Raw genomic sequence first — 72,089 nt, 5'->3', positions numbered from 1 at the left:
ACAGCTGAGGGAAAGCATTGCTTGGAAGAAGATTTTAAGATGCGTCTTTTGGGGAGTGGCATTGGAAACATTTGGTGATCTACGGGGCTGAGATGGGACTTTGAGGAAAGATCCACCGAATTTCAATTGTGGTATTTACCTCTTGGTTTCAGAGCGTGACCACAGTTTGCCTGTTGATTTACAGGAACTGTGTATGAACTGAAAACATGATAGCATAAGAGATATTTTCTAACCGGTGTTATCCTTAAAACCTGTGTACATTTGAGAATATGAGAGGGAGTGAAGGAATATTGCAATGCAATCAAATCGTTTATGTTTAATACATTTATTTTTCAGTTGTTTAAAGCCAATTGGCAGTCTGGGATTCTGTTTGTCTGCATTTTCTTAAATAAAAAGTAAAGTTACAGTCTTTTGAGCCAGGGCTCCTTTCTGAGTACGTCCCACCTAGTAGTAACATCAACTGGGATCGGAACAGAAAGTTTTGCGACAATTACATAGGGTGCTGGTGAAATTATAACCGGAACAATGGAATCAGAAAATTCCTACAGTGCAGAAAGAGGCAGTTGGCTCTGCGAGACTGCACTGACTCTCCGGTAGAGTATCCCATCCAGGCCCTTCCCTCCGTCCTGTTCATAACCCCACACATCTAGCAAGCCAATCCACCTAACCTGCTCATCTTTGGATTATGAGAGGAAACTGGAGCACCCAGAGGAAACCCATGCAGATATGGGGAGAATGTGCAAACTCCACACAGACAGTGACCCAAGCTGGAAATTGATTCTGGTTCCCAGGCACTGTGAGGCAGCAGTACTAACCATTCTGCCACCGTACCACCCTATGCATCATTCTTTAATAAAAGATATAAAAGCATAGGAGAACGGCTGCCTCACAGCACCAGGGACCCGGGTTCGATTCCCGACTTGGGTCACTGTCTGTGCAGAGTCTGCTCATTCTCCCCGTGTCTGCGTGGGTTTCCTCCAGATGCTCTGGTTTCCTCCCATGGTCTGAAAGACGTGCTGGATAGGTGCATTGGCCATGACAAGTGCTCCCTCAGTGTACTCGAACAAGCGCCGGAGTGCGGCGACTAGTTGATTTTCACAGTAACTTCATTGCAGTGTTAATGTAAGTCTATTTATGACGCTAATAAATAAACTTAAAAAGATGTGTGGCTTGCTTGTGCTAAATTGTCCCTCGGTGTCCAAAAGATGTGCTGTTTTGATGGATTAGCCGTGGTAAGTATGCAGGATTACGGGGATAGCACAGAGGGCTGGGGTTTGTGCTGAATGGTGGATACAGACTGGATCTCCTTCTGCACTGTAGGGATTTTACCTCCCTCTAGTTACTCCCAGACCTGCTGCGTTCATCCAACATTTCCTATTTTCATTTGAAAATGAAGCAAGCTAGATAATTGGCTAGTTCTTTTTTTCCACACCCATTTGGGCAGAGATGATTATAAATGTTGCTTCTGGTGTGTGTTACTGTACTTCTGTCTGAGTGCACACTGCGGGGATAGATTAAAACTGCTCACTTCTGGGATTCACTCCTGCAGCTGGGGTGAGTGTGTACCTTAATTTTAACACTGACCTGTGAACTAGCAGAGATTCTGTGTCAGAACCTTTAACCCTGTGTAGACGCTCACAGCAGCAGGATTTAATGATATTTTTGTACAGGGATTAGCATTTCAGAGAAAGCAGGAAGTGGTTTAAATCACTGTTTAAAACGTCTGACCCTAATGAATAAATGTACACTATTTCTGTGTTGTGTACAGGGCGGTGGGGAGAATCGAGAGACCGGTCGCTGGACGTAAGATCTCACAGACAAAAAAGTAAAGTAAATAAATAATTTCAACATTCTCTGGGTGAAAAAGGATGGCAATAATGTGGGAGAACAGTGGTAGGGGGTGAAAGGCTGGGCAGAGAGATCAAATAACAAAATAATTTGTGTTACAAAAAGCCAGATTGGTCACCATTGAATCCCTACAGGAGGCCATTCAGCCCATCTAGTCTGCATGAGTCTGATAAGGAAATGTGTCCCCCTCTGAGGCCCTGTGTAGAAACATTTCTTCCTTTCATTTCCCCCTGCATCCCTTGCCCCAATCCTTGTGCCAATCACTACTGGGGACATTTCTCTCTTTGCCTACCTAAATGAAACCTGTTAAAATCTTGTACACCTCAATCAAATCTCCCCCTCCATCCCCTTTGCTCCAGGGAGATTGATCCCAATCTCTCCCAACCAACATGGATCACAAGATCATTAAACAGTGAGTAGGATGAGGCCATTCATCCCATCGAGGCTGCCCACGTCTACTATTCAGTAGAAACATGGCTGATATCCAACTGCAGCCTTAACTCCAAAATCCTATCCTCCCATTCCCCCCACCCCCACAACCCTCGACTCCCTTGTCGATCAATAATCTATCCACCTCAGTTGTGAATATTGAACATGCAACAATGCAGTCCTCGCTGCTTAACGCTGAAGGGAATTCCAAAGATTCGAAACCCCTAAGAGAAGAAATTCCTCTTCATCTCCAAGTTAAAAGGGAGACCCCTTAATTGTAAACCATGCTCCCTATTCCTAGCTTCTGCCTAGGAGGAAAAACATCCTATCACCCCATCAAACCCCCTCAGCATCCTGTAAGTCTCAATAAGATCACCTCTCATTCTTCTAAACTCCAAGGAGTACAGGCCCAATAGACTCAACCTCTCCTCATAAGGCAGACCCCTTCATCTCAGGGATCACTGAACTTCTTCCAATACAACTATGTTCTTCTTAAAGTGCAGAGACCAAACTGTACTTTAGATGTTGTCTCACTAATGTCCTGTATAGTTATAGCAGTCTTCCCTACTCCTACGTTCCACCCCCAATTCAATAAAAGCCAACATCCTATTTTCCTTCCTTATTACTTACTGTACCTGCATGCTAGCTTCTTGTGATTTATATGCAAAGACACCCAGATCCCTCTGCACTGCAGCTTTCTGCAGTCTCTCTCCATTTAAATAACATTCATCATTTCTATCCTTCCTGCCAAAGTGGACAACCTCAGATTTTCCCACATTACACTCCTACATTTGTTTTACCCACTCACGTAACCTGGCTACATCCCTTGTAACTAAAATTCCTGGCCGGAATTCTCCAGCCATTCACGCCAGCGGGATTCTCCAGCCCTGCTGGTGGTGTCTCCCCGCCCATGGGTTTCCTGCCGGCGTAGGGGTGACGTCAATGGGAATTCCCATTGACAGCAGCGGGACTGGAGAATCCCGTCGCTAGCAAACAAAGCGCCACTTCCCACTGGCAGGAAACATGTGGCTGGCAGACCGGAGAATGTCACCCTCTATCTCTGGAGTCCTGGTAAATCCTACACCTTCTGAGTAACCTGTAGTGAGCAGAACTGGACGCAATAGTTTAGTTCTGGCTGAAACAGAACTTTATAAATGTTGCAACATAACTTTGCTGCTTTTGTAAAAGAAAAGTGCTATTTCTGAAGCCCGATGCCTCATAAGCTTTGATAACCCTCTCAAAATGTCCTCCCAACTTCAGAACTGAAGGCCCTTCTGTACCCGCACACTCTTTATGACTGCATTGTTGGCCAGAATTTTACAGGCTTTCCCTCCCAGCTCAAGATGGGGTCAGCAAGCCACTGAAATTTCCATTCACTGCCGTGGGACCACTCACCGCAGCCTACATTGCTCCTCCCTTTTCCTTCATACTTCTCTGACCACTCAGCTCTGCTAGCTTATTCATATCCTGCAATAGTTAATTAGTATCATGACCTTGTTTGCCATACTTTCTGGTCTGGATATAAAAGGAAGCATTAATCACAGCCCAGTCCCTTGGGAAAACTCATTGCCAACCATTCTCCAAACAGAAAAGACAAATATTCAGCATGATCCCCTGCTTTCTGTCAATAAGCCAATTTTTAAAATCCAGGCTGAGCTAGAGGAACGCAGATTTCATTTATTTATTAGTCTCACGAGTAAGCTTACATTAACACTGTGATGAAGTTACTACGAAAATCCCCTCGTCACCACACTCCGGTGCCTGTTCGGGTACACTGAGGGGGAATTTAGCATGGCCAATGCACCCTAACCGACACGTCTTTTGGACTGTGGGAGGAAACCGAAGGAAAACCTTTGCAAGCACGCATGAGAACATGTAGACTCCACGCAGGTAATGACCCGAGCCGGGAATCGAACCCAGGTCCCTGGTGCTGTGAGGCAGCAGTGCTAACCACTGCGTCGACATGCTGACCTTAAAAAGCACAGATTGAGGCTTAGACAAAGAATGAGAGAGAAGCAGACAAAGAGAGGATGTGGGTCAGGGAATGAAATTAACTTTTAGTATGTTGATTACAGGTAAATTATGGAACGAGGGAGAAATACCAGAAATGACAGAATGGACTCCCAGATTTGGAGAAGGTGAGATACGTCCACACATATCAATAGCAAAAGCAAATGTTTCAATCTTTAGCTTCCTGGTGTTTGAAGGCTAAGGGATTGAATTTGACTGGAGTTTTTATTGTCACATGTATTGGTGTACAGCGAAAAGTATCGTTTCTTGCACGCTATACAGACAATGCATACAGTTCATAGATCACATGGGGGGAAGGCAAGGAGAGGGTGCAAAATGTAGTATTACAGTCATAGCTAGGATGTAGGTCCCTTCAAAAGTCTGACAGCAGCAGGGAAGAAGCTGCTCTTGAGTCGGCTGGTACATGGCCACATCAGACTTTTGTATCTTTTTCCTGACGGAAGAAGATGAACGAGAATATGTCCAGGGTACATGAGGTCCTTCATTATGCTGGCTGATTTTCCGGGGCAGCGGGAACCGTAGACAGAGTCAATGGATGGGAGGCTGGTTTGAGTGATGGACTGGGCTACATTCACGACTCTTTGTAGTTCTTTGTGGTCTTGGTCAGAGAAGGGGCAACATCAAGCTGTGATACATCCGGGAAGGATGCTTTCTATGGTGCATTTGTAAACGCTGTTGAACCCTGTGAATTGAACATATTTTAATTGCTTGTTGAAATATTCTGAGCATTTTCCGCTCAGTAAGTATCAGTTCACAACTTGTTAACATCGCTCCTTCTTTCAGGATTCGGGAGTTATTCCTGGCTGTCAGTGTCTCTGCCTTCCTGGATCGCTGCATTGAAGAGAAATACGGGAAAACAAAAGTGTCCTCATGACAGATGCAGAGGAAGCCCTGACACACGACATGTAAAGAATGTATCCCACACACACAAAACTCAAGAGAGCAAAGGGCAAGGTTGAGAACGAGAGGGGGAAACCCATGCTAATAAGGTCACGTTTGTTCAGAGCAGTGAGTATGAAAGGTCAGTGAGATAATACCTGCCAAGGAGAGACTGAAGAACAGGGAGGAGACAGCCCCCAAGCTGACACGAACTGGGATGGGAGATGTCGGAATGCATCAAATTACCCAGGCCCATCAATAAGAACGCGAGTGCTGCCTAGCACTGCCAGGGACCCGGGTCCAATTCCGGCCTCGTTCACTGTCTACGTAGAGTCTGCATGTTCTCCTCATGTCTGCATGGGTTTCTTCTCAGTGCTCTGGTTTCCTCCCACAGTCCACAAGATGTACCAGTTAAGTAGATTGCCCTTTAGTGTCCATAGTTGTGTGGGTCAGGTGGATTGGCCATGGTAAATTGCCCCTTGGTGTCAGGGAGATTCACAAGGTAAATGCAGGGGGGTTACAGATATAAGACTTGGCTGGGAATGTAGTCGGTGCAGGCTCGATGGGCTGAGTGGCCTCCTTCTGCGCGGTAGGGATTCTATGAACCTCCTTGCTTTTGTTTTCTATGCCCAGGATCCCCTGTGGTTTTTAATCATCTTATCCACCAGCCCTGAAACCTTCAACAACTTGTGCAGGTAAAACCCCATCTCTCCACTCTCACATTCTTGAACTGTACCCTTTACTTTGTTTTGCCCCTTGTCCTTTCTGCCAAATCATATCATTTGTATCACCTTACACTTACCTACATTTAATTGCATTAAATTTAATTTACACAGATATTAGAAATGTGCAACACATTCAGGTGCCCGTATGTGTATTTAGGGTAGACCATTTAGTAAAAAGTCTGACAACACCAGGTTTTAGTCTGACCGATTTATTTGATAGTAAACGCACAAGCTTTCAGGTTAGTCCCTTCGTCAGGTGAATGGAGAGTTCTGGCCTCAGACAGAGCATATAAAGCACAGACAGTTTACACGTTACTGATTAGACCATTTAGGACAGAGATGAAGAGTAATTTCTTCACTCAAAGAGTGTTGAACCTGTGGAATTCATTACCACAGGAAGTAGTTGATGCCAAAACATTGAATATATACAAAAGGCAGCTGGATATAGCACTGGGAGTGAGTGGGATTAAAAGTTATGCAGAGAAAGCAGGATTAGGCTATTGAGTTGGATGATCAGCCATGATGGTGATGAATGGCGGAGCAGGCTAGAAGGGCCAAATGGCCTCCTCCTTCTCCTATCTTCTGTCTTTCTATGTATACACACACACACACACACACACACACACTAACACACACACAAACTAACACATACACACATGTATGCACAAACACACACACTAACACCCATACGCGCACACACACACACACACACACACACGCATGCACAAACACACACACACACACACTAACACCCGTATGCACAAACACACACACACACACACACAAAACAACATAACTAGGGCTGAATAATATATAAAACATATATTTTTAAATCCTTTCATGGGATGACAGCATTAGCAAGACTGGAATTTATTGCCCATCCAGATTTGCCCCTGAATCGGCTGGTTTGCCTAAAGATTCAACCACATTGCTGTGGCTCTGTAGTCATGTGTAGGCCAGACCGGGTAAGGATGGCAGATTTCCTTCCTTAAAGGACATTAATGAACCAGATGGGTTTTTCCGACGGTTTCATGGTCACCATTAAATGAGACTAGCTTTCAATTCCAGAGTTTATTGACTAATTGAATAGGAATTTCCATTAGTTTTGTGTGTGTGTGTGTGTGTGTGTGTGGGATACATTCCAACATTTAATAGAATCATTACGATTGTATTTGTTCTTCTCCTGTGTATATTTTTAAATCTGCCATGTTCCACATTCTGTTCATGACTATTTGTTGTCCTGTTCTTCCTTATTCACTTCACTATGTTGATGGTCTTAAACAGCTAGAATTTTTTTTTTAAAGTGACATTTCAGTTGGAGACTCATCGATAATTGCAACCTCTGGATTGTTCACGATTTTACACCGTTCAGCTTTCGTGAACTGACAGCCTGGTCCCCAGAGTCTGAACGTGACCCAGCTCTGCAGCAGAGAGGAATGAGTCTTTCTACTTTTTATTTAATTAATTCGTGGGAGATGGGAGTTGCTAGCTGGACCAGCATTTACTGTCCATCCCTAGTTGCCCTTGAACTGACTGGCTTGCTTGGCCATTGCTGTGGCCCTGGAGTCACATGTAGTCCAGACCGGGTAAGGATGGCAGATTTCCTTCCCGAAAGGGACATTCGTGAATCAGATGGGCTTTTCCGACAATGGTTTCATGGTCATCAGTAGATTCTTAATTCCAGAATTCCACCATCTGCCGTGGCGGGATTCGATCCTAGATCCCCAGAACATGAGCCTGAGTTTCTGGATGAATAGGTGAGCGATAATACCACTCAGCCATCACCTCCCCATACTGGGGGTGGCTGTTGCCCTGCAGGGGCAATCTTTACCATCAGCCGAGATTGGCCATGTATGAGAGCTCACTGAAATCATGTTCTGGTTCAGGGACCACCTGCAGAAAAATGATGTGTAGTACGCGGGACCTAGGACAAAAATCACATGGTCTGTACCTCAGTCAATGTCTCTCAGATACACTGAGGACCTATTTGTTATTTTAATGACTTCTGTTATCAACGTAAAATTCTGAAATAAAGCGGATAAAGCTTTTTCTTTAAATGTTCAGTGGTGGAAATTTATTTAAATTTAAGGATTGACTACACCTCGGGGTTCTAAAAGAGATTACTGAGGAAATTGTGGAGGCATTGGTGGCGATCTTCCAGGAATCACTGGAGGCAGGGAAGATCCCAGAGGACTGGAAAGTAGCTAATGTAACACCAATGTTTAAGAAGGGAGGGAGGCAGCAGAAGGGAAATTATCTGTCTGACTTCGGTCATTGGCAAAATTTTAGAGTCCATGAATTAAAAATGAGATCGCAGAGTATTTGGAAGTGCGTGAAAAAGTAGGACTGAGTCAGAACGGCTTTGTCAAGGAGAGGTCATGCCTGACAACTCTGTTAGAGTTCTTTGAGGAGGTAACAATGAAGTTTGATAAAGGAGAACCAATGGACAGGATTTATTTAGATTTCCAAAAGGCCGTTGACAAGGTGTCACACAGCAGACTATAAAAGAAATTAAGAGCCCCGGGTGTTTAGGGTAAGATCTGGCATGGAGAGGGGATTGGCTGTCTGGCAGAAGGCAGAGAGTGGGGATAAAGAGATCTTTTTCAGGAAGGCAGCCAGTGACGAGTGATGTGCCTCAGGGGACGGTGCTGGGACCGTAACTCTTCACAATATACATCAACAATTTGGAGGAAGGAACGGAAGGCACTGTTGCTAAGTTTGCAGATGATAGAAAGATACGTAGAGGGACAAGTAGTATTGTGGAAGCAGGGGGACTGCAGAAGGATTTGGACAGATTAGGAGAATGGGCAAAGAAGTGGCAGATGGAATACAATGTGGAAAATTGTGAAGTTATGCATTTTGAAAGGAGGAAAGGAGGCATAGCTTCTTCTCTAAATGGGGAAATGCTTCGCAGATCAAAAATAATAAAGGACTTGGGAGTCATTGTTCAAGATTCCCTTAACGTTAATGTGCAGGTTCAGTCCGCAGTTAGGAAGGCAAATGCAATGTTAGCATTCATGTCGAGAGAGCTAGAATACAAGAGCAGGGATGGACTTTTGAGGCTGTATGAGGTTCTGCTCAGACCCTCTTTTGGAGTACTGTGAGCAGTTTTGGGCCCCGTATCTAAGGAAGGATGTGCTGGCCTTGGAAAGGGTCCAGAGGAGGTTCACAAGAATGATCCCTGGAATGAAGAACTTGTCGAGTGAGGAATGTTTGAGGGCCCTGGGTCTGTACTTACTGAAGTTGAGGAGGATGAGGAGGGATTTATTGAAACTTACAGGATGCTGCGAGGCCTGAACAGAGTGGATGTGGAGAGGATGTTTCCAAGGGTAAGAAAAACTAGGACCGAGGGCACACTAAAGGGACAATCCTTTAAAACAGAGATGAGGAGAAATTTCTTCAGCCAGAGAGTGGTGAATCTGTGGAACCCTTTGTCGTAGAAGGTTGTGGAGGCCAGGTCATTGAGCGTCTTTCAGACAGAGATAGATAGATTCTTGATAAATAAGGGGATCACGGGTTATGGGGAAAAGGCAAGAGAATTGGGATCAGAAAAATATCAGCCACGATTGAATAACAGAGCAGACTCGATGGGCTGAGTGGCCTAATTCTGCTCCTATGTCTTATTTATTAGTGTCACAAGTTGGCTTACATTAACACTGCAATGAATTGACTATGAAAAATCCTCTAGTCACCACATTCTGGTGCCTGTTCGGGTACACTGAGAGAGGATTTAGCACGGCCAATCCACCTAACCAGCGTATCTTTCAGACTGTGGGAGGAAACTGGAGCACTCGGAGGAAACCCACGCAAACACAGGGGAAACATGCAGACATTACATAGACATGGACCCGAGGTCGGGAATCGAACACGGAACTTTGGCACTGTGAGGCAGCAGTGCTAACCACTGTGCCACCATGCCTGCTGCACATCATTTGAGTGCTGGGATGGGGAATGGGGGGTGGCGGGGGGTGGGGGGGGTGGGGGGGGCACTGAGGGAAGAGAGAGTCATTGCTGGGGGTGAGAGACAGAGAGAGTTGCCACAGGAGGAGGCGACAGGGAGAGAAGGTAATTGCTGGGTGAGAGAGGGGAACTTTGGAAAATGGGAACATTTCTTTAGAGGGCAGTAAGAACAGGATGTTTAACTGTTATCTTCCAGTTAAAGTAAACACTCTTCACACTCTATTCCCCATCCCATGATAATCCTGTGAACCCCCCCAGTAACCCCTATCTGTCCCCCATGAACATTAACCTGAACTTCCTCAAAAACCTCCTCAGGTTCTCCTCAATAACTTCCCCATGGTCCTGAAAACTTCTCCTGGAGACATTAAAATCTTCACCACTCCAAAACCCTCCTCATCGACATCTCTCTCCACCCAGTTCCTGAAAAGTTAAATATTTCCCTCTTCAACCAAAAACTGGGAATGTGGGAGTGATATTCCCTCCCCATTGCAGGTAGGAATCTGGTCATCAGGTATATGAGGCACTCTCGGTATTGCTGTACGTGGTGCAGGCCTGACTCATTCCCCACTCCCTGGCAGTGGAGATCACCCGAGCCATTTTCTGCTTCTTCTGGGGGTTAGCAATGGACTGCGTTCATAGGGACACAAGGTACAAACCTCTAGATAAAGGTGGGGGCGGGGGGTGGGGGGGCGTGTGCAGAGAGAAACGTGCCCCATATCGCCCCCATCCTGACGGCTACCGTTGTGTGTGGCTGCATCAAGGCATGGGCAGGTTCTCAGTGCACGAACACCAAGGGTGAAACTTTCTCAGAAAAATTCTAAACGTCGAACGGAAGGTTTTCTCACTTTTTTTTCAGTGACATAAGTAATGAGAATTTACGATACTCTGTGCAATACTGAGGCCGTAATGTGATTCTTGCCAGTTGGGGAACAGATGGAGCCTCAGCTCACCTGAGAAGTTGGGTGCTGAGCTCTAAGGGGTGCTATTGCCCAGGTACTTTGATCTCTCTGTTTACTGGCTGTGCTACCAGAAGATCTGTCACTCCCTCCACAGGCAACAAACCCACCACGACTGATCGCCGTCCCTCCAACACCTAGTAGCCATCCCGATCTCGCAAATCATCACCCCCACCACCCTGATCGCTGTTTCCTTACCAAATAAACCCCACCAGCAGAGTTCCCCCTTCCCTCCCCAAGTACAGACCTCCCCTCCATCTCCCCCAATCAGGGCTTACCCTGTCAGACACAACCCCTCAAGGCCCATCCTCAGGCTCTGCCCCTTCAGTGTTCCTAAGATCCTGCCCCCTCAGGCTCCACCCCTTGGCACAGGCAGAATGCCAGGCTGACAGTGCCAGGGTGCCAGGCTGGCACTGCCACTGTCCCCAGTGTTGTGAAGAGTGGGTCTGTCCAAGCTGTCATGGAATGCTCCAAGTTGTTGGTCTATGTTATACCACCAGTCCCTTGTGGGAAGATTTATGCAGAGAAACACCTTTGACCACAAGTCCATCAGGCAGTGGTCTGCATGTAACATCCTAGAGGCCCTATGGGAAAAGGAGATGGCGGATCCTGTCAGATGGTTCCCTGAGCAGACTATCAGTGTCATCTGGCAGAATGCCTCATCACCAGAACTTTCAAGCTTGGCTGGTGGTGAGAAAGGCACTCCCCGTCACATCCTTCCTACAGCCCAGAGTATCATCCCATCTGCACATTGCCCTCAAAGTGACTGTGGTGGGGAAGAGACTTTTGTCCACCTCTTTGTGCAATGTGCCTTTGCAAAGAAGGTCTGGAGTGAGATGATGTGGATTTTGTCGAGGTTTGTCCTGAGCAGCTCGGCGAAGCAGGACTCTGTGCTCTCGGGACTGTTCCCATGGACACGCTTAGAGACAAATATCTGATGTTGCTGAGAGATCATCATCTCGGTGAAAGACACTCTTTGGTCTACTTGAAACATATTGGTCTTCCAGCAGAAGGAGTTGTTCCCGACTGCATGAAATAAAGGGGAGGCAATAACCTAGTGGTTTTATTGCTAAGCTATTTATCCAGAAACTCAGCTAACATGCTAGGGATCTGGGTTCGAATCCCGACATGGCAGTTAGTGGAATTTGAATTCAATAAAAAAATTTGGAATTAAGAATCTACTGATGACCATGAAACGATTGTTGGAAAAACTCATCTGGTTCAATAATGTCTTTTATGGAAGGAAATCTGCTGTCCTTGCCTGGTCTGGCCTAGATGTGACTCCAGAGCCACAGCAACGTGGTTGACTCTCAACCGTCCTCTGACGGCAACTGGGATGGGTAATAAATGCTGGTCCGCCAGCGACACCCATGTTCCATTAATGAATAAAAAAAAACTGGCACTTTTCCAGAGCCGAGGACTATGTACTGAGGGATGCACTAAAGCTTGGGGCAGCTGCTGCCCCAAGGCACAATGGGGAAGGTCACTGTCTAAAACCTTTCACCCACAGTAAACTGAGGACCCCCTTGGGCTGAATAACTCACCAAATGCATACAGTGAATATTAAGCTCAGAGTGCAGCATTTTCTATGTAGACAACCTGAAAAATAACTTTGCAACATTGTTAAATATCTCTAATATGTCCTTTACTCACTTGATGAAGGAGCAGTGCTCTGAAAGTTCGTGATTCCAAATAAACCTGTTGGACTTTAACCTGGTGCTGTGAAACTTCAGACTAAATATATATAAAGAATCTATTTGTGTGATTGCCATTCTGGAATATTTGTAAAGTCCTTGCAATAGAATATGAAGAGAACTTGCTTGTTATACTGTGGGAGGCAGCACTGGTCTGAACAGGTTTTGTACAAAGCAATATTAATAATTACATCTACAGATTTTGCTTTGATTTTCCCTAGTTTATAACGAAATGATATAATATCACCTCCAGCTGGTAGGTGAACATAAGTACAAGCAGATGACCTAAAAGAGTGTACACTTAGAATGCGAACGTGAAAGAATGGAGTATGCGAACACGGGCCTGGCAGAGTGTATGTGCCGACTGCGGACCTGAAAGAATGTACTTACAGTGTGCAGACCTGGAAGAAAGTATGTATAGAGTGCGGACCTGAAAGAATGTACTTACTGTGTGCGGACCTGAAAGAAATTATGTATAGAGTGCGGACCTGAAAGAATGTACTTACAGTGTGCGGACCTGAAAGAAAGTATGTATAGAGTGCGGACCTGAAAGAAAGTATGTACAGAGTGCGGACCTGAAAGAATGTACTTACAGTGTGCGGACCTGAAAGAAAGCACGTATAGAGTGCGGACCTGAAAGAAATTATGTATGGAGTGCGGACCTGAAAGAATGTACTTACAGTGTGCGGACCTGAAAGAAAGTACGTATAGAGTGCGGACTTGAAAGAAAGTACGTATAGAGTGCGGACCTGAAAGAAAGTATGTATAGAGTGCGGACCTGAAAGAATGTACTTACAGTGTGCGGACCTGAAAGAAAGTATGTATAGAGTGCGGACCTGAAAGAATGTACTTACAGTGTGCGGACCTGAAAGAAAGTATGTATGGAGTGCGGACCTGAAAGAATGTACTTACAGTGTGCGGACCTGAAAGAAATTATGTGTAGAGTGCGGACCTGAAAGAAATTATGGATAGAGTGCGGACCTGAAAGAATGTACTTACAGTGTGCGGACCTGAAAGTATATATAGAGTGCGGACCTGAAAGAAAATATGTATAGAGTGCGGACCTGAAAGAATGTACTTACAGTGTGCGGACCTGAAAGAAATTATGTGTAGAGTGCGGACCTGAAAGAAATTATGGATAGAGTGCGGACCTGAAAGAATGTACTTACAGTGTGCGGACCTGAAAGTATATATAGAGTGCGGACCTGAAAGAAAATATGTATAGAGTGCGGACCTGAAAGAATGTACTTACAGTGTGCGGACCTGAAAGAAAGTATGTGTAGAGTGCGGACCAGAAAGAAAGTATGTATAGAGTGCGGACCTGGAAGAGTGAATGTATAGAGTGCAGATCTGGAGGTGTGTATGTATAGACTGCGGACCTAGAAGAGTGTATGTATAGAGTGCAGACCTGAAAGGTTGAGTGCATAGAATGCAGACCCGAGAGAGTATTATAGAGTGTGGACCTGAGAGAGTGTATACATAGAGTACAGACCTAGAAGAGTGTATGTATAGAGTGCAGACCTGAGAGAGTGCATTGTAGGATGCGGAGCTGAGAGAGTATGTATAGAGTGCAGACTTGAGTAAGTCTGCACTCTATACATACTGGCGGGAGTAACTATGACTCTCTTTGGGAAAGAGAGTCATGGTTACAGTAGCTGTGTGAATTTTCTCGCTTCTATAACACAGTGAGTCGCGCCTCCCCGATGGTCCCACTGGGCAACATAGCTGCTACTCTGAGTGAGCAGCGATGGCTAAAGCGACTGGCTGAGGAGTGAATGCGGATGTGATTGTACGTCTGTGCCCAATCACACTGCAGTTGCATACAGGTGGGTTGAGTTTGGCTTTTCGTTCCATTCATGCGCAAAGGCTCCATCCAGAATTGCCGATCTCTTGCAGCTGTGTGAATCTTCTGGTTTCTATAGCACAGCGAGTCAAGCCGTTCCGCAGGAACCACCTGGTATCATCTCTGAGGGCACAAGAGATGGTATTTGTTGACTGGTCAAGAAACAAATAGCGGGAGCAATTCATGCTGCCCTATGACCACTATCACCCAGCTGCCAGCTTGATACAGGTGGTATTGCTGGAGTAGTACGTGGCTGAATTTGCATAACTCTGGTTGTCTTGACGTTCTAGACTGCAGTGAGTTGAAACCTAGCCGATGGTCCCGCAGGGTATGCAGAACCTTAGCCTGGCAGAAGATTGTTCTGCAGGGAATTCAACTAGCAGAGAATTGCCAACTCACTTCTGTACCTGTAAACCCAGTAACCTAAAGAAACTTTGACATAGACAGGTTCCCCGCTGTCCCGGGGATAGTTGGTGATATGTATTCGACCCGAAGGATGCGATCGCGCCTATCAAGGTAGCAGAAGCCTTACCGAGACCTCCAGCCCAGACAATCGGCTACGAGGAAAGACGAATTCACCCGTACCTGGTGTGAGGCAGCGAACGGTCATTGGTGCCCCGTCTCGTTCATGATGATCACTTGCCAGATGATGACAAAATGGAGAACAAAGAACAACACAGCACGGGAAACAGGCCCTTCGGCCCAACGAGCCCGCGCCGCCGTCCCATTGTCTCAGTGACCTATTCATGATTTTAGTCTACGCCTAATGTGCGAGGATCAGGGAGGTCCAATATAGGGACAATTTGTTACCCAATCAATCAGCCTAAAAGCACATCTTTGGGATGTGGGAGGAAACCGGAGCACCCGGAGGAAACCCACGCAACCACGGGGAGAACGTGCAAACTTCCACAGACACAGGTTCGCGGGAACCTCTAAAAACTGCGTAAAGAGACATTAGTCTTCCATGCCCCGAGGGGTTGGGTGAACAAAGAACAAAGAACAAAAACAGCCCGGGAAACAGGCCCTTTGGCCCAACGAGCCCGCGCCGCCATCTCAACACCACCAGTCCCCCTTTCCACCCACGACCCCTGGCTAATGTTTTATGGTAAAAAGTCTGACAACACCAGGTTTTAGTCCAACCTATTTATTTGATAATATACTCACTAGCTATATTATATAGTATATTATCAAATAAATAGGTTGGACTAAAACCTGGTGTTGTCAGACTTTTTACTGTGTTTACGCCAGTCCAACGCCGGCATACCCACATAATGTTTTATGGCCATCCACATTGCGGGAAACTAATTTAAGGACAATTTATTACTGCCAATCAGCCTAACAGCACATCTTTGGGGTGTGGGAGGAAACCGGAGCACCTGGGGAAAACCCACGCAAGCACGGGGAGAATGCGCAAACTCCCACAGACACTGGCCCAAATCCATGTGTCTGCACAGCAATCAGTGATAGTCACTGAGCTGTCGTCTTGCCCAGTATCTGGTCCAGTTTAGGCACACACTAACGACATGAAGCACTAGGCCAATCTCGAACAACCAAGAGCAGCCCCAGTACGACCCATCGCGTGTATGCCCCTCGTTGGACACGAGGTGGACCGACTTAAAACCTGTGAATGAAAAGGAAAAAAAAACATTATTATCATACTATACCCATTTACATTACCAGGGACGCCCCAATGCTAATGACCCTTATTTAAAACAATCTCCTATATCCACCCATCTCCAACCCAGTCATGTGCCTGTCTAAGTTACTCTTAAATGACTCTAGCATGTTTGCCTCCACCACCTTACTTGGCAGAGCATTCCATACCCCCACTACCCTCTGTGTGAAAAACCTCCCTCTAATATCTGTGTTATACCTCTCCCCCCTCACCTTAAGCCCATGGCCCCTCACACTGTGTGTCTCTATTATAGGAAATAGCTTACCTCTGTTTACTCTATCTATAACCTTCATAATCTTATATACCTCTATTAGATCCCCCCTCAGTTGCTGTCTTTCAAGGAAAAAGAGCCCCAATTTATTCAATCTTTCCTCATACCCCAGTCCTTCCATACCAGGCAACATCCTGGTAAACCTCCTCTGCACTCTTTCCAGAGTCTCCACGTCCTTCCAGTAGTAAGGTGACCAGAACCGGATGCAGTACTCCAAATGCGGCCTAACCAACGTTCTGTACAACTGCAACATTAGACTCCAGCTCTTATATTCTATACCCCTCCCTATGAAGGCTAACATACCATAGGCTTTCTTCACCACACTTTCCACTTGCACTGCCACCTTCAAAGACTTGTGCACTTGCACCCCCAGGTCTCGCTGCGATTCTATACTCCTTATGGGCTTACCCTTTATCATATAACTCCCCCCTACATTATTCTGGCCAAAATGCATCACCTCACATTTATCCAGATTAAACTCCATTTGCCACGTATCTGCCCAATCAACCAGCCTATCAATATCCCGCTGTATTGCCAGACACTGCTCCTCGCTGCCCGCCAATCCAGCCATCTTGGTGTCATCAGCAAATTTGCTGATCACACCACCTACTCCCTCTTCCAAATCATTTATATACACTACAAAGAGAAGAGGTTCCAGTACCAAGCCCTGCGGCACACCACTAGTGACAGACCTCCAGCTAGGAAAGGACCTCTCCACTACTACTCTCTGACTCCTCCTTGCAAGCCAGTTCTCTACCCATCTAGATACCTGGCCACGTATCCCATGAGCTTTAATCTTCTCTACCAACCTACCATGAGAGACTTTGTCAAACGCCTTACTGAAATCCATATAGACGACATCAACAGCTCGTCCTTCGTCAACCGTTTTTGTCATGTCCTCAAAGAATTCTACCAGATTCGTAAGGCAAGACTTCCCCTTGACAAAGCCATGCTGCGTATCCTTAATCAGATCGCAACGCTCTAAGTGCTCATACATCCTATCCCTAAGAATCCTCTCCATCAACTTGCCTCCCACTGACGTTAAACTCACCGGCCTATAGTTACCCAGGCTATCCCTCCTACCCTTTTTAAGCAACGGTACCACGTTCGCTATCCTCCAGTCCTCTGGGACCTCACCTGTGTCCAAAGAAGAGACAAAGATTTGCGTCAGAGGCCCAGCAATCTCATCCCTCACCTCCCTAAGCAGCCTAGGGTAAATGCCATTGGGCCCAGGAGATTTATCGGTCTTAATGCCCTCTAAAAGCCCTAACACTTCTTCCCTCTTAACCGATAGATCTTTCAATTGGTCAACAGCTCCCTCAATGACCGTACCAGACATCAAGCCCCTCTCCTTTGTGAATACCGACGCAAATTATTCATTCAGGATCTCCCCCATTCCCTCTGCCTCTAAGCACAATTCCCCTCGTCTGTCCCTGAGAGGACCGATTTTACCCCTAGCCACCATTTTGTTCTTAAGATAGGAGTAAAACGCCTTTGGATTCTCCTTAATCCTACCTGCCAAAGCCATTTCATGCCCTCTCTTTCTCTCCTAACTCCCCTTTTGAGATCCCTCCTACTCTCTCTGTATTCCTCCAACGCTCTCTCTGTTCCCAGCTGCTTAGACCTGACATACGGCTCGCATTTCTTCCTAACCAGGTCTTCTATATCTCTAGTAATCCACGGTTCCCTAATCCTACCTTTCCCATCCTTTCTCCTAACCTGCACATGTCTTTCCTGCACCCATTGCAGTTTTCCCTTGAAAGACTCCCACATGCCTAACGTGGTCTTGCCTTCCAACAGCCTATCCCAGTCTGTATCCCTAAGCTCCTGCCTAATCCGGCTGTATCGAGCCTTCCCCCAATTTAGCACCCTCCCCTTAGGACAGCTCTCATCTTTTTCCATTCGTATCCTAAAGTAGACGGAGTTGTGGTCACTATTAGCCACATGTTCGCCTACCGCAACCTCAACCACCTGACCCGGCTCATTGCCCAGAACTAAATCCAGTATAGCCCCCTCTCTAGTCGGACTATCTACATACTGTTGCAAGGATCCTTCCAATACACATCTTAAGAATTCCTCCCCGTCTGACCCCCCAGCTCTAGGCACCTTCCAATCCACCCCAGGGAGATTAAAATCTCCCACTACAACAACCCTGTTCTTTCTACACGTATCCAAAATGTCCCGACATATACCCTCTTCCACTGCCCGTGGGCTATCGGGCGGCCTATAGTACACTCCTAGCATAGTAATGGCCCCCTTCCTATTCCTCAACTCCATCCACAGAGACTCAATGTCCAACCCCTCCATGTTATCCTCCCTCTGCACCGCTGTGATCTGCTCCCTAACTAAGAGCGCCACTCCCCCTCCTCTTTTCAACCCTCCCCTATCACACCTAAAACACTTATACCCTGGAATATTTAGCTGCCAGTCCTGCCCCTCCTTTAACCATGTCTCTGTCACTGCCACCACATCTAAATTCCTCGCGAACATCAAGGCCCTAAGTTCATCCGTCTGACCGGTCACACTCCTCGCATTAAAACAGATGCACTGAAGACCCTCAGGCCCTCTCGGATCATCCTTCTCCTGGGAGATTTTCCTATCATGTAGACTTACCCTGACCTCCAACTCACTCCCACTCCCAGTGCCTGAGCTGTCTCTCTCCTCCCCACCCCCCCTCCATATTAGTTTAAACCCTGCCGAAACACTCCAACCAACCTCCCAGCTAAAATATGTGTCCCCTTCCCATTTAAATGTTCCCTATCCCTCTTATACAAGTGCCCTTCCTTTGCAAAGACTTCCCAATGGTCTACAAAACTAAAACCCTCTGTCCTGCACCAATCCCTCAGCCACGCATTCAGCTGCAGGATCTCATTATTTTTATCCCTGCTATTACGGGGCACTGGCAGCAGCCCAGAGATCGCCACCCTGGAGGCCCTGCACTTTAGCCTGGCTCCCAACTCCCTGAACTGCCTACGTATATCCCCCCTGCTCCTCCTTCCTACATCCTTCTCACCTACGTATATAATTACATCCGCCTGGGTCCCTTGGCCCTTCAAGATTCCCTCTACTCTCTCTGACACGTCCTGTACCCCAGCTCCAGGGAGGCAGACCACCAGCCTGGAGTCCCGCTTTTGCCCACAGAACCGCCTATCAATTCCTCTAACCCTCCTGTCCCCCACCACTATCTCACATCCAGCCCCCTTCCTTCCCTCTGAGGCATTCCGGTCTTCCCCTCGTGCCCTTTCCACCTCAGTTGGTGCCTTACCCCTGATATCTTGAGAGACTACCCCTGGGGTAGCCTTTGGAACATTACTCCTCTTCTATTTCCCCTTCCTAACTGTAACCCACCCATCCCCCTCCTAGGCTCTGGGATCCCCTCTTGAACGTGGTTCCTATTCATTAGCACCTCATTCTCCCTCACTAAAAATAAATCCTCCAGCCTCAACTCCAGTTGCCTAACCCGGGCCCTCAAACGCTGCAACTCCAGACATTTGGTGCAGATGTGGACTTGTCGGAGATGCTGTGTCTCCAGGAACTCCCACATATTGCACCTTACACAGCTGACATGCCTCCCCATGGACCCTGCCATTTATGTGACCACCCTTAAACTTATGGACACAGTTAGAAAAATTTGACCAGTATCTCACCTTGCCTAAGCCTGCCTCGCCTAAGCCTTGTGAGCCAAAGCCCTTGCAGCACTCACTGAGCACCCGCCTCACTCCGCTGCCCACTGTCTACTGGGGCCTTGTTTTTGTACTCCCGCGCTCCCTTCCCAACTGCCCTTGTGCCTAGGACCAGCTACGGAAAGCGCAAAATGCAAAAAAACCCGTGTGGTTAGACAGCGATCGGTTTGCAGCTCCCGGGTTGTGCGAGCATGTTTCATGTTACGGTTGCGTTGTCTGATTCGTTGTGTGTTGCCCGTTGTCCTGACGTTTGTGTTACTCAATAAAATGATGCTTTGTAACTCAAATGATGACTATGGGTAAACGTTTCCAAACAAGCGAGCACAAACTAACCTTCACGACAAACGTTCCCAACGATGTGACTCAATCTGCTTGTCTGCAATTCTGGTGGTTGTGGCCGTATCGTACAGAGATCAATTTCCCGTTTCTGCCAATCGCCTAAGGGCTGTGGTAACATCTGGTGGGTGACGCTCTGATTCCTTCCAGAAGTGCACAACACTGTCGACGAGCGACAATAACACTCGGATAAGACGCTCTCCGGAGTGTCTCTCGAATGTGGAGTGTGGACTGTAAGAGAGTGTGTATAGACTGCGGACTGAGAGAGTGGATTAAAGAGTGTGTGTATAGAGTGCAGACCTGGAAGAATGTATATATGGGATGCAGACCTGAAAGAGCAGAACTGAGGAATGAAAGAGTAGAGTTTGGGAATGCTGTGCAGATCTGAAAGAATGGATGCAAGGGATTGTGGACCTGAAAGAGTGAATGCGATGAATGCAGACCTAAAAACATGGATGAGGGAATGCAGACTTGAAAGAGAGTGCAAACCCGATAGAGTGGAGGGATTAGTGCATCCCGGAATCAAAACCAGTGGCACGCGGCAACAGACACATAAGCCGAAGCGAAGGAATTCCATACTCGGAACAGCAAAGGATGAAATCGGGGACAAAACTCATCACTGGGACATGATACTGACGGTTCCTTACATTAGAGCAGTAACAGCCATTCCATGGAGCCAGCTCAGCCATTCAATGCAACCATTGATCATCTATTTCAATGACTTTTCCCCCGGACCCCGATAAGAGGTACCTTTACCCCTTTAGGCTTCAGTATTTAGAAATCTTTTTAATTACTGAATGGCTAAGCCTCCTCAGCTCTCTGTGAGCTGAAAGAGAATTCCAAAGATCCACAACCCTCTGTGCAAATCCTTGTCTCGGTTCCAAGTGGCTTCCTCCTGATTATGAAACTCTTTTCTCTAGTTCTAGATTCCCCAAGACAGGGGAAACATCTTATCCGCATCTAACCTATCTATTCTTTTAGTAACTTGTTGGTTTCAATGAGATCAGTTCTCATTCTTCGAAATTCCAGAAGAATACCCAACTTTCGCAGGAATCTGAGGAAGTTTGGCACGTCAGCTACGACTCTCACCAGCTTTTACAGATGCACCATAGAAAGCATTCTTTCTGGCTGTATCACAACTTAATACAACTCCTTCTCTGCCCAAGACCGCAAGAAACTGCAGAAGGTCGTGAATGTAGCTCAATCCATCAAACAAACCAGCCTCCCATCCATTGACTCTGTCTACACTTTCCACTACCTCAGCAAAGCAGCCAGTATGATAAAGGACCTTACACACCCCGGCTGTTCTCTCTTCCATCTTTGTTTGTCAGGAAAAAGATACAGAAGCCCGAGGTCACATACCAGCCAACCCAAAACAGCTTTTTCCCTGCTGCCACCAGACTTCTGAATGGACCTACCTTGCATTAAGTTGATCTTTCTCTACACCCTAGCTATGACTTGTAACATTACGTTGTGCACTCTTTTGTTTCCTTCTCGATGAACTGTATGCTTTGTCTGTAAAGTGCGCAAGAAAGAATACTTTTCACTGTAAACCAATACATGTGGCAATAATAAATCAAATCAAATACCTCTCAAACTCTCTTCATAAGACAGTCTCACCTGAATCCATAAACTCCCACAGTGCAGAAGAGGCCATTCAGCCCATCAAGTCTGCACCGATCATAATCCCACCCAGGCCCTAACCCATGTGTTTACGTTAACTAGCCCCACTGCCCCCCACCCCCCCAACCGAACAGGCAATTTAGCATGCCAATCAACCTACCCTATACATCTTTGGAGTGGGGAAAGAAACCAGAGCACTGGGAGGAAGCCCACACAGACACGGGGAGAATGTGTGAACATCACACAGACAGTGACCTGAGCCGGGAACCGAACCTGGATCCCTAACGAGGCAGCAGTGGTAACCACTGTGCCACCATGCCACCCTGAAACCTAGGTTAAACTTTGTTTCACTCACCTCTGGGACAATAATCCTTTCTAAGGTAACTTGACAAAACTGCACACAGTAATCCCAAGAGTGATCTAACCAAGGCCCTGTTCAATTGAAGCAATAATTTACTATTCCTGTACTCAAATAATAAAATAGGCTGTCATACCATTAGCCTTCCTAATAACTTACTGCATCTGCATGTTAGTATTCACGCAGATGGAGTGAGCTCCAGTTTCATCTCACAGTCCAAAGATGTGCGGGTGAGGTTGATTGGCCATGATAAATTGCCCCTAGTGTCAGGGGGATTAGTAGGCTAGATGATCATTGTGGGAATAGGGCCTGGGGGGATTGTGGTTGGTAAAGACTCGATGGGCCGAATGGCCTCCTTCTGTACTGCAGGAATTCTATGATCTATTCAATAATCTATGTATTCCAATAGGTTTGTCAATCATGATTTCCCATTCATTAATCTATATTAATTATGCTCAATCAGATTATTATTATTCAAGTGTCCTTTTAGCAGAACCTTTAAAACAGATTCCAGCATTTCACCAATATTAATGTAAGGCTAACAATCTGTAGTTCCTCATTCTTGCTTCTCAGTCTTTTGGCTAAGATCAAGCCCCAGATTTGAAGTAATAGCATCTGTTCTTGTCAGCTTGGACCCAGCACGTCCTTTTGTGCAGAAAATGAGTCATAGTTGTGTACAGCACAGAAAGAGGCCATTCAGCCTGTTGTATCTGCACTGGTCAAAGACAAACCACCTGACCATTCTAATCCCATTTTCCAACATTTGGCCATAGCCTTGTACGCTTTGGAAAATGATAGATTATACAAATCACTGTGACACTGATTAGAACAACATTGTTCCCAGACAATTGAAATTGGATTCAATTTGAACTTGATTCTTGTTCTGGAAGAAGCAAGGAGTTGGAATAAGGGCTTGCCTGGTTCACTCTGCGCATTGGCTTTGTCATCCTGAGAAAGGAATAAAGTTTTTCTGAGAAAAAGGTTCATCTGGGAAAGTCCAGCTGGCTGCACTTTTGAGTGTGCTGACTGTCAAAGCGCCCACATGTGAGATGCTCAAACTTGTGGTTTGTGGAGGAGGGTGTTCACGCTCTCCCCTCAGTTTCAAGTCAAAAAATAGATGCTCTGTTTGTCTCGTTCAAAATGTGGAAACTGTCAACATTTAAAAGTGGGAAATGCTGGACAAGTTCAGCATGTCTGGCAGCTTCTGTGGAGAGAGAAACAGGGTTAATGTTCCGAGTCAGTGTGACCCTTCTACAGAACTGAAGAGGGGTGGAATTATGATGAATTCAGTGGGAGAGGCGGGTGGAGAAGGTGGGGCAGATTAGGACAGGATTAGGTTGGAATCTTCCCTCTCCCCCTACCCCCACCCCCCGCCCCACATGCCTCTCGATATCTTCAATCTCCCACCAAAAGAGAAAATGCTGGAAAATCTCAGCAGGTCTGGCAGCATCTGTAAGGAAAAGAGCTGACGTTTCGAATCCAGATGTCAAAGCTTTGACAAAGGGTCATCCAGACTCGAAACATCAGCTCTATTCTCTCCACACAGACGTTGCCAGACCTGCTGAGATTTTCCAGCGTTTTCTCTTTTGGTTTCAGATTCCAACATCCGCAGTAATTTGCTTTTTTTCTTCATCTCCCATCTCGGTCACCAGATTCCCGGAGGAAAGGTGAAGGACATGGGGCGCTGTAAGAGCTGAGAGGGGAAAATGCAGACCTGAAAGAGTCCAGGTAGAGAAAACGGACTGACAAAGGTAGAGGGAAATGCGGACCAGCGAGAACCAAGGCAGGGAAACGGGGCTGAAAAAGCGGAGAGGATGCGGACCTGACAGAGTGAATGGTAAATGTGGACCTGAAAGAGTGGAGGCAGATTAACTACAATCCCGGTGCAAAAACCGAAACAAAGCTTAACACTGAAAGAATGGATGTGCCTAGTACGGACCTGAAAGAGTTGGTGTGTCCAATGCGGACCTGGAAGAGTGGATCTGCCTAATGCAGACCGGAAAGAATGGATATGCCCAATGCCGACCTGAAAGAGTGGATCTGCCTAGTGCGGACCTGAAAGAGTGGATGCTACGATGTTAGATGAATGAACATGATTCCACAATCACCAGGCAAGATTGTTTTCTTCCTGTTGGGGAACACTTCAGCGGTCACGGGCATTGGTCCTCTGATCTTCAGGTAAGTGTTCCCCAAGGCGGCTTTCATGACACACAACAACGCAGAGTCACTGAGCAGAGACTGATAACCAAGTTCCGCACACATGAGGGCGGCCTCAACCGGGATATTCGGTTCCTGTCACACGATCTGTAACCCCCACAATTTGCCTGGGCCTGCAAAATCTCACTAACTGTCCTGGCTGGAGACAACACACATTGCTTTAACCTGTGATTAATCCTCTCTCCACTCACACTGCCTGTACCTTTAAGACTTGATTACCTGTAAAGACTCACATTCCAGCCATGATCTTGTAAATTGAGTTTGTGTCTTTATATGCCCTGTTTATAAACACAAGTCCTCACTCATCTGATGAAGGAGCTTGAGACTCCGAAAGCTAGTGCTGCCAAATAAACCTGTTGGACTTTAACCTGGTGTTGTGAGACTTCTTACCGTGCTTACCCGAGTCCAACCATGGCATCTCCACATCATGTCAGGAGGATTAGCAGGGTAAATACATGGGGTTATATTTGTGGGTGGGATTGTACATGTAGCCTCCATCGGCTGAATGGCCCCTTTCTGAACACAGTAAGAAGTCTGACAACACCAGGTTTAAGTCCAACCAATTTATTTGATAGTAAACTCAAGCTTTCAAGGTTTACCTCGCAGATGAGGTAAACCTCGAAAGCTTGTGAGTTCACTATCAAATAAATTGGTTGGACTTAAACCTGGTGTTGTCAGACTTCTTACTGTGTTTACCCCAGTCCAACACCGGCATCTCCACATCACCCCTTCTGAACTGCAGGGATTCTATAGTATTACTGGAGAACATGCTCAACTGAAATAAAACTATGCTTTACCTTTAGAAAATAGAGTGAGGGAATTATTTATTCTCGATGTATTTTTATTCATAGAATCATAGAATCCCTACAGTGCAGAAGGAGGCCATTTGGCCCATCAAGTCTGCACCAAGATGTAATGAGTGCGGTAGACAGAGGGGAACCGGTGGATGTGGTGTTTTTAGATTTCCAGAAGGCATTCAATAAGGAGCCTCACAAAAGGTTGCTGCAGAAGATTAAGGTACACGGAGTTGTTAGCATGGATAGAGGATTAGCTATCTAACAGGAAGCAGAGAGTTGGAATCAGTGGGTGCTTTTCTGGTTGGTGGTTGGTGACTAGTGGAGTGCCGCAGGAATCGGTGCTGGGGCTTTAGCTATTTACCATATACATAGACAATCTGGAGGAGGGGGCTGAGTGTAGGGTAACAAAGTTTGCTGATGACACGAAGATGAGTGGGAAAGCGAATTGCGTGGAGGACGCGGAAAGTCTGCAGAGGGATCTGGATAGGCTGAGTGAGTGGACATTGACCTGGCAGATGGAGTACAACATTAGCAAATGTGAGGTTACCCACTTTGGAAGGAATAATAGTAAAATGGAATATTATTTAAATGGTGAAAAATTACAACATGCTACTGTGCAGAGGGACCTGGGGGTCTTTGTGCATGAATCGCAAAAACCCAGTCTGCAGATGCAGCAGGTGATCAAGAAGGCGAATTGAATGTTGGCCTTTATCACGAGGGGGATAGAATATAGAAGTAGGGAGATCTTGCTGCAATTGTACAAGGTACTGGTGAGGCCGCAGCTGGAGTACTGTGTGCAGTTTTCGTCCCCGCATTTGCGAAAGGATATATTGGCCTTAGAGGGAATACAGAGAAGGTTCACCAGGCTGATACCAGAGATAAGGGGGTTAGTTTATGAGGAGACATCGAGTAGATTGTCCTGTCGTCATTGGAGTTTAGAAGGCTGAGGGCTGATCTTATAGAGACATATAAGATAATGAAGGGGTTAGATAGGATAGAGGTAGCGAGATACTTTCCACTTAGAATGGAAACAAGAACTAGAGGACACAGCCTCAAAATAAGGGGGGGTCAGTTTAGAACAGAGTTGAGGAGGAACTTCTTCTCTCAGAGGGTAGTGAATCTCTGGAATTCTCTGTCCATTGAAGCAGTGGAGGCTACCTCATTAAATATATTTAAGTCACAGGTAGATAGATTTCTGATCAATAAGGGAATTAGGGGTTTTGGGGAGCAGGTGGGTAAGTGGAACTGAACCACTTTCAGATCAGCCATGATCTTATTGAATGGCGGGGCAGGCTCGAAGGGCTAGATGGCCTACTCCTGCTCCTATTTCTTATGTTCTTATGTTCTAACCCTAAAATATGCAGCATAACGTGCTTTAACAAATTCTGATAAATAGATCTGCCTAACTGTGTCTCAGTACAACAATGAAATACCAGATTCGATTAAAAGAATGCTGCTGATTCCAGTCAGATTATCTGACTTTTCATCATGCATTCCATCACGCAAACCAGCCTCCCATCCATTGACTCTGTCTGCACTTCCTGCTGCCTTGGAAAGGTTGCCAGCATAATTAAGGACCCCATGCACCCCAGACATTCTCGCTTCCACCTTCTTCCATCAGGAAAACGATACAAAAGTCTGAGGTCACGTATCAATCGACTCAAGAACAGCCTCTTCCCTGCTGCCATCAGACTTTTGAATGGACCTGCCTCGCATCGAGTTGACCTTTCTCTACACCCTAGCTATGACTGTAACACTACATTCTGCACTTTCTCATTTTCTTCTCTATGAACAGTATGCTTTGTCTGTACAGTGCACAAGAAACAATACTTTTCACTGTATGTTAATACATGTGACAATAATAAATCAAATCAAACACCATAGCTGAAAGGGCTTGAGGAATGAGGGGAATGGGTGACTACCACGCAGTCCAAGAGATATCAACAGGGTAATTCAGGAATCCCCTGGGGACTTGCTCGCAAATTGGTCTTCCATTTTGGAGGCTAGTGAGAGTGCTGGTTCCTCCAGAGCCAAGCTTCTGGCACCACAAGGAGCCTGTATATGCAGGAGGCAGGGTGAGGGGGTCGGGGGTGGGAGCATGGGAGGAGAGACAGGGCAATAGTAATGGGGATTCTATAATCAGGGGTGCAGAAAGGTGCTACTGTGGCCATCAATGTTGCCTCCCTGCAGGTAGGGTCCGGGATAACATAGAATGGCTATTCTATTGAAGTGAGAGGGTGATAAGGCTCAGGCCATGGTACATGTTCGTACCAATGGCATAGATTGAAAGAGGGATGAGGTCTTGCATCAAGAATTTAGGGAGGTGGTAGACTAAAAAGCAAAAGCTATTGGGTTGTAGTCTCAGGGTTACTGCCAGTGCCACATGCAGGCGAGCACAGAAATAGGAGGATAGTGCAAGTGAACGTGTAGCTTAAGAGTTGGTGCAAGAGGGAGTGTTTTAGATTCCTGAGATCACTTTCTCTGTGGAAGGTTGGACCTGTGCAAATGGATCGGTTTACATTTGAACCCGAACGGGACTAACATCCTTGCGGGACGTTTTGTTAGTGTTGTTGGGAAGAGTTTAAACTAACTTGGCAGGGGGAGGGGACAGAGACAGTTTGCAGAACAAGGGCACAGAATCATACAGTAAAACAAACAAGTCAGAAGGACTGCAGCTGTACTAAGTTTCAAAGGAGTAAGGCCAGGCTGGTGGACTCTATTTTAATGCCAGGAGTGTTGCAGGTAAAACAGATGAGTTGAGGGCAATGGTTGACATGTGGAAGTGTGATTATAGTGGCCATCACAGAGATATGGTTGAAGGAAGGACAGGATTGGCAACTCAACATTCCAGGATATAGAATCTTCAGGTGAGACAGGGAGGAGATAAAAGAGGAGGAGGTATTGCATTATTAGTTAATGAGTCAGTTACTACAATAAGGAGAGATGATATCTTGAAGGGGGCATCAAATGAAGATTTGCGGGCAGAGGAATTAAAAAGGGCAGCCACATTGTTAAGTGTTTATTATAGACCCCCATAATAAACACCTAACAATGTAGCTGCCCCTTTTTTATAGTCAGAAGTGCTCAAACATGTGCTCAGGTTGGGGAGGTGTGTAAAAATCAATAACAATAGGGTTATCATATTAGGTGATTTCAACTTTCCCAACATTGACTGGGATATACAGAATGTTAAGGGTTTGGATGGAGTAGATTTCTTGAAATGTGTACAGGAGAACATTTTAAATCAATATGTGGAGGATCCAACAAGGGAGGGAGCTGTCTTGGACTTGATTCTGGGGAATGAAGCCAGACAGATGGTTGAGGATTTTAGTGATAGCAATCATAACTAGGTATAAATTAAGCTTGTTATGGACAAGGAAATAGACAAGCTGCAACAAAAAAACAGTTTTGAGTTGGGGCAAGCAGATTTTAGTAAAATAAGACAGGATCTGACCAAGGATAGAGTGGGAACAGCTACTAATGGGAAAATCTACAGAAGGACAATGGGGGCATTCAAAAAGGAAATGGGGAGGGTGCAAGCCCAGTATGTTCCCTCTAGGTGTTTGGTTGGCATAACAAGCCCAGAGAACCATGGATGTCCAGAGATACTCAGGATACAATGAGAAGGGAAAGAAAGACTTATAAAAAGTACAAGGGGAGAAAATCAGTGGAGGCATTAGTGAGGTTAGAAAGTGCAGGGTGGAGCTTAAGAAAGCAATTAGGAATGCAAAGGAAGCATATGAGAAAGCTCTGACTGATAAAAGTAAGGAAAATCCCAAGATATTCTCTAAGTGTTTCAATGGGAACAGAATAACCAGGGAAACAGTGGGGCCATTTGGGGCTCTCTTGCCCGAAATGGGCCCACTGGTATGGTATGGAATTCAGGCAGGGAGATTGTGAGTTTCTTGAGCAAATTAACAGAGGGAAGGACAAGGTATTGAAGGTGTTGGCAGCCTTAAAAGTGGATATATCTCCAAGCCCAGATGAATTGTACCCCAGCCTGCTGTAGGAGGCAAGGGACGAATTTGCAGAGGCCCTGACCCAAATTTTCAATTCCTCTTCCAGGGAGATGTCAGATGACCAGAGAACAGCTAATGGGTTCTGCTATTTAAGAAGGGTTGTCGGGATAAACCAATGAACTACAGAACTGTGAGTTGCATGTCAGTAGTAGAGAAACTATTGGAGAAACTTCTGAAGGAGAGCATCTATCTCCACTTGGAGGGGCAAAACTTGATCAGGGATAGTCTACTTGGCTTCATCAGAGGGAGGTCATGCCTAACAAATTTGACTGAATTTTTTGAGGAGGTGACCAGGAGTGTAGATGAGGGTGGTGCAGTCGATATAGTCTATATGGATTTCAACAAAGCCTTTGACAAGGTCCCATGTGGGAGACTTGTAAAGAAGGTAAATTCACACAGGATACAGGGTAATTTGATAAAGTGGATTCAAAATTCAGTTGCGGGAGACAGAGGATGATGGCAGAAGGCTGCTTTAGTGACTGGAAGCCCGTGTACAGTGGTGTACCACAGAGATTTGTGTTGGTCCCACTATTATTTTTCATTTATATAAGTGATATTGATGACTATGTGGGGGGGCTGGATTAGTAAGTTTGTGGAGGACACAAAGATTGGACGGGTGGTTAACAGTGAGGCAGAGTGTCTTTGGCTACAAGAAGATACAGAAAGAATGGTCAAATGGGCGGATAAGTGGCAGATGGAATTTAACCCTGAAAGGTGTGAGATGATACACTTTGGAAGGAGTAATTTGACAAGAAAGTATTTAGTGACTGGTCGGACATTCGGAAGTTCTGTGGAACAAAGGGACCTTGGCATGTTTCTCCACAGATCTTTGAAAGCGGAAGAGCATGTTAGTAACGTGGTGAAAAAGCATGCGGGAAACTTGTCTTTATCATTCGAGGCTTAGATTACAAAAGTAGAGAAGTCATATTGGAGTTGTATAGAACTTTGGTGAGGCCACAGATGGAGTACTGTGTGCAGTTCTGGTCGCCTCATTATAGACAGGATGTGATTGCACTAAAAGGAGTGGAGATTTACCAGGATACTGCCTGGGATGGAACATTTAAGCTATGAAGAGAGGTTGGATAGGCTTGGGTTTGTTTTCGTTGGAGCAGAGAAGACCGAGGGGATGACCTGATCAAAGTGAACAAGATTATGAGAGACATGGACATAAGGAACAACTATTCCCCTTAGCTGAAGGGTCAGTCACGAGGGGACATGGGTTCAAGGTGTGGGGCAGGGGGTTTAGGGGGTTGTGAGGAAAACGTTTTTACCCAGTTGCTGGTGATGGTCTGGAATGCGCTGCCTAGGAGGGCAGTAGAGGCAGGATGCCTCGCATCCTTTAAAAAGTACCTGGATGAGCACTTGGCACATCATAACATTCAGGGCTATGGGCCAAGTGCTGGCAGATGCAATTAGATGGGAGTTCAGGTGTTTCTAATGTGTTGGTGCGGACATGATGGGCCAAAGAGCCTCTTCTGCGCTGTGTGATTCTATGATTCTATTATCCTGTATGAGTCCAGAACACCACATACACAGTCCCTGCATGAGTTCAGGTGTACCACACTACACAGTCCCAGTATGAGCCGATAAACCACAGTACACAGTCCCAGTACAATTCCAGATGTTAAATTCTCCCTCAGTGTACCCGAACAGGTGCCAGAGTGTGGCAACAAGGGGATTTTTACAGTAAAATTCATAATAGTGTGGCACTAATAAATCCATTTTAAAGTATAAATTCACATCCTGTCGCTAAGTAAATTCGAAGCAGAAGATATCAAATACTAGAAAAGTAAATTAAACACAAATGCTTCTGGGAAAGAGTTCTTTGATTTATATTTGAAAAGAAGGAAATCAAATTGTACTAGTTTAACTCTTTCAAGTAAATTACAATAATAACTTTAAGTTATAAAACAGTGCTAACTACTACGTCACCGTGCCACCATACCGTTTCAAGTCTGGATGACTCTTCGTCAGAGCTGGGCGAAGGGTCGTCCAGAAATATTGGCTCTATTCTCTCTGCACAGATGCTGTCAAACCTGCTGAGTTTTTCCAGCATTTTCTGACTGAGTTTCAGATTCCAGCATCCACAGCATTTTGCCTTTACCTTAGGATATTCTCCTCCCTGTCCATTCCAAGAAATCTCTGTATTTTGTATGTTAATCACCTACTAAACTCACAACAGGAAGTTAGAGTTGCTACTCAATAATAGAAGTACCTTTCATTGAGGAGAATTATATTCCAGCATTGGTCCTTATCAGTTGCAATTCGGAAAAAGAATGAGTGAAACTGTGACATCTCACTCGGAGGCAGTAATTTATTGTCAACTATCTCAAAATTAATACTTGTGATCTTGCATTTTCTTTACCGTCATCTTTCCTCGGCCCTTTAAATCAAATTTTCTCTCTCTCCATTTCTTTCAACATACCAAAGTTAATTTTGATGTTTGTGGGGCTGTTGTGGGAAATTCTCTGAGGTGGCCTGATTAATTTAAAGACTAAATCTTCCCATTAAACATGCCATTTCACAAAGGCAAAAAAGTTTATCCAACTCAATGAAATTCTTCAATTAAATGACTTTTTATTAAAACATTGAAATATTAGAGTTAAAAACATTGCAAATTAACAATATTCAGACAAACACACAATTGGGACAAGACAAATCTCATTTTGGCCAAAATGGGAGATTAATCATTCCACCTACGCAGCTAATACGCTAGCAGGTCTTCACAAAAGATCTCAGATTTCATGCTGAAAAAGTAGAATAATTATACTTTTTTAAACATCAGTTTAACCTGCCCAGCACTTAATTAATGAGAATTTTATTCATTGACTGATCTATCAATCTACTGATGATATGCCTTTCAATCAATAATTCTCTGACACCTTCAAATATAACTCTGTTATTAGTCAGTCTGTTTTACAGAAGTTCTCTCCCCCAAAAAAAACAGCTTTTTCTGATTCAGCATTTTCTCTAACCCATTTAAACCGATTTTATTGAAGGCATCTTTATATATTGGAGTTATTTTCCCCCACTTAGATATGCATTGGTGAGTTACTTTGTTGTGTTATTTGTGCTGATATTTTTTATGAATACATTTTTCATTTTAATAGCATGTTAAAAACATTTCCTAAAGACATTAAGATGTTACTTACATATTTTGTATTATTCCCAAACCACATATTAAAACATTAGCTGCTAATTATCCTCATGCTAGCTGTCTAGAATTAGTCAGAATTCTCAACTACAGTTCCCCCTGTTGGCCGTATTGGTTAAAAGCAAGACAAGACCAAAATTTTATCTAAAACTCTATTAATGTTATCTACCCTATCCTACCCTACTTAAGCATTTTTTTTATGATCAATGTGTTAATGATCTTTAACTGATTCTTTATTGAAGCTCATAAAATCTTAATTGCTTTTAGTTAAAAAAAGGTTCTTGTTTTTAATAGGATGCTCTACTGTATTCACTATCATAAGTTGGAGCATCTAAAGAAGTTGAAGTCATTGGTAATTCTTCCTTCTCTTCCCTCATCAATGCTACTCTTGAAATAGTCTGGCACATGGTCAAACAACAACATGAGAGTAGCATTACAGTCACAATAATCATCAGTAAATGAACAAAATGATATGTTGCTCCAATTAATATGTTCTTTCCCAATATTCTGACCTATGCTGTTGTCCATTTTTCCAGGGACAACGGCTCGGGTTTTTCTAACTTCTTTACCCCCTCTTCCAAATACGAGTTACCAGATTGGTGTTATTCCCTCGAAACATCTGATGTGTAAGTGCAGCATTTTGATCCAATCTAAGGGCATGTTCCTTCTCTTGTAAGAATGAAGTCCAATACCATTGCATTCTGTAACACAACTGGACACATTGCTGCCATTTCATCATTGATTTGTGTTAAAGCAGTAGCCGTGTCAGCAGCTACCCTTTCTAAGATAAGCAATATTTTCCAATTCCATTATCAGTCTTGTATGTGAATATCCCATCACCGCTATTCCACTGTAATGTGTCGACATCTCATTGAGACGTATAAGATGATGAATGGGATGGATAGGATAGAGGTGGAGAGACTTTTCCTGCTCAAAAAAGACAGTAGGACTAGGGGGCACAGCCTCAAGATAAAGGGGGGGCGGTTTAGAACGGAGTTGAGGAGGAACTTCTTCACTCAAAGGGTGGTGAATCTCTGGAATTCTCTGCCCGTTGATGTGGTGGAGGCTGCCTCGCTAAATATTTTTAAGAAGCGGGTTGATGGGTTCTTGATAAGAGAGGGGGTTAAGGGTTATGGGGAGAGGGCGGGAAAGCGGAACTGAGCCACGACAGATCAGCCATGATCTTGTTGAATGGCGGGGCAGGCTCGAGGGGCTGGATGGCCTACTCCTGCTCCTATTTCTTATGTTCTTATGTTTCCTCTGGTAACTGATCAGTGTGGCCGCAAAGGCACAATGGGGAAAGGCCACACTGTAAGGCCTTTTAATGGAGGCAGACCGAGGGCCCGGGAACTGCAGAACACCCTCGACCTGCGTAACTGTGTGTCAATCTGAGAAATAACAGCACACAGTAAATTTTGAGGCATGTATATAGTTTTAAGTTTTGAAATGTAATGACTGTAATTTGTATAGGACTGTAAAAATGTTTTTATTCTGCACTGTTTGCAACTTTTAGACATGTAGGTTTGTATTGGTTTAATTGAGATTTTTATGAATAAAGTATATTTTTAAAAAACTGATCAGTGTGGTAAATATGTGGATTACATATTCTAAGTAACAAACTTCCTTCCAACTTGTGGATAGCCTTGGGTAAGATTTGTTTCTACAAATCCAATAAGTTCAAATAAGTCTTGGGTATATTGAACGTAGCACATGTGATCATCTTCCAGTGGGCATCAGCAAACCCTACTCCTGACTTTGATGGTGTAGATTTAATTTACTATATCAATGCTTCCCCGATCACCTTGATGCATAATATTCCTTTTTCCTCTAAAGCTGTATCAATTAGAATCAAATCGAGTGCTCCTTTGGCTGTATTGAATACACATATCTAAATTCTTCAATTAAACTATTCTTTTTAAAACATTGAAATGTTGGAATCAAACACATTGCAAATTGACAATATATAGACAAGCATACAATTAGGACAAGGCAATCACATTTTGGCCAAAATGGGAGATCAATGTTTCCACTTACACAGCTAATACACCAGCAGACTTTCACAAAAGATCTGATTTCATGCCAAAAACGTTTAATAATTATATCTTTTGTGATCAGATTAAACTGCCCAGCACTTAATTAACAGGAATTTTATTCATTCACTGATCTATCGATCTACTGATGATATGTCTTTCAATCAATAAATCTCTGACACCTCCAAATATAACTATTATTAGTCAATCAGTTTTACGAAACTCTCTCCCAAACAGCTTCTTCTGATTCAGCATTTTCTTTAAGCAATTTAAACTGGTTCTATTGAAGGCACCTTTATCAATTGAATTTATTTTCCCTGATTTAGAAATGCATTGGTTAGTTACTTTGTTGCATTATTTGTGTCTGACTTGTGCTGGTATCTTTCATGAATACATTTTGTGTCTCATTCTCATTGGTCACCTCCATAGCCTCTCATCCAGTATCCCCTGTGTTAATTTATAAGGAGCTTTGTGAATGTGAAAAGAATCAACTTCTAATGATCTAACACAGTTCTCACTCATGCACACTTGATATTAAAAAAACTCTCATTCATAGAACCTATTCAAAGCCTTCAAATCTCATGTGGTTAACTTCATATAAAAATAAACTTATTTTTAGAGATCACACCTAACCCTTTAAGAGCCTCTTTAAATTATCAGTCAAACGGTAAACTCAGAGCACCCTGCTGAGATAAATGTAGCAGGCACAAAGGGCAAGGCTTCCCACAAATTGTGAACTGTTCTTAGTCTTCACTGCAGACTGGAGATTAGCTTATGCAGCCATTATATTGACCACTAAAGAGAAACAGGAGGAGAGGATACATTCACACCAGCAACAATTGGGGCAGCTACAGTTGTCTTTTTTTAAACTTTTTTTATTGAGATGTGAGACACTTTGTCCAGTATTGTTTCTCATCCATACATACCCTTATTTATTCATTTGTGGGACATGGGCATTGCTGGCTGGCTGGCCATCATTTATTGCTCATCCCTAGTCGCCCGAGGACAGTTGAGAGTCAACCACATTGCTGTGGTTCTGGAGTCACATGTAGGCCAGACCAAGTAAGGATGGCAGATTTCCTTCCCTAAAGGAACCAGATGGGTTTTTCTGACAATTGACAATGGTCGTCAGTAGATTCTTAATTCTAGATATTTTACATTTAATTTAAATTCCACTATCTGCCGTGGCGAGATTTGAACCTGGGGCACCCGAGCACTAGCTGAGTTTCAGATTAATAGTGTAGCGATAATACCATGAGGCCATCACTTCTCCTACTTTAACAACTGCTACCACCTGCACCCCCCTCCCCCCTTACCTTGAACGACAGCATTCTATGTGGTGCAGGTACACGAGAAGTGCTGTTTGGAATGGAGTCACAGAACAGTAACAGTGAAGCACAACGATATGGCTCCAAGCCAGGGTGGTGTGTGGCTAGGAGGGGAACTCACTGAAGGTAGTGTTTCCTTGCGCCTGCTGTCCTTCTAAGGTACCAGAGGTCATAGGTCTAAAAAGTGCTGTCAAAGGAGATTTGGCAAAGTGCTATGGTGCGTTTGTACGTGGTACACATTGCTACTGTCACTGTGCATCAGCGTTGGAGAGAGTGAAAATGGAAGGTGGTGTGGGGGCAGGGTTGAATCTATCCCCACACCACCTCTTCCTCTTGAGACTGCTAGCTTTCTCGCTCTGGGTCATTGACATCCTGCACAGTTGATGAAGACAAGTTGGTGTACATTCACTGCAAATGGACCTGAAGAATGCTGGATCAGCCTGGTCAGGTTCACTGGGGGAGAATTTACTATGGCGAAATCCACCTATCCTGAACATAACTGGACACTAGGGGGCAATTTAGCATGGCTAAATCCACCCATCCTGCACATCAAGGGACAATTTAGCATGGCCAATCCACCTAACCAGCACGTCTTTCAGTCTGTGGGAGGACACCAGAGCATATGCGGCCTCCACACAGACAGTGACCCAAGCCGGGAATCGAACCCGGGTCCCTGCCGCTATGAGGCAGCAGTGCTAACCACTGTGCCAATGCTGAGTTTGATCCATGGAAAAAGAACAAGCATACTGGGACTAATGATCCCTTTTCTGTTGGTGGAGCAGGCTCAAGGGGTCGAATGGCCTACTGTTCTTATTTATATGGTCTTTTTACAAAGTGCTTTGAGATGTCTGGAGATTGGGAATATTATAAACGCAGGATATTCCATTTCTCTTTTCAAATGAAACACATTCACATTTTTGGACACATTCAAAAGACACATTCACAGTTATAAATTGTTTTGCTACTCTGAAACATTGGCTTGAATTTTATCTGGCCCGTGGTCCAAATTTCTCCAAGATCGTGGTCTTGCGTATAAACAAAATATACATATATAAAGCATAAACAATTAGCACTTTCAGAACAATATACACTTACAGAAAAAAAAACTTTAAATAAAACGCTTAACAGAACCAATAAAGACAATCTGACATTTTGTTCTGTGAACGCATTAGGATTAGCACCAAAACCAAATCTAACCAAACATGCGAATGGAGGCCAGAAAACTTCCTCACTTCCACAATCTCAAACTGAAAAAAAACAGGATGCTCCCCCCAACAGGGTGGCATGGTAGCACAGTGGTTAGCACTGCTGTTTCACAGCTCCAGAGACCTGAGTTCGATTCCCAGCTTGGGTCACTGTCTGTGTGGAGTTTGCACATTCTCCTCGTGTCTGCGTGGGCTTCCTCCGTGTACTCTGGTTTCTTCCCACAGTCCAAAGATGTTCGGGTTAGGTTGATTGGCCATGATAAAACATTGTCCCTTAGTGTCCAGGGATGCGTAGGTTGGAGGGATTAGTGGGTACAATATGTAGGGCTATGGGGGTAGGGCCTGGATGGGATTGTGATCGGTGTAGACTCGATGGACCGAAGAGCCTCATTCTGCATTGTAGGGGTTCTAACATTCTATGATAAGTAAAAACAGAAAATGCTGGAAAAGCTCAGCAGGTCTGACAGCACCTGTGGAGACAGAATAGAGCTAATATTTCATAGAATTCCTATAGTGCAGAGGAGGCCATGTGGTCACTGACCACAATCACACCCAGGCCCTATTCTCATAACCTCTCATATTTACCCTGCTAATCCCCCCTGACAGTAGAGTCAATTTAGCCAGCCAATCAACCTCACCCACACGTGTTTAGACTGTGGGAAGAAACTGGAGCACCTGGGAGAAACCGACACAGGCACGGGGAGAACATGCAAACTCCACACAGACAGGGACCTGAGGTCGGAATGGAACCCGGGTCCCTGACGCTGTGAGGCAGCAGAGCTAACACACTGTGCTACCCCATCATTTCAAATCCGAATGACTCTTCATCGGAGCTGGGCGAAGGGTCATCCAGACTTGAAATGCTGGCTCTATTCTCTCTCTCTACAGATGCTGTCAGACCTGCTGTTTTTTTTCTGTTTGTGTTTCAGATTCCAGCATCTACAGTATTTTGCCTTTTTCGTAGGACCCACTCTCCCTGTCCATTTCAAGAAATCTCTCTATGTTGCGTGTTAATCACAAACACAGAACAGAAAGTTAGAGTTGCTACTTAAAAATAGAAGTATCTTTCATCGTGGAGGTTTATATTCTAGCATTGGCCCTTATCAGCTACAAATCAGAAAAGGAATAAGTAGAAGTGTGACATCTCACTCGCAGGCAGTAAGTAGTTGTCAACCATCTCATGGTAAAAAATTGCCCCTTAGGGTACTAGGATGCTTACGTTAGAGGGATTAGCAGGTAAAATATGTAGGGATATGGGGGTAGGGTCTGGGTGGGATTGTGGTTGGTGCAGACTCGGTGGGCCGAAGGGCCTGTTTCTGCACTGTAGAGTTCTATGATTCTATGATCTCAAAATTAATGCCTGTGATCTTGTTTTTCTTTGCTGTTGCCTCTCCTTGGGTCTCTTAATCGAATCTTTCCTTCCCTCTATTTCTTCTAACATACCAAAGTTAATTTTGATTTTTAGTGTCCCTCAGTTCATTCTAATTCACCCTAGCCAGGATTCTCCCACCTCGCCTGTAACTGGGGCTCTCTAGGCCCACTGCAGTGAATGGAGTTTTGGCTGAGCGCAAAATGTGGTGGTGGTGGTGACGACACCGGAGAATCACAGCCCCCAAATTTCTTCTCCATCACTCCACTCCTTTCTTCATGATGAACATTGTCGGAGAATACAGCAGGATATAGATAGGCTGGAAAATTGAGTGGAGGAATGGCAGATGGAATTTAATTCAGATAAATGTGAAGTGATGCATTTTGGTAAATCTAACATAGGGGGGAGCTATACAATAAATGGCAGAACCATCAGGAGTATAGACACACAGAGGGACCTGGGTATGCAAGTCCACAGATCCCTAAAGATGGCAGCACAGGTGGAGAGGGTGGTAAAGAAGGCATATGGCATGCTTGCCTTTATTGGATGGGGTATAGGGTATAAAAGTTGGCATATGATGTTCCAGCTGTATAGAGCGTTGGTTAGGCCTCATTTGGAATACCGCACCCAGTTCTGGTCGCCACACTACCAGAAGGACGTGGAGGCTTTGGAGAGAGTGCAGAGAAGGTTTACCAGGATGTTGCCTGGTATGGAAGGTCTTAGCTATGAGGAGAGATTGGGCAAACTGGGGTTCTTCTCCCTGGAAAGAAGGAGGAAAAGGGGTGACCTAATAGAGGTGTATAAAATTATGAAGGGCATAGATAGGGTGAACAGTGGGAAGCTTTTTCCCAGGTTGGAGGTGATGAACACAAGGGGTCACAAGTTCAAGGCGAAGGGGGCAAGGTTCAGCACAGATGTCAGGGGGACGTATTTTACACAGAGGGTGGTAGGGGCCTGGAATGCGCTGCTAAGCAATGTGGTTGAGGCGGACACACTGGGACCATTTAAGACTTATCTAGATAGCCACATGAACAGACTGGGAATGGAGGGATACAAACGAATGGTCTAGTTGGGCTCATGAGCGGTGTAGGCTTGGAGGGCTGAATGGCCTGTTCCTGTGCTGTATTGTTCTTTGTTCTTACAATCTTATTGATCAGGAACATGGAGGGTTGGCCAAATCATTCCTCAAGATCCCAAGTGTCCCATTACCCTAATCAGCAACTTGCAACAGGCGCCCAATTGCTTACTCTGTTTCCCCAGTTGCCCAGTTGTCAGGTCAAGGGTGGTGTTGTAAAAATCAGTCTGTTTTAACCCTTATACGATGGACAAATAACTTTGAGTAGACGTCTTATTAGTACAAACAATATTTAATTAAACCCACACAATCAATAATCACCCACCCGACCAACAATAAGTTATCTTACAGAAATGCTAGATTTCAAGTACAATACAAGACCTTGACTTAACTTTGTGTGACTAACAAATACCCAAACAGATATTGGCCTTTATCTGTGTGCTGGTCTTGGTAGTTGCCTGCGTAGTTTGGTCCTTTGCTCTGGTCTGGCATTCTGGCTGTAGTCTCTCTTTCTTCTTTCTCGGGTGTGGTGGCTCTCCTCTTGCTGGCGATGTTCACCATTGTTGTAGCTCTTTCGTGTGGTCAGAGAGGGAGAGAGATTCCCTGGTTGTGCAGCACCCTTTATGCCCCGTTTGGTTTCACGCCCTTTTTTTGGCCATTGCCAATCAATTGATCAGGACTTGATCACCCTGATCGATAAGAGTCCAATCAGGTGCTACCACACCGATCTCTGGGTGTGTCCCCGGCGGCCATGCCTGTAGGTGTTGTAGGCACATAGGTCACATACCTTCCTCCTAAATAAGGATTCACGGTGCCTTTACGTCTGGCACACAACCCAGCGTGACCAGAAAGTCTCTTCCATCCTGGAGATGGCCCATATCCTGTGTATTCACTCATCAGGGTTGCAGCCTGTTTGTCTCTGTCTTTAAACTGCAGCCTGTCGGTTTAGTTTCTTGCCCAGTTATCCCAGACTGCTTTACAAAACGCCATTTTAGATGGCCTGTTTGGCTACAGTGGCATATCGTTTGGAGATCCCACTGACACAGACTCATCACGTGACATGACACTGAGCAAACAACTCACTCCATTCATTTGCCCATCTCAGCAAAATCCAGCCACGTGTTGAGGAGATGACACTCGATTCACTTCATGCCAGGAAGTTCGCAGACTGACGTGGCTGTTCATTGTGCCAGAGTTTGGGTTGTCAATCTTTGTAGTAAACAGTGTTTTCTGGAGTCTGATACAATCAGAAAGGAAGAAGCAGTTAAGTATTTTAAAGGAAACAATCCAGTCAGCCAGTATCTGAGATCTAGTGAAGACCGTTCCAGTTTACCCTGTTCAAAGGCAAAGATTTTCATTGACAGGGACAAGTCAGACTGACGTGGTGTCCATTGGAAGACAGCTGGAATCATTTTGCTTCACATTTCCATTGGGATTGGTATCTTTCAGTGATTGATTTTCTGTGTTATCCTAAAATGAAAGAAGTGTATTTGTTAATTACAATGACCAAATATTCACAAATACTGGAGAGATAGAAGAAAGAACAAAGAAAATTACAGCACAGGAGCAGGCCCTTCGGCCCTCCAAGCCTGCGCCGACCATGCTGTCCGACTTAACTAAAACCCCCTACCCTTCCAGGGACCATATCCCTCTATTCCCATCCTATTTATGCGCTTGTCAAGATGCCCCTTAAAAAATCACTACCATATCCGCTTCCACTACCTCCCCCGGCAACAAGTTCCAGGCATCCACTACTCTCTGTGTGGAGCATCTGCTTCGCACATCTCTTTTAAACCTTGCCCTTCGTAACTCAAACCTGTGCCCCCTAGTAATGGGCTCTTTCACCCTGGGAAAGAGCTTCTGAACATCCACTCTGTCCATGTCCCTCATCATCTTGTAGGCTTCTATCAGGTCTCCCCTCAACCTTCCTCACTCCAGTGAGAACAAACCAAGTTTCTTCAACCTCTCCTTATAGCTAATGCCCTCCATATCAGGCAACATCTTGGTAAATCTTTTCAGTACCCTCTCCAAAGCTTCCACATCCTTCTGGTAGTGTGACAACCAGAACTGAACACTATATTCCAAGGGTGGCCTAACTAAGGTTCTATAAAACTGCAACATGACTTGCCAATTTTTAAACTCAATGCCCTGGCTGATGAAAGCAAGCATGCCATATGCCTTCCTGACTACCTTCTCCACCTGCATTGCCACTTCCAGTGACCTGTGTACCTGTACACCCAGATCCCTTTGCCTATCCTCTTAAAGGTTCTACCATTTACTGCATATTTACTATCTGTATTAGACCTTCCTAAATACATTACCTCACATTTGTCTGGATTAAACTCCATCTGCCATCTCTCTGCTTAAGTCTCCAACTGATCTATATCCTGCTTTATCCTCTGATGGTCCTCATCGCTGTCCACAAATCCACCAACCTTTGGGTCGTCCACAAACTTACTAACCAATCCAGTTACATTTTCCTCTGATATATATTACAAACAGCAAAGATCCCAACACTGATCCCTGGGGAACATCACTTCTCACAGCCCTTCATAAGAAACACACCCTTCCACTGCTACCCTCTGTCTTCTTTGACCGAGCCAGTTTTGTATCCACCCTGCCAGCTCACCTCTGATCCCATGCGATTTTACCTTCTGCACCAGTCTGCCATGAGGGACCTCGTCAAAGGCCCCATTGAAGTCCATGTAGACAACATCCACTGCCCTGTCCTCATCAATCATCTCCGTCACTTTCTCCCAAAATCTCGATTAAGTTCATGATACACAATCTCCCCTTCACAAAACTAAGTTGTCTCTCACTAATACGTCCACTTTATTTCAAGTGAGAATAAAGCCTGTCTTGAAGAATCCTCACAACAATTTCCCTACAAGCCTGTAACTAGATAGGATAGTATCGAAAGAAAGAAAAGAGAGAGAGCGAGGGGGTGAGAGGAAAAAAAAGAGAGCAAGGGGGGCAGAGAGAGAGAGAGAGAGAGAGAGAGGAAAATAAAAGGGAGCAAGGGGAGAGAGAGAAAGAAAAAAAGAAAGAGTGAGGGGGAGAGAAAGGGAGCGAGGGAGAGAAGAAAGACTGTGTGTGAGAGAGAGACACACAGACAGAGAGAATAAAAGAAATGGTGGAAGCAGAGATTTGCAAAATGAAAACAATCTGCCAGCTCAGATGCAAATTGAGAGGAAACCTAAGAATGACCTCAGGGAATCTCAGGAAATGTGCATAAATTAAATGGCTAATAGGCTTACACATAGGAACCCTGGAACAATAACAGGTATCATCTACTTAATGACATTCTCAAAACAAGGTCAAACACCCTTGAAAATTAGAGTCCAAAGTAACTCCTAGTCTAGAGAATGAGTCACAAATGATCACCAGATCCCCTCTGGTGTGAGTTGTGTGGGGGTGTGCAAGTAAGAGTGAGTGTCAGTGACATTATAAAATTCCCTCTGGTCTGTGTGCGTGTGTGTGTGTGTGTGTGTGTGTGTGTGTGTGTGTGTGTGTGTATCAGTGACAGTATAAACACAGCGGGGAGATTCCCTCTGGTCTTTCTCTGTTTCAGTGCTATTTATGTACCCTTTTAAAACCAGCCAAATTCAGATTTTAATAAAACAGAAATAATATTGATATTAATATTGAAATACCTGCTGCTCGTCCTGACCTCTGGTACCACCACCTTCATCTTTTTTCCCACCTATAGTGAATAAAATGATCTGTTATAAGGTCCAGTAACTTGAAACAGAACCTTGTCAGATGATAACTCTCCTCGCTGCTTTTAGAAGTTACAAATTCTTTATTTGCTTGAGTAATTTGTTCCATTTCAGTGTGCTAGAATATTGTGCACATCCAGTCTGCTATTTCACTTTGGGAGCCCTGATTCAGAATTGAGTCCCTGTGAGTCACAGTGTGAGGGTAGACTTTCTCCAGAACAGCCTCACCGCCTGTGACTAGCTGCTGTTCTGACTCCAATACACATTGGTCTACCAAACTCAGGAATCTCATAACCCAAATTCCATACACACTGCCCACACTTTTCCAAATATTTAGAACACACAAGGGCAGTTTCTAACTGCTCCCAGTCCATGAGGCTAACCCCAATTACTGGTTACCATCCCGCTATAGAGAGACAGCTAAAATTCAATTTTGTGCATGTTGATTATCACGCAAGAGGCTACAAATACTAAATGTCCTTCAGTTCATTTGATTGCATTCTCCCAGAATCTTCCTACTTCCCCAGCATTATTCCAGATCCCAGTGTTCCAAGTCTGGGTCCATCTGTCCCACCCTGATAATGATTGTTATTTTTAACCACAGGATCGCCACAGTGCAGAATAAGGCCACTCAGCCCATCAAGTTTACACTGATTCACCAAAAGAACGTCTTGCTCAGGCCCATCCCTCCATCCTATCCCCAAAACCCACACATTTAGCATGGCTAACACTCACAACCTGCACATCTCTGGACATTAAAGGGCAACTTGGCATGGCCAACACACCCAACCTGCACATCTTGGGCCAACATGGGGCAATTTAGCATGGCCAATCTACCTAATCTGCATATCTTTGGGCACCAAGGGGCAATTTAACATAGCCAACCCACTCAATCTGCACAACTTTGGACACTAAGGGGCTACTTAGCATGGCCGATCCACCTAACCTGCACATCTTTGGACTGCGAGGAGAAACCAGGGCACCCAAAAGAAACCCACGTAGACATGGGGAGAACGCACAAACTCCATACAGTCACCCAAGGCCGGAAATGAAACCAGGTTCCTGGCGCTATGAGGGAGCAGTGTTAGCCACTGTGCCATCCCAAGTATCCAAAGATGTGCCATGCTAAATTGCCCTTTACTGACAAAAGATGTGTAGTTTAGGTGGATTAGCCATGCTAAATTGCCCCTCAGTCTCCAAAGATGTGCAGGTTAGGTAGATTGGCTCTGATCAATGCATGGGGTTCCAGGGAGGGAGAGTGGGCCTGATCAGTGTGCTGTTTTGGAGGGTAGGTGCAGACTTGATGGGCCGAATAGCTTCCTTCTGCACTGTAAGGATGCTATGCATTCTATGTTCACCAACATGTGGCAAGGGCAATGATCTGAAACTATTGTTTTTAATCATGCTTTATAATTTCCTTGCAACACTGTCTCAAATCTGCTTTCAGAACCTCATCTCTACTCATACTGTGAAGGGATATAATGCATCACTTACTTTGTTTCTTTACCACAGAAAGTAACTGAGGTCAAATCGCATGATTTCAAGAAGAAATTAGATATTGTTCTTGAGGCTAAAGGTACATAGGGGGAAGGTGGGATCAGAATATTGAATTTGATGATCAGCCATGATCATAATGAATGGCGGGGCAAGCTCGAAGGGCTGAATGGCCTACTCCTGCTTCTAGTTTCTGTGTTTCTATGGCTCAATACTCATGAGATTTCTTTGTAACTGTTCCATTCCAAAACAATTTTCTTTCCTATTCATTTCTGGGACATGGGCATCTCTGGCTGGGCCAAAATTTCGTGTCCATCCCAAGTTGCCTGAGAGCAGTCGAGAGTCAACCAAACTGCTGTGGATCTGGAGTCACATGTAGACCAGACCAGGTAAAGATGGCAGATTTCTTGCCCTAAAGGACATTAATGAGCCAGTTGGTTTTTTTCTGACAATCGACAATGGTTTTATGGTCATCAGTAGATTCTTAATTCCAGGTTTATTCTGTTGAATTTAAATTCCAGTACCTGCCATAGCGGGTTTCGAACACGTGTTCCCAGAACATTTGAGCTGAGTTTCTGGATGAATAGTCGAGCAATAATACCACTAGGCCATCCCCTCTCCAATTAAAGTGATGGTGAGAATCGCTAGTTATAACTTACATTATAACTCAATTCCTTATAAAGGAATGTGCGGGTTAGGTGGATTGGCCATGCTAAATTGCCCCTTATTGTCAGGAGGACTAGATAAGCTAAATCATGGGATTATGGTGATAGGGCCTGGGTGGGATTGTTGTCGGTGCAGACTCAATGGGCTGAATGGTCTCCTTCCGCACTGTGAGGATTCTATGATTTGATACTTACAGTGCCATATTGCAAAGACCAACAGCATGAGTGGGGCCAGTATACTCCAGGTCAAAATGACAATTTGGCAACCTTGGTCTGAAAATATACAACAGTGAACACATTGAGCTAATTCATGCTGAGTATCTCCCCATCCAGAACACAGCAACAACGATCGACTGCATTTACACAGGCACTTTTCACAGAATAAAATACTGCAAGGTGCAAAACCAGGGTGTTAAAATTTGATTGACACTGAGCTGCAGAAGGAAATTATTAAAGACATGCAAAAGAATGCTGGAAATACTCAGCTGGTCAGACAGCATCTATGGAGAGAAGCAGCTCAGAATTACATTTACTGGAGTTTAGAAGAGAGGGAATCTCATAGGAACTTACAACATTCTGACAGGGTAGATTCAGAAAGAACATTCTCATTGCTGGGGGAGTTCAGAACTAGAGGTCATTGTTTAAGGATAAGAGGTAAACCTTTTAAGACTGAGATGAATGAATTTCTTCACGCAGAGGGTGTTGAATGTGTGGAAGTAGTTGAGGCCAAAACATTGTCTGATTTTCAGAAGAAATTAGATGCAGCTCTTGGGGATAAAGGGATCAAAGGATATGGGAGGAAGGGGGAAAATCAGGATATTGAATTTGATGATCAGCCCATAATCAAAATGAATCGAAGAGCAGGCTCGAAGGTCCGAATGGGTTTCCTCCGAACGCTCCAGTTTCCTCCCACAGTCCAAAAACTTGTGGGTTAAGTGGATTGGACATGCTAAATTGTCCCTTAGTGTCAGGGGGACCAGCTAGGGTAAATGCATGGGGTTTTAGAGATAGGGCCTGGGTGGGATTGTAGTCGGTGCAGACTCGATGGGCCTACTGACCTCCTTCTGCATGTAGTGATTCCACGATTTAGGACAGGGATCAGGAGATTGTTTTTCTCTCAAAGGGTAATCGATGTTTGCAACTCTCTTCCTCAAAAGGTGGTGGAAGTAGAGTCTTTGAATAATTTTAAAGGCACAGCTAGACAGTTTATTGATTAACAAGGGGTGGGGGTGAAGGGTTATTGGGGTTAGGCAGGACCCTGGAGTTGAGGTTACAATCAAATCAGCCATGATCTTATTGAATGGGGGAAGCAGGTTCAATGGACAGAATGGCCTACTCCTGTTCCTCATTCATATGCTCCTAGGAAACACTGAAGCTAGTTTTCACAAAGCAAACTCCAGCAAACGGCAATGTGACAATAAACAGATCATTCTTGATAAAGTGATAAATAGAAGCAAAAACAAAAGGAAGAACTCTTTGAAATTGTGGAAAATGTTACATTCACCCACAAGGCCCTCATTGGATATTGACACCCCCAACAGTGCAGCACATCCTCGACACAAGAGCATCTGTATGGATAAAACGCTCAGGTCCCTCTTGAACATTTCTGACTTATAAAGCGCTAACACATTGGGGCATAGTTGACATTTAAGTTGATTTATTAGTGTCACAAGTGCACTTACATTAACACTGCAATGAAGTTACTGTGAAAATCCTCTAGTCGCCACATTTTGGAGCCTGTTCAGGGAGAATTTAGCATGGCCAATGCATCTAACCAGCCTTTCAGATTGAGAGAGGAAACCGGACCACCTGGAGGAAACCCATGCAGATAAGGGAAAACGCACAGACTCCACTCAGACACTGACCCAAGCTGGGAATCGAAAACATGCCTCTGGCACTGTGAAGTAGCAGAGCTGACTATTGTGCCAAAGTGCTGCCCTAAGGCTTTTAAAGACAGGGTTAAAGTCAACAGCAATGTAAAGCCATTTTTGTTGCTGGCAGTCTAGTGATTTTTTCTTGGAAACAATCAAAATACACATTAAAATGTGTCACGGAAAGACTCATCAATGAGGACTTCACCTCCACAGAGAACCTGTCTCAGGATATAGAGGGCTAGTTATTATATGGATAAAATTGCAGAATGGATGCTTTGGTTTCCAGTCTGGGTCTTCAAAACGACAGGGGAAACTGGATTACATCCCAATTATAGTAAGCTCTCTATAGGGTCTAGTTACAAAGGAGTGATATTGTATAAGTGGGTTGGAAAAGTTAAAAACTTGTCCAGAGCAATAAAATCTCCCTCTTGTGCTTTTGAAGATGACAAACAGGATTCTCTGGCCTGCCAGCTGCATGTTTCGGGGGGGTTGGGGGGTGGGGGGGGGGGGGGGGGGCAGCACGCCATCCATGGCGGTGGGATTTTCTGTTCCCATGGCTGCCACTAGGAATTCACATTAAGGGTGACACAGTAGTTAGCACCACTACTTCACATCACCAGGGACCCGGGTTCAATTCCAGCCTTTGGTGGATGTCTGTGTGGAGTCTACACATTCTCCCTGTGTCTGCATGCGTTTCCACCGGGTGCTCCAGTTTCTTCCCACAGTCTAAAGATGTGCGGGTTAGGTGGATTGACCATGCTAAATTGTCCCATAGTATCCAAAGGTACATAGGTAAATGTGAGGTGTTGCAGGGATAATGGGGGAGAATGGGCCTGAGTAAGATGATCTGTTAGAGATTCAGTGCAAATTCGATGGGCTGAATGGCCTTCTTCTGCACTGTAGGAATTCTATCATTCTAAAGCCATCCCACACCACTGGGAAACCTACAGGAGGGGTGTGCTGCCGACAGGATAAGAAAATCCCACTGACATGAGTGCCTGGAGAATTCCAGTTAACATCAGACGTTATTTGAACATACGTGGAATCAGAGTCCTACAGTGCAGAAAGAGGCTATTGGGCCCATCAAGTCTGCACTGCCAACAATCCCACCCTATTGCTGTAATCCCACATATTTATCCTGCTAATCCCCCTAACACTAAGTGAGCCTCACATCTGTGGGTAAATTGTTGGAAGGTATTTTGAGACACAGGATCTACAAGCACTTAGAGACGCAAAGACCGATTAGGGACAGTCAGCATGGCTTTGTGAGAGGAAAATCATGTCTCACAAATTTGAGTTTTTTGAAGGGGTAACCAAGAAGGCAGATGAGGGCAGTGCAGTTGATGTCCACATGGACTTTAGCATGGCCTTTGACAAGGTACTACATGATAGGTTGTTGCATAAGGTTAAATCTCACTGCATTCAGCGTGAGGTATCTAAATGGATACAAAATTGGCTTCTTGACAGAATGTGGGTATGCCGGCGTTGGACTGGCATAAACACAGTAAAAAGTCTGACAACACCAGGTTTTAGTCCAACCTATTTATTTGATAATATACTCACAAGCTTTCGGGGTTAGTCCCTTCGTCAGGTGAATGGAGAGTTCTGGCCTCAGACAGAGCATATAAAGCACAGACAGTTCAGAGATTACTGATTAGAATGTGAATCCTTACACCTAACCTGCTGTTCAAGACCTGAAGTGGCTGACAGTACAGTAAGTTACTTACTGTACTGTCTGGAGACAATACACATCTCTTTAAACTGTGATCAGTGCTCCTTCCACTCACATTATCAGTCACTTCAGGTCTTGAACAGCAGGTTAGGTGTAAGGATTCACATTCTAATCAGTAATCTCTGAACTGTCTGTGCTTTATATGCTCTGTCTGAGGCCAGAACTCTCCATTCACCTGACGAAGGGACTAACCCCGAAAGCTTGTGAGTATATTATCAAATAAATAGGTTGGACTAAAACCTGGTGTTGTCAGACTTTTTACTTCTTGACAGAAGCCAGAGGGTGGTTGTAGGGGGTTGTTTTTCAAACTGGAGGCCTGTGACCAGTGATGTGTCTCAGAGATCAGTGCTGGGCCCACTGTTATCTGTCATTTATATTAATGATTTGGATGAGAATATAGGAGACATGGTTAGTAAGTTTGCAGATGACACTAAGATTGGTGGCATAGTGGACAGTGAAGAAAATGATCTCCAACTGCAAAGGGATCTTGATCAATTGGGTCAGTGGGCTGACAAATGGCAGATGGATTTTAATTTAGACAAATGTGAGGTGATGCATTTTGGTAGACTGAACCAGGGCAGGACTTACTTAGTTAATGGTAGAGCATTGGGAAGAGTTACAAAACAAAACAAAGAGATCTAGGGGTACATTTTCATAGCTCCTTGAAAGTGGAGTCACAGACGGACAGAGTGGAGAAGAAGGCATTCGGCATGCTGGGTTTCATCGGTCAGAACATTGAATACAGGAGTTGGAATGTCTTGTTGAAGTTGTGCAAGACGTTGGTAAGGCCACACTTGGAATACTGTGTGCAATTCTAGTCACCCTATTATAGGGGGGATATTATTAAACTAGAAAGAGTGCAGAAAAAATTTACTAGGATGCGACTGGGACTTGATGGATTGAGTTATAAGGAGAGGCTGGATAGATTGGGACTTTTTTCTCCGGAGCGTAGGAGGCTGAGGAGTGATCTTACAGAGGTTTATAAAATAATGAGGGGCACAGATCAGCCAGGTAGTCAATATCTTTTCCCAAAGGTAGGGGAGTCTAAAACTAGAGGTCATAGGTTTAAGGCGAGAGAGGAGAGATACAAAAGGGTCCAGAGGGGCAATTATTTCACACAGAGGGTGGTGAGTGTCTGGAATAAGCTGCCAGAGGTAGTAGTGGAGATGGGTACAATTTTATCTTTTAAAAAGTATTTAGATAGTTACATGGGTATGTTGGGTATGGAGGGATATGGGCAATTGGATTAGCTTATGGGTTTTAAAACAAAAGGCGTCATAGACAAATTGGGCAGAAGGGCCTGTTTCCATGCTGTAAACTTCTATGACTCTGAAAGGTTTGCTGCATTGGCCATGCTAAATTCTAAATGAGGTGGCACAGTGGCACAGCGGTCAGCATTGCTGCCTCACAGCAACCGGGTTCGATTCCCGGCTTGTGTCACTGTCTGTGTGGAGTCCGTACCTTCTCCCTGTGGCTGCATGGGTTTCCTCTGGGTGCTCCGGTTTCCCCCCAGTCTAAAAGACATGCTGGTTAGATGCATTGGCCGTGCTAAATTCCCCGTCCATATACCTGAACGGGCGTCAGAGTGTGGCAACTGGGGGATTTTCACAGTAACTTCATTGAGGTGTTAATAGAAGCCTACGTGACATGAAGTAAATAATAAATTAGACAACCCAGCAATCGTATAAAAATGTCTCAGGCATCATCTTTACATTGCCATCTATAAATCCAGCTTACCAGAAATTGTTAACGTGTAATGTGCCTGGATAGAGCTGACGGGATTACGTGCGATGCAGATATAGGTCCCGCAGTCATCTTTCCGAGCATTCGGGATGATGAGGCTTTTGTTCCCATTTATGAGCTGGTGATGCTGAGAGATTTCTCCTCCGTCTTTCTGCCACTGATACGTTTGCGGTTTTCCAGAAACATCACAGGTCAGCGCGATGGTGGAATCCAGGGAGCTGGAGTTTTTCAGTATCAAAGCTTTTGACAGCTCATCTGATGGAGAAAAAGTTGATTAAAGAATTGTGATTTGGAGCAGCGCTGCTGCCTCGCAATGCCAGGGACCTGGCTTCAATTCCAGCCTTTGGTGACTGTTTGTGTGGAGTTTGCACATTTGTCTGCGTGGATTTTCTCTGGGTGCTCTGCTTTCCTTCCACAGTCCAAAAATGTCTGAGTTAATTTGATTGACCCTAGTGTCAGGGGGATTAGTAGGGCAAATATTTGGGGGTACGGGGATAGGTGGGATTGCGGTTGGTGCAGGCTCGATGGGCCAAATGTTCTCCTTTTGTAAGGATTCTATAAACTGCAATGTCAAAATCTTCATTTTTAATTAAATCCCCCCATACAGACGTGTAGCAAAATGTCTCAAAAATTACAAACACAATACCTCCCAACATATTTCACAGCTACGGACAGTGGTTGTGTGATGAATCTTAGAATCTCCATTGCAGAAAGAGGCCAATCGGCCCATCGAGTCTGCACTGACTCTCTGACAGACTACCTTACTCAGGCCCGTCCCCTGATCTATCCCTGTAATCCCACACATATACAATGGCTAATCCATCTAACCTATGCATCTTTGGACACTAAGAGGCAATATAGCATGGCTGATCCACCTAACCTGCACATCTTTGTACTTTACGAGGAAGCAGGAGTGTTTGGAGGAAACTCACACAGATAGGGGAAGAACGTGCAAACTCCACACCATCACCCGAGGCCAGAATTGAACGCAGATTCCTGATGCTGGGAGGCAGCACCGCTAACCACTGTGCCACCATGTTGCCCTGGTAGTGAGTCTGTCCACAGTTTTGACACAAATAGGAATATAATGAATGTTCAGTCAACATGGCTTGAAGGCAGTTGGGCGATCAGAGCAACAGAACTTCCTACTTGCCACTGAAATGTATAATGGGATCTGTGGTCTCCACCTACACTTCTGGAGTAGGGGCTTATTGTGGATCCAGTATATGGTTTGCTTCATCGACGCAAAGACTTCATTTTAAGATGAAGTCCGCGAGGAACTACAAAATGTCGCAGTAATAACTTTACATAATTTTTTTTATTCATTCGTGGGACATGGGCATCACTAACTGGCCAGCATTTATTACCCACCCCTAGTTGCCCTTGAGAAGGTGGTGCTGCACCGCCTTAAAACATAAGAACATAAGAAGTAGGAGCAGGAGTAGGCCATCTAGCCCTTCAAGCCTGCCCTGCCATTCAATAACATCATGGCTGATCTGAAATGGACCAGTTCCATTTACCCACCTGCTCCCCATAACCCTTAATTCCCTTATTGATCAGAAATCTATCTACTCGGTGACTTAAACATATTCAACAAGGCAGCCTCCACCATTTCAATGGGCACAGAATTCCAGAGGTTCACCACCCTTTGAGTGAAGAAGTTCCTCCTCAACTCCGTTCTAAACTGCACCGCCCCCCCCCCCTCCTTATTTTGAGGTTGTGCCCTCTAGTTCTGCTATTCTTTCTAAGCGGGAAGAATCTACCCCTACCCTATTTAGCCCCTTCATTATCTTTTAAGTCTCTATAAGATCCCCCCTCAGCCTTCTAAACTCTAACAAGCACAGGCCCAATCTATTCAATCTCTCTTCATAAGCCAAGCCTCTCATCTCCGGTATCAGCCTGGCGAACCTGGTCTGTACTCCCTCCAAGGCCAATATATCCTTTTGCAAATGTAGCAACCAAAACTGCACACAGTACTTCAGCTGCAGCCTCACCAATGCCCTGTACAGTTGCAGCAAGAGACCTCCCTGCTTTTATATTCTATCCCCCTCGCTATAAAGGCCAGCATTCCATTCGTCTTCTTGATCACCTGCTGCACCTGCAGACTGCGTTTTTGCGAATCGTGCACAAGGACCCCCAGGTCCCTCTGCATTGTAGCATGCAGCAGCTTTTCACCCTTTAAATAATAATCCCTCCTACTATTATTTCTACCAAAGTGGATAACCTCACATTTGCTAACGTTATACTCCATCTGCCTGGTCCTCGCTCACTCACTCAGCCTATCCAGATCTCTCTGCAGACTTTCCGCGCCTTCCACACAATTTGCTTTTCCACTCATCTTCGTGTCATCAGCGACTTTTGTTACCCTACACTCAGCCCCCTCCTCCAGATCGTCTAAGTAAATGGGAAACAGTTGAGGCCCCAGCACCAATCCCTCCACTAGTCACCAACTGCCAACCAGAAAAGCACCCATTGATTCCAACTCTCTCCTTCCTGTTAGGCAACCAATCCTCAATCCACTCTAACACCTTACCCCTGACTATGTGCACCCTAACTTTTTGCAGCAACCTTTTGTGAGGCACCTTGTCAAACGGCTTTTGGAAATCTAAAAACACCACATCCACCATCCCCTCTGTCTACCACACTAGTCACATCCTCATAGAAATCCAATAAATTCGTTAAACATGACTTCCCCTTCACGAATCCGTGCCTTCTTGAATCACTGCAGTCCCTGTGCTGTGGACTCACCCTCAATGCCATTAGGGAGGGAATTCCAGGATTTTTGACCCAGTGACTGTGAAGGAACTGCAATATATTGCCAGATCAGGACAGTGAGTGACTTGGAGGGGAATTTCCTTGAACAGTGTGTGACGGAACCAACGAGGGAGCGAGCTTAGATCTGGTGTTCTGTAACGAGGCAGGTAGAATTAGGGATCTTGTTGTGTGGGATCCTTTTGGGACGAGCGATCATTGTATGGTCGAGTTTTTGATGCCGATGGAGGATGAGAAAGTAGGATCCCGGACCTGCATCCTCTGTTTGAACAGAGGGGAGTACGATAGGATGAGAGAGGAATTGGCAATTGTAGATTGGGGGCGCAGATTGGTCGGTAGGACTGCTGAGGAACAGTGGAGGATCTTTAAGGAGATCTTTTTCGGTGCACAGCAGAAATATATTCCAATGGTAAAGAAGGAACGTAGGAGAAGGGATAATCAGCCATGGTTATCGAAGGAAATAAAGGAGAGTATTAAATTAAAGCCTTTGCATTTAGAGTTGCTAAAAGTAGTGGGTGAGTAGAAGATTGGGAGAGGTTTAAAAATCAACAAAGATTGACTATGAAGTTGATAAAGAAAGGAAGGATAGACTATGAAGCTAAACTAGCACTAAAAGATAAAAAAGGACAGTAAGAATTTTTACAAATATATAAAGAGGAGGCGGCTGGCTAGAGTGAATATTGGACCCTTAGAGGATGAGAGGGGGGATTTAGTGGTGGGAGATGAGTAAATGGCTGAGGCCTCAAATAAGTTTTTTGCCTCGGTCTTCATGGAGGAGGATGCGAATAGTTTGCCGGATATTAAAGATAGAAGGATGGTAGGAGTTGAGGGCCTGAATGCGATTACTGTCACTAGAGAGGTAGTGCTTGATCGACTAGCGGGACTGATGGTGGACAAGTCCCCAGGACCGGATAGAATGCATCCCAGGATTCTGAAGGAAATGGCAGAGGTGATAGTAGATGCCTTGGTGATTATTTACCAAACTTTGCTGGATTCCGGGGAAGTGACCGAAGATTGGAAAACGGCTAATGTTACGCCGCCGTTTAAAAAAGGTAGCAGGCAAAAGGCAGGAGTTATAGGCCGGTTAGTTTAACGTCTGTTGTTGGAAAAATGCTTGAATCCGTCAAAGAAGTAATAGCGAGGCACCTAGAAAAGAATGGTTTGATAGAGCAGACGCAGCACGGATTCGTTAAGGGGAAGTCGTGTTTGACAAATTTATTGGAATTCTATGAGGATGTGACTAGTGCAGTAGACAGAGGGGAACTGTAGTGTTTCTCGATTTTCAAAAGGCGTTTGATAAGGTGCCGCACAAAAGGTTGCTTCAGAAGGTTGGGGGCACGGAGTTGTGGGTAAGGTGTTAGCGTGGATAGGGGATTGGTTGTCTAATTGGAGGCAGAGAATTGGTATCAATGGGTGCTATTCTGATTGGCGGTTGGTGGCTAGTGGAGTGCCGCACGGATCGGTGCTGGGGCCTCAGCTATTTAAGAACATAAGAACATAAGAAATAGGAGCAGGAGTAGGCCATCTAGCCCTTCGAGCCTGCCCCGCCATTCAATAAGATCATGGCTGATCTGTCGTGGCTCAGTTCCACTTTCCCGCCCTCTCCCCATAACCCTTAATCCCCTCTCTTATCAAGAACCCATCAACCCGCTTCTTAAAAATATTTAGCGAGGCAGCCTCCATCACTTCAACGGGCAGAGAATTCCAGAGATTCACCACCCTTTGAGTGAAGAAGTTCCTCCTCAACTCCGTTCTAAACCGCCTCCCCTTTATCTTGAGGCTGTGCCCCCTAGTCCTACTGTCTTTTTTGAGCGGGAAGAGTCTCTCCACCTCTATCCTATCCATCCCATTCATCATCTTATACGTCTCAATGAGATCTCCCCTCATTCTTCTAAACTCTAACGAGTACAAGCCTAGTTTATTCAGCCTCTCCTCATAGCTCAATCCCCTCAACTCCGGTATCAGCCGAGTAAACCTCCTCTGCACTCCCTCCAGGGCCAAAATATCCTTGCGCAGGTGCGGCGCCCAAAACTGCACACAGTACTCCAGCTGCGGCCTCACCAATGCCCTATACAGCTGCAGCAAGACCTCCCTACTTTTATATTCAATCCCCCCTCGCTATGAAGGCCAGCATCCCATTCGCCTTCCTGACCACCTGCTGCACCTGCAAGCTGGGTTTTTGCGACTCATGCACAAGAACCCCGAGGTCCCTCTGCACCGTCGCCTGCTGCAGTTTTTCGCCACGTAAGTAATAGTCCTTCCTACCATTCTTCCTACCAAAGTGGACCACCTCACACTTGCCAACATTAAATTCCATTTGCCATTTCCTGGCCCATTCGCTCAGCCTATCTAGATCCTTCTGCAGACTCTCCACACCCTCCGCACAATTTGCCTTTCCCCCAATCTTGGTGTCATCAGCAAATTTCGACACCCTGCACTCGGTTCCCTCCTCCAGATCATCTATATAAATGGTAAATAGCTGAGGCCCCAGCACCGACCCCTGGGGCACCCCACTAGTCACCAACCGCCAATCCAAATAGCACCCATTGACCCCCACTCTCTGCCTCCTATTTGACAACCAATCCTCTATCCACGCTAACACCCTACCCCCAACTCCATGTCCCCTGACCTTCTGCAATAACCTCTTGTGAGGTACCTTGTCAAACGCCTTCTGAAAATCCAGAAAGACCACATCCACCGGCTCTCCTCTATCCACTGCCCTAGACACATCCTCATAGAACTCCAGTAAATTTGTCAGACACGACTTCCCTTTAATGAAACCGTGTTACCATTTATATAGATGATCTGGAGGAGGGGGCTGAGTGTAGGGTGACGAAACTTGCTGATGACACAAAGATGAGTGGAAAAGCAAATTGTGTGGAGGGTGTGGAAAGTCTGCAGAGGGAGCTAGATAGGCTGAGCGAGTGGGCAAGGACCTGGCAGATGGAGTACAATGTTAGCAAGTGCGAGGTTATCCACTTTGGTAGAAATAATAGTAGGAGGGGTTACTATTTAAAGGGCGAAAAGCTGCAGCATGCTACGGTGCAGAGGGACCTGGGGGTCCTTGTGCATGAATCGCAAAAACCCAGTCTGCAGGTGATCAAGAAGGCGAATGGGATGCTGGCCTTTATAGTGAGGGGGATAGAATATAAAAGCAGGGAGGTCTTGCTGCAACTGTACAGGGCATTGGTGAGGCCACAGCTGGAGTACTGTGTGCAGTTTTGGTCGTCGCACTTGCGCAAGGATATTTTGGCCTTGGAGGGAGTGCAGAGGAGGTTCACTACGCTGATACCGGAGATGAGGGGGTTGGACTATGAAGAGAGACTAAATAGACTGGGTCTGTACTCGTTGGAGTTTAGAAGGATGAGGGGGGATCTTACAGAGATGTATAAGATAATGAAGGGGATGGATAGGGTAGAGGTGGAAAGATTCTTCCCGCTCAGAAAAGGACAACAGGATCAGAGGGCACAGCGTCAAGATGGGGGAGGGGGGGTGCACAGTTTAGAACGGAGTTGAGGAGGAACTTCTTCACTCAAAGGGTGGTGAATCTCTGGAATTCTCTGCCCGTTGAAGTGGTGGAGGTTACCTCGCTAAATATATTTAAGACATGGGTAGATAGGTTTTTGGTAGGGAAGGGAATTAAGGGTTATGGGGAGAAAGCGGGAAAGTGGAACTGAGCCACTTCAGATCAGCCATGATCTTATTGAATGGCGGGGCAGGCTCGAAGGGCTAGATGGCCTACTCCTGCTCCTACTTCTTATGTTCTTATGAATTTGCAGGTAGTGGTGTTTGCATGCATCTGCTGCCCTTGTCCTCCTAGGTGGAAGTGGTTGTGGGTTTGGAAGGTGCTGGTCAAGGATCTTTGGTGAATTGTTGCAGTGCATCTTTTAGATAGAACACACTGCTGCTTCTGAGTGTCGGTGGTGGAGGGAATGGATATTTGTGGATGCAATGCCAATCAAGTGGGCTGCTTTGTCCTGGATGGTGTCGAGCTTCTTGAGTGTTGTTGGAGCTGCACCCATCCAGGCAAGCGGGGAGTGTTCCATCACACTCCTGACTTGTGCCTTGTAGATGGTGGACAGGCTTTGGGGAGTCAGGAGATGAGTTACTCATCGCAGTATTCCTAGATTCTGACCTGCTCTTGTGGCTAATGTTCATGCATGTTAGGTTACAAACTGCAGCGGGGGTTGGTGAGTGAAAAAAAAGAAGAGAGTGAGAGTGAAAAAAAAAGAAGAGAGTGAGTGAGAGAAGCCCTGGAGTGTAGGTAGTTCCTGAATCACTGCTAGTGAACTGTTTCATTCATATATTCAAAGCGACTCATTGATGTGAAGCATCTATTCGAACGATAGAAAAAGTTACGGTGCAGGAAGAGGCCATTCAGCCAATTGTGTTTATGCCAGCCAAAAAAAAAGAGGAAAAGGAAACTAGCCACTCATTTTAGGCCTATTTTCCAGCACGTGGTCTGTAGCCTTGCAGCACTTCAGACAGAGATCCAGGTATCTTTCAAATGAATTGACTGTTAAATTCAAAGTTTTTCAGTTACATTTGCAAAGCAAATGATGCAAAGCAAATGTAGCATCAAGGGTGAAGCGGATTTGATTCCCGCAAGCACTGAAATTCTTGTCCAAATACAATCAGATTCCAGGGGAAAAAGTCTCTTTCTCTGGTTCTACATTTTGTCCCCCACAGCCACCCGAGTTTGCACTTCAAAACCCAGGAAATGCCACCATCTGCAATTTTGGATGAATTTACTTTTCCAGCTATAGACTGGGACAGGCATTTAGAAAATTCCACAGCTATTGTTCCAAGTTTTTCAACTTGTATCACCCAGCAGAATGGGGAGCAGCGAGGGGATGAGGTGGTGGTGGTGGTGGTTTCGTGTATTTTGCCATGACAGAAATCATTGCTGCAAGGACCCATGAAACAAACTTACCGATTATCCTTAGCCGGACAGTTTGAACAGCGATGCTTTGCAGGTTGATGGAGAGTGTGTAAAGGCCCTCATCTGAAGGAGTTAAGTGATGAAGAACAAACGATCCATTCGATGGGAAGAAGTCAAGGCGACCTTTGTATTTGTTCATTAAGGAAGGTTTGGCATTCCCTGCGTGAAACTGCAACACTCCCGTTGTCGTTCCATTTTCTGGACTTCCACAGGACACATCCCACCGGAGAAACTTTGCAAGGCCTCGCTGATCCTCAGGCACTCCAGGGAAGAATATGGAGCTACCGGGAGCATGGTAAGCCTTCATTTTCACCAGGCCTATGAAAAAATAATAATGTGATAATGATTATGCCTGCCTCGACCTGCTGTGTAGTACGAGTGTTTAGTGCTCTTCCATGTAGTCATTGCTATGAATCACCACCACTTCCTATAATTCAGCTACTGAACGTACTGGAACGCAGCCTAAGGGGACTTTTCTCGTCTCTGCGTGGGTCTCCTTTTTTGTTATGTACACCAGTTTGCAAAGACATTGTGACATGAAATTGGTGAGGGTGCACTGTGCCAGCTATTGAATCATTGAGTGGGACTACACAATGGGCAGCACAGTGGTACAGTGGTTAGCATTGCTGCCTCACAGCACTAGGGACCTGGGTTTGATTCCCTGCTTGGATCTCCGTTCTCCCCGTGACTGCATGGGTCTCCCCCGGGTGCTCCAGTTTCCACCCAAAGACGTGCTGGTTAGATGCATGGTCATTGTTAAACTCTCCCTCCTTGTGCCTGAACAGGCATCGGAGTGTGGCGAGTCATTGAGGTTTACAGCATGGAAACAGGTCCTTCGGCCCAACTTGTCCATGTCGCCTTTTATTTTTTTTTAAAACTCCTAAACTAATCCCAATTGCCTGCATTTGGCCCATATCCCTCTATAATCATCATACTCATGTAATTATCTAAATGCTTTTTAAAAGATTAAATTGTACCTGCCTATACTAATACCTCTGGCAGCTTGTTCCACACACTCACTACCTTCTGCGTGAAAAAATTGCCCCTCTGGACACTTTTGTATCTCTCCCCTTTCACCTTAAACCTATGCCCTCTAATTTTAGACTCCCCTACCTTTGGGAAAAGATATTGACTATCTACCTTGTTTATGCTCCTCATTATTTTATAGACCTCTATAAGGTCACACCTCAGCCTCCTTCGCTCCAGAGAAAGAAGTCACAATCTATTCAGCCTCTCCCTATAACTCAATCCATCAAGTCCCATGGCATCCTAGTAAATCTTTTCTGCACTCTTTCTAGTTTAATAATATCCTTCCTATGATAGGGTGACCAGAATTGCACACAGTATTCCAAGTGTGGCTTTACCAATGTCTTGTACAACTTCAACAAGACGTCCCAACTAGCGTATTCAGTGTTCTGACCGATGAAACCAAGCATGCTAAATGCCTTCTTCACCACTCTATCCACCTGTGACTCCACTTTCAAGTTATGAACATGTAGCCCTAGATGTCTTTGTTCTGTAACTCCCCAGTGCGCTACTATTAACTGAGTAAGTCCTGCCCTGGTTCAATCTACCAAAATGCATTACCTCGCATTTGTCTAAACTAAATTCCATCTGCCATTCGTCAGCCCATTGACCCAATTGATCAAGATCCCACTGCAATTGTAGATAAGCTTCCTCACTGTGCACCATGCCATCAATCTTGGTGTCATCTGCAAACTTACTAACCACGCCCCCTATATTCTCATCCAAATCATTAATATACATGACAAATAACACTGGGCCCAGTACTGATCCTTGAGGCACACCATTGGCCACAGGCCTCTAATTTGAAAAACAACTCTCTATAACCACCCTCTGGCTTATGTCAAGAAGCCAATTTTGTATTCATTTAGATACCTCACCCTGGATCCCGTAAGATTTAACCTTATGCAACAACCTACCATGCAGTACCTTGTCAAAGGCCTTGCTAAAGTCCATGTAGACAACATCAACTGCACTGCCCTCATCTACTTCTAAGTGAGTTTTTCCAGGTGATTAGTAGGGGATTTTTACAGTGACTTCACTGCAGTGTTAAGGGAAACCTACTTGTGATGATAAATAAACTTTAAATCTTTAAAGAAGCAGCAGTGTAGGACTGGAAAGTCCCTTGAACCATTTTCCATCAATGTGCAGAAAGGAAACAAGAAGCCCACCGGTGACCTCCTGCTATCTGCAGAATGCAACAACCAAATAACTGACCTTGCCCTGTGAATTATTCAACATGAAACGTTTTATTCAATCACGGTGGCACAGTGGTTAGCACTGCTGCCTCACAGCACCAAGGACCTGGGTTCAATTCCTGGCTGGGGTCATTGTCAGTGCGGAGTCTGCACATTCTCCCCGTGTCTGTGTGGGTTTCCTCCCACAGTCCGAAAGACTAGCTAGTTAGGTGCTTTGGCCATGCTAAATTCTCCCTCAGTGTACCCGAACAGGCTTCAGAGTGGTGCGACTACGGGGTTTCACAATAACTTTGTTGCAGCATTAATGTAAGCCTACTTGTGACACTAATAAATAAACTTAATATTTTAGCTTCATTGTTTGTCAGAGTTTATCCATATGGCAGGTTAAATGCTGCTGCCGCACAAAATCAGCTTTGAAGGAGACAAAAAGGTTTGAATTCATATAGCATCTTGCGTCTCCTCAAGACACGTGAAGCCCTGAACAACCAAAGTTCTTTTTGAAGTGTAGTCATTGTTGCTATGTAGGAAATACAGCAGCCAATTGGTGCACAGCAGGATCCCACAAACAGCAATGTGATACAACCAGCCATTTTCAGTGATGTTGGTCGGGAGTTCACTATTGGCCAGGGCACTAGGGGAAGCTCCTTTGCTTCACTTCAAAATACCGGTCTTGGGTTCTTTAACAATTTCCTAGGAGGATTGGCAATGGATTAATTAACGTTTCAGCTGAAGGTGTGAAGTGCGAAAGGCATCCTGCCCCATTCTCTCCTGTCCTCTGTCTACACTTCCAGCTGCCTCAGAGAAGCAGCCAGCATAACCAAGGACCCCACGCACCCTGGACATACTCTCTTCTACCTTCTCCCATTGGGAAAAAGATACAAAATGTTGAGGTCACATACTAACCAACTCAAGAACACTTTTTTTCCTGCTGTATTAGAATGGACCTATCAAATATTAAGCTGATTTTTCTTTTCACCCTCTCTGTAACTGTAATATATTCTGCAACTTCTCGTTGCCTTCTGTCCATGGGAAGGGTATGCTTTGTCTGTGTAGCGCATAAGAAACAATACTTTTCATTGTATCCCAATACATGTGACAATAATAAATCAAATTGTCACGTAAGGGTATAGAGTTGGTTAGTTTACTTATTCACAATCTGGCAATCGTATCTATTGCGACAATAACAACACATTACATATGATTTTGCTTGGATTAAGACTCAGTGACACATCACAGGAATTGTACAGCGTTGCTGGAAACTTTTTGGCCAATTGCCACTGAAAGAATTTGCAATTATTCTCACTCTCCAGATCTTCCATCGTGGCTCTCTAGATACCTGGAGGACTTATCTAACTTCTTATCACACCTACTCACCACTCTCAGACAACGCATTCATAAGGTTGCATAAGTAAACACATCAGCACCCAGCTGTTTCCTTTTTGCTAGTTATCTCAAGTCTGGTATTCTCTTGTCAGTGGAAATAGCTTCTTTCATAACCTTTCAAACATTTGACTAAACTCTCCTCAGCATCTTCTGCATTCAGGACAATACTGCCAATTTCCCCTGTTACTAAAGTTCCTCAATGCGAGCATCATTTTGGTAAATCTGCTCCGCACTCTGCTTCGCCCTCTCTCCTCGGTCAAAACATCCATCCTCAAACATGTTGCCCTGAAATGGGCACAATACCCCAGCAGAGCCAGGCCAAGGATTTGTGAAGTGTTGCCATAATATCCTTGCTTTTCTACTCTACATCTTTAATGATGATGTTAGATATTGTGCAACAAATTTTCCCCAAAGTTAGTCAGTTCTTACTCTGTAGGTCTTAGAGCAACAACCCTCTAGTTGCTCTGGTTCTGTGTTCTCACAGCCCTCTGCTTCAGAATTTATAGGGAGATTTACTTTGCCAGTGTCAGAGGTACAGCAGGTGGGATCTCACTGAGGGATTCACCTCTATTTCCTCCATTGCAAGTATCCAGGATCAGCTTGCAAGCTCATTTTCACATCCGCTTTCAAGGTGTGTTAGCCCACGAGTGACAGACACATGTACTGGCAGAGATGTACAAAACATCTCCACATATATCTCACCCAGAAGCAAGACCAGTAGAAATGTAAACAGATCTATCCCACTCTCAGTCTAAAATGAATACAGTTATATTTCCCAGGGGAGAGTTTGTAATGTTAAAAACAATGTGGCAATCAAGAAGGCACAAGTTTGGAGTGTGGTGGAATGCTCTCGACTCAGCGTGTGTTCAAATCCCCACCAAGCCCATAGGTGGCACGCTGGCACAGTGGTTAGCATTGCTGCTTCACAGCGCTGGAGACCCGGGTTCGATTCCTGGCTTGGGTCACTGTCTGTGCGGAGTCTGCACATTCTTCCCGTGTCAGCGTGGGTTTCCTCTGGGCGCTCCAGCTTCCTCCCACACTCCAAAGATGTGCACATGAAGTGGATTGGCCGTGCTAAATTGAGCCTTAGAGTCCAAAGATGTGTAGATTAGATGGATTAGGGGTTACAAGGATCAGGTGGGTGGGATCAAGCTGTGTGGGCCTGGAACTTTGTCCAATAGTACTCTGGGTGTACCTACACCACATGGGCTGCAGGATTATAAAGAAGGCAGCTCACCACCACTTTCACGAGGGCAGCGAGTAATGGTCCATCAATACTGGCCTTGAAAGGATCACCCAGATCCTGTGAATTAGACCTTAAATTGTACTCAGATTCAGAGTTTCTCTAAATATGACCAGTGCAAAGGAAAATACCGTGATAATGTAATTCTTGTCACAAAAAAAAAATTCTCTTATTCCAATACCTACCTCTCATAACTTGCATGATACAGTTGAGGACAAGCCACAGGCGAAATAAATAGCACATTTTGCAGTCAGTTCAGGGTTAATAATCCTTATCCAGTGGTCAATTCTGTCTCCTATTTGCAAAATTAGAAGTTAAAGGATTTTACAGACAGTTTAGAGTTGTTAAAAATAATGGACATTCTTTCTGAATTACCCACTGTACGAAGTTAAGTTCACATTTTAGTCACAAGTCGGCTTACATTCACACTGCCATGAAGTTACTGTGAAAATCTCCTAGTCGCCACACTACTGTGCCTGTTCAGTTACATTGTTTCCCTGCTGCTCAGGGAAAGAAAGCTCCTTCAAAAGTAAATGAAAATAAACTCATCTTATCTTCCAGTTCTCCCCTCATTCTTCCGGGGTTGATCCTCGGAGGTCAGTGCCTTCTTTAAAATAAAACTACAAACCGTCCCAGGTCTCTCCGAAACTGGGATTGTTCTCCTTAGGCCAGAGAAGGTTCAGGAGATATTTGATATTGTTCAAAATCATGGATGGTTTTAACAGAGTAAATAAGCAGTAACTGACGCTATGGCCTAAAAGGATTGGCAACAAGCGGACACATTTAATATAGAAAGGAAATTGAAGAAAAAGGGTGGCACGGTGGCACTGTGGTTAGCACTGCTGGCTCACAGAGCCTGGGACCCAGGTTCGATTCCCGGCTTGGAGCACTGTCTCTGTGGAGTCAGCACATTCTCCCCATGTCTGTGTGGCTTTCCTCCAGCTGCTTGGGCTTCCTCCACAGTCCAAAGGTGTGCGGCTTAGGTTGATTGGCCATGCTAAATTAACCCTAGTGTCAGGGTAAATATGAGGGTTGTGGGAATAGGGCCTGGGTGGGATTATGGTCAGTACAGACTCGAAGGGCCAAATGGTCTCCTTCTGCACTGTAGAGATTTAATGATTCTAAAATGTGGAAATAATGAATTGTGCAATGTGTTGCCATGAGCTGTAAAACACAAGATATGGAAGGAGGGTAAATTCAGTAGTAATTTTCAAAATGACAATTGGATAGTTACTTGAAAAGGAGAAAAATACAAGGTTAGAAACATAGAAAATTGGAGTAACAGTAGGCCATTCAGCAATTCAAACCTGCTCTGCCATTCATTATGATCATGGCTGATCATCCAATTCAATAATGTGATCCCGCTTCCACCCCCAGCCCCATGTCCTTTTAGTCCCCTTCACCACAAGTACTATATCTAACTCCTTCTTGAAGACATTCAATGTTTGGCCTCAATTGCCATCTTTGATAGCAAATTCCACAGACTCACTATTCTCTGGGTGAAGAAACTTCTCCTCATCTCAGTCCTAAAAGTCTTACCCTGTATCCTTGGACTGTGACCCCTGTTTCTGGATATCCCCATCATTGGGAACATCCTTCCTCCACCTACCCTGCCTAGGCTATAGAGACAGAGCAAGGAAGTGGGGCTAATGTAATAGCTTCACCAAAGAGTTGACACAAGTTAAAAGGTCTCCATCATTACCGCTTCATTTGATTAATCTCAGGTGTTTTGTGTGAAACACCTTGCCCTCAAAACCCAAATATATCCCCAAAGAATAAATTTGGCCCTTAGAACCACCCCAATCAAGCTCTCAACCTGGTCACTTATTTTTCCCAATCAGACCTCCCCAGCCCCACCTACAGAAAGTTCAGGAAATCCTTCGCATATAAACATCTTTAACAGGTAATCAGAGCTTTCACGAATCAGAATCGGTGTTGGAGATGTCTGTTCAGTCTGGTCCCACAGTCCAAAGACATGCTGGTTAGGTGCACTGGCCATGCTAAATTCTCCCTCAGTGTACCCAAACAGGCGCCAGAGTGTGGCAAATGGGGGAATTTCACAGTAACTTCATTGCAGTGTTAATGTAAGCCTACTTGTGCCATTAATAAATAAACTTTAAACTTTCAATAGATTCTGTTCCCAGACTCCATTTTGGACTGCATACAGTTCTAAATCTAGCTTAAATTCCATACACAGACTCTTTCTATTCATTTCCAACAGCCTCACGCCAGAAGCAGTAAGGTGACAACACCACCAGGGACCTGGGTTCAATAACGGCCTTGGGTGACTGTGTAGAGTTTGCACATTCTCCGCATGTCTGTGTGGGTTTCCTCCAGATGCTCTGGTTTTCTCTCACTGTCCAAATATATATGGGTCAGGTCGATTGGCCATGCTAAATTAACTCTTACTGTCGGGGGATTAGCAGGGTGAATACGTGGGAATAGGGTTTGGGTTGGATTTGAGTCACTGCAGGCTCAGTGGGTCAAATGGCCTCCTTCTACACTGTAGGGATTCTAAGAATTATTCATTTATTCCTTAATTCATTTTTAGGGATGTGGGCATCATTGGCTGGCCCAGCATTTGTTGCCCATCTGTTTCAGATGGTGTTTAAAAATCAACCACATTGCTATGGATTTGGAGTCATATATAGGCCAAACCAGGTAAGGACAGCAGATTTCTTTCCTTGAAGGACATTAGTGAACCAGATGCATCTTTATAACAATCGACAATGGTTTCACGATCATTAGACTTTTAATTCCAGATTTTTATTGAATTCAAATTTCACCATCTGCCGAAGTGTGATTCAAACCCAGGTCTCTGGGTCTCTGGTCCAGTGACATTTCCACCTTGCCACTTCATCCCCATATGATAGTTAGAATACACTTACAGATCAATGTATCTGTATGATATACCGAGTAGCGGTGGACACACCAACAAGAATCATCTTGTCCATGAATTTGCAGTAGCAGGAGAACGCTGAAGAACCCAAACACATACACTTACCAGCCCTTTGTACCTTGCTAACTCACTTTTCCATGAGGCGTTGACATAATTTTGTGGTAAATGTATTGTTGTGTTTTGCTCTGCTTTTATTTGTATTTTGGGCTACGTTGTCAACGTGAAAAAACACCCAAACCAGCTTTCAGCTTCTGAAGTTTCAAATTTATTACCACTTTCCGGCTTAGATCAGAATCAGTAACTTCCCAAATATAAACTTTTCTAAAGAGATAGATCGAAGTTAAAAGTTAATTTGTGTTCCTCTTTTCTTAGAGTTATAGAAAGACTACAGTGCAGAAGGTGGCCGTTCGGCCCATCAAGTCTGCACTGAATCTCACTAGGCCCAATCCCCGTAATCCCACATATTTACCCCGCTAACCTACACATGCCTAAGGAGCAATTTAGCATGGCCAATGCTAACCTGCACATCTTTGGAGCATGGGAAGAAACCAAGCCCACGCAGACATGGGGAAAATGTGCAAACTCCACACAGACAGTGATCTGAGGCTGGGAATCGAACACAGGTCCTTGGAGCTGTGAAACAGCAGGCCTAATCACAGTGCCACCCACAAAGATTGCTCCCAGATTTGTTTAGCTGTTCAAATTCCCGATGGTCAGCATCCACTGTAGTTTATTTCGAATCACAGAATAGAATTCTAGAATCTCTATGGTGAAAGAGGCGGCCATTTGGCCATTAAGCCTGCACCAACAACAATCCCACCAGGCCCTACCTCCATAACCATGTAGTTACCTTGTTAATTGACCTGACACGAAGGGGCAATTTAGCATGGCCAATCCACCTAACCCGCACATCTTCGGAGTGTGGGAGGAAATGGAGTACCCAGAGGAAACCCACGCAGACACAAGGAGAACATGCAGACTATGCACAGACAGTGACCTGAGGCTGGTATCGAACCTGGGTCTCTGGTGCTGTGAGGACAGTAAAAAGTCTGACAACTGCTAACCACTGTGCCGCTCTACATTTAAGAACATAAGAAATAGGAGCAGGAGTAGGCCATCTAGTCCTTCGAGCCTGCCCCGCCATTCAATAAGATCATGGCTGATCTGTCGTGGCTCAGTTCCACTTTCCTGCCCTCTCCCCATAACCCTTAATCCCCTCGCTTATCAAAAACCCATCAACCCGCTTCTTAAAAATATTTAGCGAGGCAGCCTCCACCACTTCAACGGGCAGAGAATTCCAGAGATTCACCACCCTTTGAGTGAAGAAGTTTCTCCTCAACTCCGTTCTAAACCGCCCCCCCTTTATCTTGAGGCTGTGCCCCACTAAGCTAATAGAACTCTACTCACATGAAGATGCAAATTAGGGGCAAGAGGACATCATTCAGCCCATCAACCTACACACCCAACTGATAAGAAGCATACAGTGCAGAATGAGGTCGTTTGATCCATTGAGTCATTACTGACCATAATTCCACCCCCAGGCCCTATCCCCATGCATTTATTGTAACCCTAATACTAAGGGCCAATTTAAAGATTATTTTTTATTAGGCACTAGTAAGGCTTATATTAACACTGTATTGAAGTTACTGTGAAATTCCCCTAGCATGGCCGATTCACCTAACCTGCACATCTTTGGACTGATCAAGGTTAATATGATTGTGGCCCTCCCAGTTCACATTTACAGCAACCCTCAATAACCTGAGTCCTTTGTTGGTCATGAATCTGTGTAATTCAGTCTGTATCTAATCCAACCATAAAGACATTTAATGAACTTGCCTCCATCCATCTCATGGGTGGAGACTTTCACAAACTCCAAATCCTCTGGGAGAAAAAAAAACTCTGCCTTCCCCATCTTTAACAAGATGCCCCTTATTTTGAAACTGTGTCCCCTAGCTCCGAGTGCCATAGGACGGCATGGTGGCAAAGTGGTTAGCCCTGCTGCCTCACAGTGTCAGGGACCCGCCTTCAATTCCGGCCTCGAATGATTGTCTGTGTGGAGTTTGCATGTTCTCCCTTGCGTCTGCGTGGCTTTCCTCTGGGTGCTGTGGTTTCCTCCCACAGTCTAAAAGACGTGCTGGTTAGGTGGATTGGCCATACTAAACTCTGAACAGATGCTGGAGTGTGGCGACTCAGGGATTTTCAGATACTTCACTGCAGTGTTAATGTAAGCCCACGTGTGACACTAATAAAACAATCTTTAGACTAGTTCTAATCTCAGGGATGGGCGCTGGAGATTTCCCTATCAGAGCACACCTGTAAAGCACAGAAACCTATATCTGTGTGTTGTTAAAATCCCAGACAAGGGAAGCCCCACCTGTAAATTTATATAGATAAATAACTGAGTGTGCCCAAACTAACACGGTTTTAGGTTTAATGGAGAAATTCAAATATCTCCACCTTTATACTTCAATGAAAATTTAGTCGTCACAACCAACCACACACACAAACCTACAGACACTTGCGTGCCTATACAATGCAAGCACGTGCACACACACACACAATGTACAGATTCATTAATATCCTTTAGGGAAGGAAATCTGCCATCTTTATCTGGTCTGGCCTATGTGTGACTCCAGAGCCACAGCAATGTGGCTGACTCTTAGCCGCTCTCTGAAATGGCCTAGCAAGCCACTCAGTTGTAACCATCGCTACAAAGTCTCAACAAAGAACTGAAACCGGACGGACCACCTGGAATCGATAGAGGCACCGGAAAGGACAACCGCAAAACAAACAGCCCTGTCAACCCTGCAGAGTCCTCCTAACTAACAAATGCCAAAATTGGGAGAGCTGTCTTACAGACCAGTCAAGCAACATCCTGATATAATCAGTCATTCTCATACCTTACAGACACCACCATTACCATCCCTGGATATATCCTGCCCAACCAGCAGGACAGTGCCAGCGGAGATAGTAGCATGATAGCATACAATCAGGAGGGAATTGTCCTGGGAGTCCTTAACATTAACTCTGGACCCCAAGAAGTCTCATGGCTTCAGGTTAAACATGGGCAAGGAAACCTTTTACTGGTTACCACGTACTCCTTCGGCTGATGAATCTGTATTCCTTCATGTTAAACATCACTTGGAGGAAGCACTGAGGGTGGCAAGGGTGCAAAATGTACTCTGGATGGGGGGTTTCAAATGTCCAGCACCAAGAGTGGCTCAGTAGCAGCACTAATGATCGAGCTGGTTGGGTCCTAAAGGATAAAACTGCTAGACTGGATCTGCAGCAGGTGGTGAAGGAACCAACAAGAGGAAATTTTTTTTTAAACTTTATTCCAATCCAATCAAGTCGAATTAAACCCAATTCAGAGTCCCAACAAGTTGGGACATTCCCGATCCAAGCTGATAAGACAGGGCTCTCACCTCCTGTCTTGGGCTTGATCTACATGATCCAAGCTGACTGGAGTAGGTGTAGCTCCTCCTCCAGGGCTTGATCTTATTTGCATCTTAGCCAAATGGCCGAGATGCCGCTTTAAAAAATTGCTTCAAATGAAGCTGAAATGTAACCTAATGACTTCAACCAAGTGCAGCATGTCGATACTATACTACACTTGACCTCATCTTTACCAGTCCACCAACTGCAGATGTATTTGTCCATGACAGTAACCGGTAAGAGTGACCACTGCACAGTCCTTGTGGAGATGAAGTCCCATCTTCACAATGGGAATAACCTCCATCGTGTTGTGTGGCACCATCACTATGCTAAATGGGACAGACTTCGAACAGACCCAGCCACTCAAGACTGGGCATCCACGTGGGTCATCAACAGCAGCGGAATTGTACTCCAGCACTATCTGTAACCTCATGGTCCAGCATATCTCCTACTCAACCATTACCCTCAAGCCAGGGGATCAACGCTGGTTCAATGGAGCGTGCAGGAGGTCTGCCAGGAACAGCACCAGACATACCTAAAAATGAAGTGTCAACCTGGTGAAGCTACAAAATAGGACTACTTGCATGCCCAACAGCAAAAACAGCAAGTGACAGACAGAGCTAAGCAATCCCACAACCAACAGATCAGGCCTAAGCTCCATAGTTCTTACACAATCTGTCGAGAATGGTGGTGGACAATTAAACAACTCATTGGAGGAGGAGGCTTCATAAATATCTCCATCCTCAATGATGGAGGAGCCCAGCACATCAGTGAAAAAGATAAGGCTGAAATATTCGCAGCAATCTTCAGCCAGAAGTGCCGAGTGGATGATCCATCTCAGCCTCCTCCAATGGTCCCCAGCATTTCAGATGCCACCCTCCAGCCAATTCAATTCACTCCACGTGATAAAGAAATGGTTGGAGGCACTGGATACAGCAAAGGCAATGACCCCTGATAACATTCAGGCAATAGTACTGAAGACTTGTGCTCCAGAACTTACCACTCCTCTGGTCAAGCTCTTCCAGTACAGCTACAGCACTGGCATTTACCCAACAAAGTGGAAAATTGCCTGTACACAAAAAGCAGGATAAATCCAACCCAGCCATTTACCGCCTAGTCTACTCTTGATCATCAGTAAAGTGATGGAAGGGGTCATCAAAAGTGCTATCAAGCAGCACTTGCTCAACAATAACCTGCTCAGTGACACCTAGTTTGGGTTTTGTCAGGGTCACTCAGCTCCTGACCTCATTGCAGCTTTGATTCAAACATCAATGAAAGAGCTGAATCCCAGAGGTGAGGTGAGAGTGACAGCCCTTGACATCAAGGCCACATTCAACTGAGTGTGGCCTCAAGGAGCCCTAGTGAAACCGGAATCGGGGGCAAACTCTCCACTAGTTAGAATCATACCTGGTACATAGGAAGATGGTTGTGGTTGTGGAGCATCAGTCATCTCAGCACCAGAACATCTATGGTGGAGTCCCTCAGGGTAGTATCCGAGGCCCAAAAATCTTCAACTGCTTCATCAGTGACCTTCCCTCCATCATAATGTCAGATGTTTGCCGATGATTGCACACAATGTTCAGCATCATTCGCGACTCTTCAGACACTGAAGTAATCCATGTTCAAATGCAACAAGATCAGGACAATAGCCAGGCAAGTAACATTTGCACCACGCAAATGCCAGGCAATGACCATCACGTATAAGAGACACTCTAACCACCACTTCTTGACATTCAATGATGTAACCATCACTGAATCTCCCACTGTCAACATCCTTGGGCTTACCATTGACCAGAAACTCAACTGAACTCACCACATAAAGACAGTGGCTACAACAGCAGGTCAGAGGCTAAGAACACTGCAGTGAGTAACTCACTTCCCGATTCCCAGAGCCTATCTACCATCTACAAGGCACAAGTCAAGAGTGTGATGGAATGCTCCACACTTGCCTCCAACAACATTCAAGAAGCTTGACATCATCCAAGGCAATGCGTCCCGCTTGATTGGCACCACATCTACAAACATTCAACCCCTCCACCACCAATGCTCAGTATCAGCAGTGTGCAGAAGATGGACTGCAACAATTCACAAAAGATCCTTAGACAGCATCTTCCAAACTCACAACCATTTCCATCGAGAAGTTCCAGGGAAGCAGATACATGGGAACACCATCACTTGTAAGTTCCCCTCCAAACCACTCACTCATCCTGACTTAGAAATATATCGCCATTCCTTCTCAGCCACTGGGTCAAGATCCTGGAATTCCCTCCCTAATGGCATTATGGATCAACCCACAGAGCACTGACTGCAGTGATTCAAGAAGGCAGCTCACCCCACCACCTTCTCAAAGGCAATTCGGGGTGGGCAATAAACGTTGGCCAGCCAGCGAAGCTCATGGACCACGAATGAATGTATACAAAAAAAACACACAAACAGCAACACACACAAGCACAGTCACAAG

The 72,089-nt window shown here is 45.0% G+C and overlaps 1 protein-coding gene and 1 long non-coding RNA gene across 2 annotated transcripts; one reads left to right on the top strand and one right to left on the bottom strand.

Annotated features, from left to right (window-relative positions):
* Positions 1–1,429: 1,429 nt before the first annotated feature.
* Positions 1,430–6,621, top strand: LOC145348172 (uncharacterized). Its single transcript, XR_013887916.1, has 4 exons — positions 1,430–1,554; positions 1,769–1,825; positions 4,353–4,415; positions 5,092–6,621. It is a non-coding gene; the product is annotated as an uncharacterized LOC145348172 (long non-coding RNA).
* A 33,268-nt stretch (positions 6,622–39,889) lies between these two features.
* Positions 39,890–63,587, bottom strand: LOC145348534 (cell adhesion molecule CEACAM2-like). Its single transcript, XM_080196723.1, has 6 exons — positions 63,480–63,587; positions 58,438–58,764; positions 50,727–50,987; positions 45,579–45,656; positions 43,159–43,208; positions 39,890–40,975 (listed from the first exon to the last, which is right to left on the bottom strand). The coding sequence occupies exons 1-6, from the start codon at positions 63,535–63,537 to the stop codon at positions 40,877–40,879; spliced, it is 873 nt and encodes a 290-aa protein (XP_080052849.1). The 5' UTR covers positions 63,538–63,587; the 3' UTR covers positions 39,890–40,876.
* Between the last annotated feature and the right edge of the window lie 8,502 nt (positions 63,588–72,089).

The sequence above is a fragment of the Carcharhinus amblyrhynchos genome, chromosome 9 (genome assembly GCF_965287045.1).
Source record: "Carcharhinus amblyrhynchos chromosome 9, sCarAmb.v2.hapA, whole genome shotgun sequence".
NCBI lineage: Eukaryota > Metazoa > Chordata > Chondrichthyes > Carcharhiniformes > Carcharhinidae > Carcharhinus > Carcharhinus amblyrhynchos.
This window is presented reverse-complemented; position numbering and strand designations above follow the sequence as displayed.

Excerpts from the sequence above, each read along its gene's own strand:
- LOC145348534 (XM_080196723.1), bottom strand. The coding sequence starts at position 63,537 with ATGTGCTATTTATTTCGCCTGTGGCTTGTCCTCAACTGTATCATGCAA. Across the intron at positions 58,765-63,479 it reads TATCATGCAAGTTATGAGAG|GCCTGGTGAAAATGAAGGCT; the intron begins GTAGGTATTGGA and ends ATTTTTTCATAG. Across the intron at positions 45,657-50,726 it reads TTACACGTTAACAATTTCTG|ACCAAGGTTGCCAAATTGTC; the intron begins GTAAGCTGGATT and ends GTATATTTTCAG.